Source organism: Cydia splendana, chromosome 4, assembly GCF_910591565.1.
Source record: "Cydia splendana chromosome 4, ilCydSple1.2, whole genome shotgun sequence".
Lineage (NCBI taxonomy): Eukaryota > Metazoa > Arthropoda > Insecta > Lepidoptera > Tortricidae > Cydia > Cydia splendana.
Genome location: NC_085963.1, coordinates 15,361 through 87,449, shown reverse-complemented (window position 1 = coordinate 87,449; position 72,089 = coordinate 15,361). Strand labels below are relative to the sequence as shown.

Genomic DNA, 72,089 nt, shown 5'->3' with positions numbered 1-72,089 from the left:
TGCCGGTCCCATATAGGGCTAAATCTTCTCAGGTTAGATATGTAGGGTTGAAGCCGGCCTAGTTTGACTCGAATAAAGATTTAAACGGTTTCTTTTTAATTTCATATTGCTCCCTTGAGTTAAAAATAGCAATTAGTTCTTTTAAACATTTAGTACTGAAGTATAGTAGGCACTAGTATGGTTAACGAGTCCTAATGTTTATTTCATGCACTGGTAGCATGGTAGCATACTGGTTTAGCTGTGAAGTAATACATCGAGATACTACCCCACGCGCCCACCGCTTTTAGGACCATCGCTATTCGACATCAGCAAGTGGGATGAATGCGGAGTTTCATGTATTGCTTACACAGCCACCTGGGAGCGTGGTGTATTTCCGTGTGTTTTGGTGACCTACATTCCATAATCTGGACACGTGGTAATGGTAAGCTCACGTGTCTAACCTTGATTGAAAGGTGAGTGTAATTCATTGTTATTTGGTGAGAATGATTGTGAAATTGTGATTGAGGCAGTCGAGCATAGCGGTCGTTACGTGACGTCATCTCTGGGATCGTTACGTTTCTTTGTAATTAATTTTTGTAATCCATTTAAATCGAAGCGATCTTGAGTTATTTTGATTTGAAATCCATACTGTTAATTAAAACCGAGTATTAGCTATTACAACGTGAAATTATTTCATCGCTCACTTGTGAATGTACCCTCAATAATTGATTTTTTATAAAGATACAATTAATTTTTATAATCCATTTAAATCTAAGTGATCTTGAATTATTTTGATGTGAAATCCATCTTGTTAATTACAATCAAATATCGGCTATCACGACGTGATATTATTTTATCGCTCACTTGTGAATCTACCCTCAATAATTGATTTTTTATAAAGATACAATTAATTTTTATAATCCATTTAAATCTAAGTGATCTTGAATTATTTTGATGTGAAATCCATCTTGTTAATTACAATCAAATATCGGCTATCACGACGTGATATTATTTTATCGCTCACTTGTGAATCTACCCTCAATAATTGATTTTTTATGAAGATACAATTAATTTTTATAATCCATTTAAATCTAAGTGATCTTGAATTATTTTGAAGTGAAATCCATGTTGTTAATTACAACCAAATATCGGCTATCACGACGTGATATTATTTCATCGCTCACTTGTGCTTCTACCCTCAAAAATATTTTTTTTTCATGAAAATACAATGCACCGTTAGAAATTGATCCTGCTGATTTGCCAATGCATAGGATTATGTAATACTACTTACTTACTTTACGTTACCCTGTAACGTTTAGTAATTAGTAAAATTGCTACAAATTATTGCCCGTAATGCCGTCATAGATCACAAATCGCGCATACTATGAAAGCATGAGCTACGCATATGAAAATTAATGTTACAGTGTGCTGCAACCTGAGCAGGGACAACTTACAGACGCCATCACACCTGTAACACAGAAGCAGCTGTGCAGTATCGTCTGTTCTGGAGATTTGGAAATAAAAGGACAGGTTTCGTTCCAATTGTTTATTAGTGAATTTTATTTTCAGTTTAATGGCGAAGCATAACAGTCTAACGTAACTAATTAGCTGTCACTTTTCGTATTGGCCCATTTTACCGTGTTACTTATTTTTGGAACAAATGTTTGTTTGTTCATAGAATGAAATAAAACGCACTCATTGAAGTTTAAATTTTATTCTGAGATTTTTGAAGTCCCTTATACATTGGAAACATGTTTTTTTTGTGTCTGCTACATTGCATTTAATAAAACTTTGAGTTTATCCTACTTACATGATAAACCTGATGCCGTGCTAATGATGATTTCAGTAACAGCCAGCTATGTTAAACTACATCGTGCATCTCGCCATCTGCCGCAGCAACGGCAACTACATGGCGGAAAGCATCAGCCTTCGTGCTTGGGTTGGACTTCACCACCACCTTTGACTGGGACGCGTGCATCATGCTTTATTAATCTGGTGAGCAGTTCCCATTTTGTTGGGATGATTTTGAGAGGATTTACTTCTGCATAGAAGTTTTGAGCGAGTTTCTGTTGTTAATGCTAAAGTAGAAAGCTATCTTTAGTGATTTTGATCAGTGATGTTCAGTTTCAGTCGATCAGTTGACGCTGATAGTGTCAGTGATTCTAAGTTACATGATTGTAACGCTTTTTTTTTATTTTCTGTTTTTGGAATTCACTCTTAACATTGTTTTTGCTTTCGATGGACTGAAAGCTTGTACTTTCGAAGGACTGAAAGTACGCCCGATGGACTGGGCAATACTGTCATGCTTTCGATGGACTGAAGGCAAGCCCGATGGACTGGGCACTACTGTTTTGCTTTCGATGGACTGAAGGCAAGCCCGATGGACTGGGCACTACTGTTTTGCTTTCGATGGACTGAAGGCAAGCCCGATGGACTGGGCACTACTGTTTTGCTTTCGATGGACTGAAGGCACGCCCGATGGACTGGGCACTAATGTTTTGCTTTAGATGGACTGGGTATTGTTTTGTTTAGTGACCGCATCAGAAGTGCCGGAGCGTGTAAGAGGTGCACGTGGTCTGCTTTTTATGTGCAGAATGCTCTTTGCAAGGAGTAGCACTTACGCGGCTGAGATGGTTACTTCAGACGAGGGTCTGGTATATGCCGAAGGACTGGCAATTCACCGAAGGACTGGTGTTGTTTTGTTAAAAATGAATTCCCGTTGATGTACTGTGCTCATATGAGTAAAATTGGCATTATTAAGTCAGAGTGCTATTTATTTTAAGATGTCCTACAATGATTATTATCACATTTGACCAAAATATTTTTTTTAATGCCAGATAATTTCCCCGTAAATTGATATTGATGACAATAGTAGGGATACTGTCGAGCAATGAATTAGAGCTGTTGCGATTTGTGTTTTTGATGTTTGAGATTGTTCTGTTTTCACATAAATTTGAGAGTATCCGCCAGATGGAGGCGATGATTAATGGAGTGTATCCGCTAGATAGCGGCGATGATTACTGATTATTTTTATTAAGTCGTTGCTCGATGGACTATTTTTGACTAGAGAAATGAGGATTGTTTAATGACTTTGAACTATTTTCTGGTTTGATTGATAACAAAGTTTGATTTTAATAGTAATTTGAGTGAGACCTAAATTGTGGGTCAGGAATGACCGAGCGATGAGATACTGTGCTGAGTATTTTGTTACAGAATCAAATGCATACACCCACACACGAGGACGTGTGTAGCGCAGGACGGCCGTGTCGGACCCTGACACCAGAAAGACGTATTGCAGCGTTATAGTTCATTATTGTAGACGCCTGTATAAAATCGATTAGCAATGTTGAGCTACGTATTATTTGGTTGTAACAAAATAAATAAAGTTGTCTAGAGAGTAACTCCGTCTATTGGCGCATTGTTGAAATAAAGTTGCGTAGAGAGTAACGCCGTCTATTGGCGCATTGTTGTAATAAAGTTGCGTAGAGAGTAACGCCACCTATTGGCGTGTTGTTGAACTAAAATGACAGGTAGAAGGCTTTGGAACGTCGAGAGGTTTCTCTCGAGTGAGCGTAGGCACGAGTTGGCGTTTTGTCGGTATGTTGGTAGACTGGTCGAGCAGGTTTACCAACTTGACTGAGGCGGGAGCGGAGAGGCTCCGCCGCTGGTATTTCTTCTTGATCGGACCGCGCTAGAGATCGGACGTACTCGTTAGCCAACCTCGTGCCTAACTCGCTACGTTCCTGAAGGTTTATACCTGAAGGATTATTCTGATAGCTTATAGAATCCCGCGTTCTTTAACCATTTAGCTAAGTGTTTTATTTCAAGTGTTATTTTGATTTCTTATGTTTCATTAGAAGCTTACTTTTGTGAAATAAAGAAATGAGGTGTTATGTGTTGTTTTAACTTGTTTTGAAAGGATTTGTCCCTCTGAAGTTTGTTGCCGGTCCCATATAGGGCTAAATCTTCTCAGGTTAGATATGTAGGGTTGAAGCCGGCCTAGTTTGACTCGAATAAAGATTTAAACGGTTTCTTTTTAATTTCATATTGCTCCCTTGAGTTAAAAATAGCAATTAGTTCTTTTAAACATTTAGTACTGAAGTATAGTAGGCACTAGTATGGTTAACGAGTCCTAATGTTTATTTCATGCACTGGTAGCATGGTAGCATACTGGTTTAGCTGTGAAGTAATACATCGAGATACTACCCCACGCGCCCACCGCTTTTAGGACCATCGGTATTCGACATATTAATCAGTGGGTAAAACCGGTTATTTTGCAATAGTAAACTCTTTGGTACCGTCAATAGGGCCGAACTTAATAGGCCCGTCCGTTCTTACACCACCAGGTAAAAAAATAATGTTGTCAATTTATTTTGTTTCCTATATTTAAACACTCATTATAGCGCCTAGAAACATAATAAAAATCAATTATATAGAGCATTTCATTATTATCCCCTATCGACATTCAAGCAGAGAAAAAAAAATGTAACATCATCTCAACCCGCCTAAAAACGTCCGAAACATTGCCGAACTCACCTTATACATGGTCTAATAAAACATGGTCTTCTATTCCCAGAGTGACACGGGCCTACGTCACAATAACATTGCCACTTTATTTCAACATAATATGTTACATGGGTACATTATACCTATGGTTAATAAGTTAAAATATTTCTTTATAATTTTCATTTATATGTATTTTATCTTAAATTTTACAATAACACGTCATTTTTAATTATTCGTTAGCAATATCTTCCGATTCACGAAAGAAATTTCAGACGTTCGGGTAATTCTGTTTACATTACTGGCAACACAGGATAGCGCTGTCACATTTGACAATTCGGATCTAGATAACTTCATGCCCTGACCGTCATCCTTGTCGAACGCGTGTTAATTGTTATTTCCTTCTCGCTCAGTGTCAGCAGTCGCAGTGTTTTCCAAACTTTTCACGTCGTAAGCTTGGTAATTAATGTGTAACTGTGAATTAGTTTTTCAAACGTTTGTCTTGTATAGATAAATAAAGTTTAGTATTGAAGATTATGCCTTACAAAAACGTCTTAATATGTACACAGCTTAATACTCTTTGGTGAATTATTTATCTATGGCTAGCTGTCACACACATGTACTCGTTCATTCCGATTTCTGCTCTGATCTAGAAGCCATCTTATTTAAGTAATTTGTGTCGTCCTCTTAGATATACATATCCTATCCTAAGTTATCTAAATAATCATCAACATATTTATTTATCAACTGACGAAAGATTTTGTATGCTTTATATATAAAATATAAAGCTGCATAAATTTGGAGGACACGACTTTCATTTCTCCGCCCTCAACGCATCCCTGCCTAAGATTGGTAAGAACCTTGGTATCCTCTAGCACACAGAGTGCAATATTTAGTTTAATCATTAGATTTGTTTTATTTTACTATGTTTCTACATGAAGAACTTAAAATTAATGCCGTTAAAATAATTTTCACCGTTGGTTAAAATTCTCCCACATTTTAAAGTTTGAGAACCTGTAAACAGCATGATGACGTAGGCCCGTGTCAGTTAGGTCATACGCGAATCTCGGAATAGAGTACCAGGCGGAGTATATTATTATACCATTACCTTATATGCTTCATAAACAACGAATATTTGCTGGATCGTAAATGGGTAGCTAGAATATGGAAATATTCTACGATACATGGCAACATTGGTAATACCAGTGACGTGACAGGACACTGGGGTCTACCGCGAAAACCGAAATTCGCAAATTGCGGGGATCTTTCTCTTTTACTCTCATTAAGACGTGATTAGAGTGACAGAGAAAAATGCCCGCACTTGACGAACTTCGATTTTCGCGGTTATAGCCCTGGGACAGTAATTTGCATAGAAGGTAGGATCCTATAGAAGTGGTATACGCGTGCCTTCGTGAGGGACAAAACATAGGCAATGCGACACTATGATTGGTCGAATTTATTTGTTGCCCACCATAACCCATACTAATTTAAGGTGGGGAATAAAAAAAAATGTGAGACTGTGACAAGGACAAACAATAATAGCGCTTTCGCTGCTACTCCTACTGAAAGACACATAAGACTATCCCGTTCGCTCATTTTCCCCATCATGCCTTATCCAGTTAAAACACTAGATTCATGGTAATTTGACACTGTTGAATGCATTGTTGATGACTGTTGACCACGTACGTAGTATCAAAGAGTATAATAATATATGTATAATTGTATATAGCAATGACCTTTACTTACATCCATGTAACGTAGTATCTTCTTAGTAGTTTGTGCTGTTGACTTGACAATGACATGCTTGTTGAGAATGTTGATGTTCTCGATCTTGCAACTTGCAATGTTGATAATAATTTGAAAATATCTTGTATAAATTATGACTAAACTTAATGTGTGTTACTTATACTTACTGCACAAGAATACAAAATATAATAACCAAGTTTATGGTAAGGTTAGGAATAGGGTAGTTAAGCGGTTATAAATTTTGTAAACATGAATAAAATTATTAAAAAGCTGGAGAGAACATTTGAAGGTGTGATCGACATAACCGAGCCCTCAAGTATGGACAAGGTGCTGGCTATTTTCGAACAATCTCGACTAGAAGACGACGAGTTTATGCAGGTAATCAATCATCAACAAATCTTTGAAATTCCTTGCTCAATCAAATTCAAAGTATTTATTGCCCACACAATTCAAAATAATTAAAAAAATCAGGCGGTAGGTGTGGTGGTGGTGTGGGAATCCATATAAATTATAACAAAAATATTACTTTACTATTTAATCTGCGGAATAACAACGTTCTAGTACTTAATTAGTAATTTTATTTTATTTTAGTACATGGAAAACCAACAGCGCTATATATATCCAGAAATTACAATAGAATCACCGAGCCAATTATAGGTTCTCAATTAGGCCGCAAGTGTAATGGTTAGCGTTAGGAAGTACTGGCCATAGGAAATATTATGGAATGTTAATTTGTTTCTTGCATAGAAAACGTATGGTGTAGTACTTATAGTAAAAAATCATAACCCTCCTTATGCTTTGCCATCGTCAGGTAAAAAATAGACTAGCATGTTTTTACTTTTTATTTCGCAGATGAGCAAGTCATATTTTTGTCTTTTTAACATATCCTCTTTTAATTAAGCTGATTGAATGAGTCATTAAATGTTACTGGTAAATCTGGTAATATATGAGTATTTTTTTAGCTCTTAGTAGATAAGCTACATGGAGTTGAAGTAACATGGGAACGGCCTCCATACCAACTGAACGACTGCTTAACTGAGAAGCCACCTCCTGAAGAAGCAGAGCTTTGTGCCAGCGGACGCTTCACGAAAGCAGAAGGTGAATTAGTTAAAAAAAACTGGAAAAGCTTTGTACAAGTAAGAAAAAAAAAAATCCCTTTAAAAAAATATTAATATTGCAGTTATGTTTACTGTATACAGACGGACATACCTACTGATAGATATTCTGTAAATTGAGGTAGTTATGATTAGTTACTCTGTTAACATTAATCATGACCATTGCTGTATTTGGACCCCTTAACTGTGACCCTTACTAATATTTCAGCAATATAATGTTCCCGACAAACCAATATGCTATGCACGGTGGAAGAACCGTAACAAAAATCCGAAGTATAATCCAGAGGGGCGTGCGCGTAGGTATGTGGCTGCATACCTCGCCCGAGGACTACACAGGAACCTTTACCAAGTTTTTAAATATTTCCGGAAAACTTATGCATATCCAGTGAAACTCGGGAAGCACACTCCTACAGAGGAGAAGATCATGGAAATTTGTTTCTTTCACCAGCCCGAGGATGCCTGCGTAGTCGCGCCCGCGGTGCTGGGCCGCGAGCCACGGGCCATTCTTAAACAGTTAACTTACTATTACCATGGTAAATATATTTGTGTTCAATATTAAAAATACCAGAATTAATTTTAGTTTATTTGAAATACCAAAGTATGTACAATAAATTAAGCTTTCAAAATCATAGTTATACAATTTAATTAAGTACTATAGTATTACTTATACGTACATTATACCTACTTACAATTTTGGTTGCAGGAAAACCTGAGCCAAAGCAGATCATCAAATGGACGTTAGAGTTAGCAGCCAAACTGATTCGTCTTTTGATTAAATATTCCGGATGTAGTTTCCAAGAATTGAAATATAATAAATTTGACCAAGAAGTGTGGCTTAAACTGGGGAAGAAAATGGGTCAACTTTATAGAAACGTGCGTGAATTTTGGTTCGGCAAACTGCATGTGCAACTGTTTGCTAGGTGTGCTATAAAATTAAAGACACTACGTAAAATTATTTTTAAAAAGTAAGTTTTATCAAAGTATGAACTTGGAAAATTAGTTGATTTTAGTGCCTGCTGATAATAATGTCACTAATTTTTACATTAATTTCTGAAGCAATGTGTTATATGCTATATTAAATAAATTATCCACAATTTATACTTACATTACAGGCTGCAAAATTCACCGTATGAAGTTTGGTCAGATATTCGTTGGAAGGATTTTGAGAAGGAATTCCCAGATGGTTTCACTTACCAGTTCTTGTATAACGTTGCCAAGGCATCATTCCGAGGGCAGCCCAGCTACCGCAAGGCTCCTCTACACGAGGTCATGGAGCAAGCTGTAGAAAACAATAAACAAAGAAAACAAAATAGACGGCTAAAATCGCTTAAATACGATAACTCTGGGATTCTCACATTTATCAAGCATGATATATCTATGAAACAATTGATGAAAGAAATGTCAATAAATCTTTGACCTTTGACTGATATCTTTTCTTAACGCATTCACTGCCAGGGGTCGTGGCCTAGGAACAAACTTGTATGACGGTGGACGCACATGCGCGTCGGGGGCAGTGAATGTGTTAATTAATCCCGTACACTTGCTCACAAACCTTCTAGTTCACCGTAGATCAGTAATAGGTAACTAAGTTGCTAGCCTCTATAATCTTCAAAATGAGTATTTGCTAGGATTATTTGGCCCCGTGACACTGCGATCCTGCACAATACACGTTTTCTTCGTATATTTTTCAAATCTGGGGGCGCGGCAGTGCCCCCGCCAAGTCGAGCGCGAAGCAAACACTGCCATACCATCCTTTACTGGAACCATTTCGCCGCATTTTCAGGCTGCTATTTGAGAACCTCTGGATAAGACCAGAATGCAGAAATTTTGGTCATCCAGTAAGCTATAATCACATACTTAAAATCCAAAATTTCAAGTCTGTAGGTCATTTAGTTCCGAAGTTAAGCGAAAGCAAAGTTTCGCATTTATGACACTCACTCACTCACTCATGATCATCAGAATAGAACTAGTACTTCCCATAAACTCAGAGAGCTGAAATTTGGTACAGAGTTAGGGTTTAATGGCCACATAAAGGGAAAACCTAAAAATATTGCAATATCAGTCACGTTTTAAAAATCTAAGAACTGCATAAGTAAGTTTGTAATCCCATATAAATATATGATATTACAAGTTACTATTGCAGTTCCTACAAATAGTAGGTAAAGTAAAGGTACACTACGATGTACGATGTGAGTATGAATGAAGATATGTTTAGTTATGATATGTGTATACATAGTATGGGTATGAGTACCCGAAAAGAAGGACTGCCTACAAAAAGAGATGAGATCCCATCAAAAACATTATAGCCGGTTTATACTCTCGTCTCGCGGCTCGGCTCGCGGCGCGTCTCGTGGCTCGCCTCGAGTGGCCTTGAGCGCATGAGCCCGTCGAGCTAATGATTACACTGTCGCCTCGTGGCTCGGCTCGAGGCTCGTCTCAGGGCTCGTAAGCTCGTCGAGCTAATATATTTTAAACACTAACGGTACGGCATAAGGTTTATAATCGAATGACAAGCCGAACGCGAGTGTGAACGCAAGCGCGCGTCCCGCGCGAGCCCATTTGGCTCGTGCCCAAAAAACCGCTCCTCCACGCGAGCCACGCGAGCGCGAGCCGAGCCACGAGACGAGCCGCGAGCTCACCGCTTACACTCGCGTCGCGTGGCGCGGCTCGCGGCTCGTCTCGTGGCTCGCGCGAGAGTCTAAACCGGCTATTACATGTAAAAAGGTGCAAGTCTCGCAACGCTTTTACTACAAAAAAGTTTTGAGATGTAATCAGTGCCAGGGGGTGTTAAAACCGTATCAATAAGATATCTTTAATTTGTAATACGTATTAAGATATCTTATTGATACTGTTTTAACACCCCCTGGCACCTTAGAGGATATAACCAACGGAGACGCCATGTCTAAAATTTTCGGTACAAAATAGTCTGCCGTTTTTTGCGGGGGAGGGGCACATCAAATGTATAGGTACGTCATGTCAGATAAACGTCAGTCCATACATATAGTTGACATGTGGTTGACCATTGGCCGCCTATTTTCGACAGAGGGGAACGCCTGTTAATGGCGGCTCCATTGTTAATTACTCCGAGCCTGGCACTGATTAAAATAACCGACTTGGTTTCACATTACATCTCAAAACTTTTTGTAGTAAAAGCGTTGCGAGACTTGCACCTTTTTACATGTAATGTTTTTGATGGGTTGAAAATTACGGTGATATGTGGAGTTCAGACGGGGTGATCAAATCGACCGATTTGATCAGAAATGAAATTGGCGTCAATTTCCAATTTAATCACCAATTTTAGATTTATGATATATTAGAGCCCTCGCAATTGAAAAAATACCCCAAAACAAAAATACTGGCGTCACAAATTGGTATTCTTGCGTTCGCACCCCAGTTTATCCATAATATCGGTCATAGTAGAAGAGCCGGCCGCAAAATTTCTAACCGACTTGATACCACGATGAAATGCACAATGGTTTCCCAGAAAAGTTATGCTAAGTCCGAATTCGATAGTCTGCCACGGCGGAACTTGCCGAAACTACGAAAAAGAAGGCCACTTCCGGTGCGAAAAAAAGGGCTGATTTAACCCATCTGATACCGAGATAGTAGTTATGGCAGCAGTTAGAAATTTACATGTAGACACAGAAAAGCGAAGTCTGCCACTATTTTTTTTGCCGGAAGTGCTTGGCAGACGCTCTCAAAGGTGACCATCGGGACCCCTAAATTAACCCATCTGATACCACCATGAAACCAATGCCAGTCGGTAGGTATGAACTCTCATGTCAGGAATATATAAGTCTGCCAAGGCTTTTCCTGCCGAAACACCATGGCAGACGAGATTATGTAAGCAAGGTCGCCATCGGTTACCCTACACTAACCCATCTGATACCACCATGAAACCAATTCCATTCGGTAGGTATGAACCCCCATTTTAGGAATATATAAGTCTGTCAAGGTTTTTCCTGCCGAAACACCTTGGCAGACGAGATTATAAGCAAGATGACCATCGGTTACCGTACACTAACCCATCTGATACCGCCATGAAACCAATTCCAGTCGGTAGGTATGAACCCTCATTTCATGAATATATAAGTCTGCCAAGGCTTTTCCTGCCGAAACACCTTGGCAGACGAGATTATGTTAGCAAGGTGTACATCAGTTACCCTACATTAACCCATCTGATACCTCCATGAAACCAATTTCAGTCGGTAGGTATGAACCCTCATTTCGGAAATTTTTAAGTCTGCCAAGGCCTTTCCTGCCGAAACTCCTTGACAGACGAGATTATGTAAGCAACATCCGCATCCGTGGGACCGGTATACGTGATTACTGTAGGCTTATTTATTACTTTATGCTTTTACATATTTGTATATTATTATGTTATTAATGAAATATATTTATAATTTATTAAACCTATACCTAATACATTGGGAATTCATTACCTGCTTACGGCAGTAGTAGGGAGTAGTGGGTGAGTTCTGGCTCACTTAGCCAGGCCAACAGTCCCTCCCCCTTTTTTTCCCTTGTTGAGGCCCTGCAACCTTACCTTGAACCCAACCTAATGTCATTGTAGCTCGAATCTAACCTAATCTATTTTTATTGCTTTTAGAAAATATTCTAATAACAATTATCTACTTTTGCAAAGTTAAATGTTGAATTCTTTATTTCGCAAAATGGAATTTTAATGTGACTATAATGTATGTGCAATCTACTTAGAAACTGGGTTTAGAAATATAAAAACACACATTTTATATAGGATAATAAGTTTATTCAAGTAATATTCTGAACATATGAGATATAGTAACATCATTACTTATTCTGTGTACAGTGGAGAAAACATGCAAGTTGACATTTTTCGTTTTAAAATAAAGATAAACTAAACAGTATTTGCCACAAACCGATGTAAAAAAAACTTTGCAGTTGTTGATTACAATACCATATCTTAAGGCCCCAGTACACAATGGGCCATCGCCGGCCATTCCAAGGGACGCATTTATGCGTTAGAGGGAGCAAATGATATTGCTATCTCATTCTACCGCATGGCTGCGTCCCTTGGAGTGGCCGGCAATGGCCCATTGTGTACTGGGGCCTTTACAATTTCTCTCCATGAACATTTTATGATACCCAACCAACCTTCCGGTTTTCGCCCGAATGAATTAAAATATTCACCAACACCATTGACATCAATATAAATGGCTATCCGATGTCAGCCAGGTTTAAAATCCGGATCTAAATTGATAATAAGCAATTTAAACAGGTGAACAGGTAGCTGAACAAACATTGGCATTTTGTTGGCTGCAAATACATTCGATTCCACGCCTATATTCATTTTACTCATATAGTGTTACACAGAACTCATTTGCTGTCAAGAATTACCGACAATTGTCGTGTTTCTTGTGACAATTGTCATTAGCTTCGCAAAATAAGTACTTAGTATTTGGCGATATAATGGAGTTTTTATTTTATTAACATCTTGGTGGCAAACAAGCACACCGCCCGTCTGATGGTAAGCGGTTACCGTAGCCTATGGAGGCCTGTAACGTCAGTACCAACTGTGATGTCGACAAGTGTCGCACCTGCCACCGTAGTGAAATAGAGGCCAGGCCCCAATTTCACATCGGTGACAGGTGCGACGAATTGTAAAATCACTATCGCTGACGTCACAGGCATCCATGGGCTACGATTACCACTTACCATCGGGCGGGCCGTATTCCTGTTTGCCACCATCATTGTATTATTTAAAAAAAACTTTATTATATCGGAAAAAACAGATATTTCTCCTGTGAAGTTTCTGACAATTGTCAAAGATCTAGAAGAATTGTAGGTAATTCTTGACAGGTAATGAGTTATGTCGGAATTTCGTGACAATTGCAGTGTTTCTGTGACAATTGTCATAAACTTAGCAAGAGAAATATCTGTTTTTTTTCCGATATCATAAAGTTTTTTTTTAATAATACAATGATGGTGGTAAACAGGAATACGGCCCGCCCGATGGTAAGCGGTAACCGTAGTTCATGGATGCCTGTGACGTCAGCAACAGTGATTTTACAATTCGTCGCACCTGTCACGTTGGTGAAACAGGGGCCAGGAGTTAAGTCAAAAGCTAGTAAACAGTAATCTCCTCCATAGTCCTCTCTAACTCTCAGGCAGTTTTATTAACTTCTTATGGTATCAATGTGGAGTATAAATAGTCTACTATACATATATCCCAAAAACTTTAACGTTTACGTTTTTAAATACAGGGTGACCTTAGCCATTGGACAAACCCTGAAATCCCACATAGGGTTACTTCTCAGAAATGCTCTAACGGTAATTTCTTTTTAATAAGAACAAAAGATAAAACATTAAATTATCAAACAAAAGTTAATTCCAATAATCGACAACAAAAAGAAACATACTGTATTAATCATTGGCAGTGCTTTTGACAATTTGTTTGAAAATGTGCGGCAATGATGACATTTGTCAAAAGTCAGAATCTTATTAATGTCATAAATAAAAAAGATAATCAAAACGGTCGAAGAAAGTTTTAATTAATTTAATTTAATGTAATAATTTAATAATTAATAATTAATCTTATTTAAAGCTGCAACACGACTGATTAATTGACATGATTGTTCTCCCAGAAGGAGGTTCGTGGGGTGTTAGACTTTGGTACGGTCGTATAGAGGGCGGTCTCGTGACTTCAGAAAATTCCGACTTTTGGCCTACCGCTTCCGGTCAGAAAAATGTTCGACGGCCCGGCCAAACGGTGGGAGGTAGGTGGGGGGTGCTCGACCAAATGTCATAGAGGACCCTGGCAGTTTTTGACGCCGCCATTTTTTTTCATAATGGCTGACTTTTTTATTTTATTTTTTCGAGTTTGTCCTAGCGCGCTGAAATTTTGGTCACGGAATCTCGGGGTCCTCTAGATTCGTATGGGAAAAAAATTTTCGAAAAAATCCAAGATGGCGGAAAAAATGGCCCCTTTTATTTTGTATGGCAACTTTTAAACGGTGCGAGATAGGTGGGGGGTGCTCGACCAAATGTCATAGAGGGCCCCGAGACAAAATAAACTGCATTTAAAAATTTTCAAACGGGCCGACTTTTTTTATTTTATTTTTTCAAGTTGGTCCGAGCGCGCTGAGATTTGGCATGGCAAGAGATAGAAGCCTCTAGATTCCTATGAAAAAAAAATATTTTGGAAAAAATCCAAGATGGCGGAAATAATGGTCATTTTAATTTTGTATGGCAACTTTCAAACGGTGCGAGGTAGGTGGGGGGTGCTCGACCAAATGTCATAGAGGGCCCCGAAACAAACAAAACTGCATTAAAAAAAATTCAAAATGGCCGACTTTTTTTTTTAATTTTTCGGCGAGCTAGGGGGCCCAGCATTACCATGTAAAAAAAATTTTTGGAAAAATCCAAAATGGCTGGCGACAAGGGCAAAATTCAAATTTCCAAGTAGGTTAAGCGAGCCCGAAGGGCGAGCTTCAGGCCGGGAGGCCGAAGGCCGACCCCGCGTAGGGCCGTCAGGCCCGGAGCTTCACCCCGAATATCCAAGCGTGCCCCACCCCCAGTAATTTTGGGCGAGGCCGAAGGCCGAGCTGCGGGAATGACGAACAAAGCAAAATCCTATACAAAAAGTGTGTTAAGCGAGCCCGAAGGGCGAGCTTCAGGCCGGGAGGCCGAAGGCCGACCCCGGCGGAGGGCCGAAGGCCCGGAGCCTCCACCCCGACTCCCAAGCGTTGCAGTTCCCCCAAGCGTTCTACAAAGTCAACTGTCTTGATAAGCGAAGCCGGCGGGCCGAAGGCCCGACGGCGAAGCGTCGAGGCTCGCGAAGGCCGAAGGCCGAGCTCCGCGTAGGGCCGAAGGCCCGAGGCGTCACACGAGAGGGGGAAGTTGGCCTACGGCCTTCGGCCTTCGGCCCGCCGTTTCGCTTGTCTAAGACACTTTTCCTATTGGGTCGTGTTTAAGCTCCAACTTCCCGCTTAAGCCCCGAAGCAAAACCAACCCTCCCAACTGTCTTAATAAGCGAAGCGGCGGGCCGAAGGCCCGACGCTGAGCTTCGAAACCCAGCGAAGGACGAAGGCCGAGCTCCGCGTAGGGCCGAAGGCCCGGAGCGTCCCTTACGAGTTCCCAAGCACGCGAGGCCAGGCCGAGCTGCGGGAATGTAGTGCTTTCACGCGGATCTTTTCGTCCTAGCAAAAGTACAACTTTATTTCTTTTTCCCTTTGGAAAACAAACTACTACTACTACTACTACAACAAAAACAACAGCACCAACAACAAACTACAAGAAGACCGCGGGGCCCTCGGGCCCCGCGCACAGGGCAAAATCTAGTCATACTATTTATTACCTCAGGAGCTACTAACACATACAGGTTGCTCCAAAGTAAAAAAATCGTAATTTGTTATGATACTTTGTATACTGGTTCTAAATACCATTGACGTGTAAAATTGTATTGATTTTATGAATAAATTATTGAATATTGAATATAAATACCCTAATGCATGGACACCCTGTATATCAACTTGAAAGAAAATGTTCAATATTTCTTTATAGTGCGACTCCTTAGCTCGATTTAGTATGGAGGTAGAGTCTGGCTAATAAAAGATGAACCTGCAAAAATGCGGTCCTGGTCTGACCCATCCTAAATCCTGTCCCATCCGGCAGAAAGCACGAAACTTGGCATGCAAACTTCAAACTTCAACATTTATTCAGCAAATAGGCCGCAAGGGCACTATTACACGCCGCTAAAGAAATTTTCACTTCAAAAAGTTTTGAGATGTAATGTGAAACCAAGTCGGTTATTTTAATCAGTGCCAGGGGGTGTTAAAACAGTATCAATAAGATATCTTTAATTTGTAATTTTTAGTGAGTTTTAGCGGTGGGCAAAGTAATCCGGTGATTTGGCATCCATACCAACATTGCCCACCACCAAAAACGGATTAGGGTTGTCACTTTCATCTAATTTACCCAACTTCGCATGTAAAATAAGGTTATGTTTGTACACTAAAGTAAGTTTATAAATATATACTGTATTTAATTTGTCTTATTATCCTTTAATTAGATGTTTTATCCCGTTAACTAATGAAAAACACAGCAAAAATCATATTTTTGGCCATTAAACTATTGTAACAGATTTTCTCAAAAGTGACAACCCTAGCCTTTGTAAAATGCTTAGGCGAGCCTTATATGGAAATGAGCAAAAACGGGTAGGCAACATTGCCCAGCAAATTTATTTAAAAGTTTTTACACTTATCGCTAAGTTATTAACAGGGAATGGTAGGATTGCCCAAAACCAGTGATCCTTAGACATCATCATCATACGAGCTGTATTTGAATACCAAATTGACGTGGGCAATGTTGGCGAAAACTCCGGATATCTTTGCCCACCCTCTAAAACGCAAAAAAATGGGTAAAAACACGATAAAAATATTTTTTCTTCAAATAAACTGATGCGTTTGATCACAATGGACGTGCTGAGGAAAAAAAGTAATTACGATTTGTTTTTTTTTGAGAAATTCGTGTTTTTTTTAAATGCGGGCAAAGTTGGTGATAATGACCGGTACCTACTCTTCGAAGGCCGCAAAAATATATGACATGCTCTTATGGTTCTACAAATAAGATCGTGTCAGATATTTTTGCGGCCTTCGTTGTGTGTTGTGTAACATAAATTGCAGGTGACTGTATATTAGGAATAATTATTTTATTTAGTTTCAACGAAAGTTTCAAGTTTAGTACGAAAATACTTCAGATATACAATATGCACAAAATGTAGACCTAATCGAAATAAAACATTGCTTTTTATAGTAATTTTTTTTTAAAACATTCGATACATAGGTATACATAACAATAACCAGGCCACAGCGGTATTGGCCTGTAAGCTTTATCTCGGTCTCCAAAGCCGCAAAAACTCGCTAGTACTTCGTGCTGGTCTAGCCGTTATTTTTTCTTGAAGATTTTCAGAGAACAGCACGTACACGCATTATACATATAGACGGAACGAACGGCATAATCATAATCATTTATTCGTCGCAATCCATGGTATTACAGATCTAGGTACAAGACTTTCAGGTATTACTTATACGAATTACATAACGCTTCCTGTTAATAGGCAATATTTTAAGATAAAAGTTCTATAATATATTACAAGATTACAATTGTCATCAAAATTAATTGACGTACAGAAGTCAAATACGTTTTTAAAATGACGCAAAATGAAAATTAATCCCAATCAGTAAAGGATGAGTCTTTAAACTTTTTTCATTTTAAGCGAGTTTTGATTTGAAGGAACATAATACTTAAATTCGACTGTAATCGTATTGTTTTAAGATAGTTTACTGAGGTTTTCAACCATTATGACCCGTAAATAACAAATTAAGCAAATCAAATTTAAAGGAGACGCGAGCTGATATTTATGTACCCTATTTTTTGAAATACAATTTATCTACTGGTATACTTTCTCGTGTGCGTATATGATTTAATGTCAAATCAAGCTGTCATTTTTATTTGAAGAATTATACGTGTGCTCCGGTGCAGCCCCAGCGGGCATCTGACTTGAAGAAGAATTTTGAGTGATGTCGTCAATGTATGGAAATTGTTCGAAGGTTTACATTTGAGATTGAATTTCTGTGTTGTCTTTGTGAGTAAAAATATAAATCTTGAATTGTCTAGCTTTCAAAATCACACAATAATTCAATTACTGTCAAAGACAAAATTGTTTTGCTTCTTTCTCAAACGGAACTCCATATTTTGATATTTTGATACTTTTAGTGTCGATTTGTAGAGAATAACAGCAAATTAAAAATATAATGGCATGAAGAGTCGGTACACGGTTTCTTCGTGAACAAATTTACGTGTTTTAATAATAATTATAATATAATATATATTATAGTGGTTTTCCGGGTCAAGGTCCGGGTCCGAGTCCGGGTCCGAGTCTGAGTCCGAGTCCGGGTCCGAATCCGTGTCCGAGTCCGTGCCCGGGTCCGAGTCCGAGTCCGGTTCCGAGTCCGGTTCCGAGTCCGGGTCCGAGTCCGAGTCCGGGTCCTAGTCCGAGTCCGTGTCCGAGTCCGAGTCCGGGTCCGAGTTCGATTCCAAGTCCGGGTCCGAGTCCGGGTCCGAACCGGATCCGGGTATGAGTCCGGTTCTGGGTCCGAGTCCGGGTCGCAGTCCAAGTCAAAATCGAAATTAGAAATCACCAAACGTGTACTATGCGTCGTTGAAGAGTTTTGTTCTGGTCATCATCAGCAGTTCCACTTCATCAAATGCGACAGTTTTTAATGTAAATGCTTGATTTTATGATGAAAATACAAAAAAAAATTATTTTATTTTTTATTTATTGGTATTCAGGATAACAACAGCCGTAAATATAACTAAGACATATTAATGCTTACATAAAAATAAGGCCAGTAACAGTCATCCATTGAGTTACATTATATAACGATTAAAAATAACAAAGATAAGAAAACAATGAGAATGTACAATACACACAAATGCTCGATACGCTAGAAATACTATAAACCGGTTGTAAAATGTATAAACCGGTTGTAAAATGTATAAGTAATCTAGTTAAAAATACCTACTTCTAATACAAAACAAAACCATGACATTGCATTAGTTGAAAATCAGACACCAGCAGACGTTCACAAAAATATCAAGATAAACATCATAATGTAGTAGTTATTCAAACTGAAAGTTTATTGTTCATAGAATTATTATAGGAGTTAGAATCTAAAAAGTACACCTACCTGAACGTACAACTAACTGCATTTCCCTGGCAACCAGGAACACATAGCTTGAAAAAATTATGATCTTATGATATAAAGAGATGTTGTAATAAAATGTATGTATTTATTTAAGGAGCAATTAGTACCAGTACTGAAGTTAAATGTAGAAACACAATAGTAATAAAAACAGAAACTGATTTTATGTTAATTTTCTTTGAACAAAATGAAATATATATATTTTTTGAATTTATTTTTAGAACCTACAAAAGGATCGGCAGTGCAGAATTCAGTGTTATACAAGTGAGGGATCCGTGATAACACGGCGTTAGAACCATAGTTAGTGGAGTGGAAGGGAACATGAAATAGAGTTGTATGTCGAGTTCGACGTCTTGGAACTCGAAACGTTAGACCAGATAATAATTCAGGGCAGTCTTAACGATTTCTAGTTATATCGAAAAGTAGACTCATATCAGCTAATTTGCGCCTAGCTTCAAGTGAAAGTAGGTTATATTCCCGGCAATTACCTTTGTACCCAGCAGATGGTTTCTTAAATTTAAAATTTAAATTAGCTACAAATTTTTTTTGAATTTTTTCGATGCGGTCTTTATGAACAGCGTAACAAACTGACCAGATAGGTGATGCATATTCAAGGATGGATCTCACATATGCGTAATATACGACTTTTAGACATGACAAGCTATGAAAAGGTTTACAGGTCCTCATGACGAAGCCTAAACTGCGATATGATCTGTTAATAATGGAGTCAACGTGATTTCTCATTGTCATTTTAGAATCTAGAATTACACCCAGGTCACGCACAACATCGACTCTGTTCACCGCTACGCCATTAAAGTGGTATGGTATGAGTAATTAAATGGCTTAAGACTTCGAGTAAAACTTATACACTGACACTTATTAACACTTATTGTTATCTTATTACGGAAGTAATACTCGACTAGGTTATTAAGATCATTTTGCAGGAGTTCGCAGTCTGCTAAAGATTTAACACGCATGAATACTTTTTTATCATCTGCATATAATAAATGGCGTGCGGTTACAAAACATGTATTAATATCGTATATATAAGCATTATAAAAGAGAGGACCGAGATGGGAGCCTTGGGGCACGCCGGAGGGAATATTAATGTAATCAGACCTATAGCCGCCAAGAACTACAGCTTGGGAACGATTAGTGAGGTATGATTTGACCCATCTGAGCAAGTCGCCATGAATTCCGAGTGCTTCAAGCTTCATGAGAAGTATAGCATGGTTGACACGATCGAACGCTTTTTCAAAGTCTGTTTATATCACGTCGACTTGACCGCCTCCTTCCATTTCTGTTAAAACATGATTCGTGAAGCAAGCTAGGTTGGAAACTGTAGAACGTCCCTTTAGAAAACCGTGCTGTTTATCCGAGATCCCACAAGAGACAAGGGGGTAAATTTGTTTAAAAATTATGGATTCAAAAAGCTTTCCTATGGTATTGAGGATAGAGATAGGTCGATAATTCTCGATATTGGACTTTGAACCTTTTTTATATATAGGAATAATGTGGGCCCTTTTCCAGATGGAGGGGAAAATACAGTCCTTTAAAGATCGTTGAAATAGAATGGTTAGTGGGCATGCAAGGCTCTCAGCACAAGAAGATAAAAAGATAGGTGGAACGCCGTCACAACCAGGTCCCTTAGTTTTATCTAGTCGCTTTAAGAAACTTAACACGATCTCGCAAGTTACATCGATTCCGGACATTGCATCGCACTGATTGCTGCTCATAGAACTATTATTAAGGTTATAAGAGGAGTTTGAGGTATCAAAAACACTCTCAAAAAATGTATTAAACGCATTACAGATATCCATGCCACTGTTGTAGTGATTACTACCTAAATTGAAACAATTAGGGTAATTAGAGCCTCCCCGTTTAGATTTGACATATTTCCAAAAGAATTTAGGAGAGCGCTTGATGTAAGATTCGGTGTTGTTATTAAAACGCTGAAAACAAATCTATACTTATGCCTTTAATATTTGAGGAGTTCCCTCGATTCCTTATGGATCCCATCATTAGAACTCGAGCTTGACAAAAATGTGGCTTTAAAACTTGACTTGCTTAACAAACATAACGAAGAGGAAAAATCGCCAAACGTGAACTATGCGTGGTTGAAGAGTTCTATTCTGGTCATCATCAGCAGTTCCACTTCATCAAATGCGCCAGTTTTTAATGAAAATCCTTGATTTTCTGATGAAAATACAAAAATGTCTATACGCATGCCTTTAAGATTTGAGGAGTTCCCTCGATTCCTCATGGATCCCATCATCAGAACTCGAGCTTGACAAAAATGTGGCTTAAAAACTTGACTTGCTTAACAAACATAACGAAGACGACAAATCGCCAAACGTGAACTATGCGTCGTTGAAGAGTTCCGTTCTGATCATCATCAGCAGTTGCACTTCATCAAATGTCACTTTTTTGAATGTGTATGCTTAATTTGATGATAAAAACCCAAAAATCACTATATGTATGTTAGGGCTCGGCTTCCTTTTGAGCGCTAATCGTGGTAACTCGTAGTAGGAAGGCTGAGGTCTTCGTTGTAGAAAAGAAACTTCGTTGTAAAATACTCATATTTATCGTTTATTTATAACTTAACACAGCACACTTTTTAAACTATCAGCACTTTAGCTATTTACAGTAATATTAGTAGCACCATCGTACAATAAATGACAATAATACATTTTTAGGACACTTTTTGTCAGCATAGGCTGTTAAGGTCTTACTCCTAAGGTTGCTCAGATAATAATGGTCGCTTTAATGAGGTGCAAGGCCTTTTATTAGACCATCGCCCCTCCAATCTCGACCACTTCCACCTGTTCGTCAGGTGAGGTGGGCTGACCGGTAGTGACGTCACAATTGTTTAATTATTTTAACTAAAGTAAAATTGGGAAGTTCAATCACCTTACTTTTTATAAATGAACACAAGTCTTAAATAAGAATGCGGTATTATTACTCTTATTTTTGGAAAGCCGCTAACACGGCCATACTGACCAGTGGCTCGTGCTCAGAGACACTTAGTGTTCGTATTAATTAAGTTGTAACTAGTAAAAGTACAGATTTATTTAAAACAATTACAACGGCTCATTGAGTTTACTGCTTGATTTGTATGTCAGATACAGCAGGTATCATATTGTTATTTTTTTTTTTTATGAATTATCGATTATTTTAACTTATGTTAACAAAGATTCAACATAATTAATGTTTCTGTCTTATGTACGATCATGATTTTTTTTTTCTTATGATTTTAGATTAATGTTACATTTAACTGTAAATGAATTACACTTGGAAATAAAAATTAAATGTATTTTAAATAGTGTAATAAAATTATTGTTTAGTTCCCGCTAACACGGCTATTTATGACTTTTGCTTCGGTCATTCTGACATCAAGTGATAATTCAATAATAGAATTGATCCTAGGGGTTTGAATGTTTTAATTATTTTCAATCCATTTTAATTCACAAGTACTTTAAAAAAGAAATTTACTTGCTTGTACCTTTAAATTAATGTTGGTTTTTTATTTTTAATATTTTTTTTGTATGTTTTTATTTTTGCCAAAGGAAAAATGAGTTTACCGACGCTTCGGAAAGGCTCTGGTGGAAAAGAAGCGCCAAGAAAAACCTCCCGGTTGCCTTCTTTTATAATGCATTTAGTTAAGTTTTTATGTACCTAAGTGTAGTTTTTTTGACATCTTTTGTCGGTTAATACCGATTATTACGATTGATTAAATTTGCTGAATTGTAAATCTTGGGTTTAGTTATATTTAGTGACACTACGCAGCATACTTCCTATTTACTAAAGGTAAGTGAAATTCTATTAAAATTAGTTCTTTGGTATCTAAAGTGATTAAATGATCATAATTTGTTTATGGAATTTATTGATTCAATATAACTCATTAATATATGAGAACCAACCATGAAGTTTAACGCTTCTAAACAAAGACTAAGTAAGCATCATAAGCTTTACATAAGATGAGAATACTAAAAAAAAACTGTGGTTTAAAGTCTCCACCTCATCCAAAAAGCGTTAATGATCAATTTAAAAAATAAGAAGAGAAACACAACACTACACAATGGATTTGCACGATGGGGTAGTTTAAGTGCTTTTAATTTAATATTATATTATCATAAAAGCTATTTTAAATATTTTCTAATAGAAGCTGTTATTAATTTGTTTAAGTTCAAATTAAAGCTATAGTATTTCTTTGATGTTTGGAATGATAAATTGTTTGTATTATTGTTTATACTATTTAAATTTCTGTACTTTATTTCTTAACTCATATTACACATGAAGACCAAACACGAAGTTGAACCTGTCTTGAACGTTGCTAAACAAAGATTAACTTGAATTTAGGATGAGAAGGATCAATTGATGAGCCGAAACTCGTGCTCGAGTAATCGGTTTAAAAATAAGGAATGCTCAGTTAATTTACCAGCCCAGTTGTTGTACTAAATCTGTATGACCGATCCAAACAAGTGGCAGATAAAATAAAGTCTGAGCTTAGGGAACCAGTTAGTTGGACGGCCCAGTCACTGAAGCCCTTCAGATTCGTTACAGCAAGTGGCCGGCAGACTATGGTTCCCATTTATTGAACGGCCCAGTTATTGGATTAATCCCTCTGAACCATCCATATAAGTGGCAACTTTTATCCTTTTAATGGCCCATTTGTTGGAGTAGTCCCTCTGAACCATCCAAACAAGTGGCAACTGTTTATACTTTCAAATCTTTCAATAGCCCAGTTACTAGACTAGATCCTTCTGATGAATCTAAGTAAGTGGCACACACATTACTTAACGTGGTTGTTTTTATAGATAGTTGTTCACGTAGGATCTTAAATTGAATTTGCAAAAATTATACAATAGTAAAAGTTCAAAAAGCGATATTCACTCAATCACTCTGTTCGGATTTTTATCTTGTGTGGAATTTTCATATTTTCATTCATGACTGAATATTACCTATGGCATGCTAAAGGGGTTTTCCAAAAAAAAAATCATTATGTGGTTGGATTGGTAATAAACGGTATTCTTCATTAAATGGTCTCTACATTTTTTTTTGTAATAAGTATCATTATAGCAAAATATTGGCTGTTTTAAAGAGATGACAATATTGTGGTTTTGTACTTTGTCCTTAATGAATCGATTTATGATTTGTCATTTTGTGTTACCATGTAAAGGACATCTGTCAGATTTGGATTGGCTTCATGATAATTTGTAACTTGATAAGTATAACTACTACTATTGTAACTAGTACCTAGTGTAGTTGACTAATACGAGATAAGTAATCATAAATCACAAGTACCTACAACATATCATTATGTCTCCTCTGATCACTTGAATCATTGCTACTTAAATACGTACTTACATAACGTTAAGTTTAAACACTCGTAAATTAATGTCTCTTTTGCATCTTTGTATTTAAATCGGTTTCCTCCTGTTGTAAATCCTGATGTGTGTTAGAATCCAAAAGCAGGGCGGCGCCACAACAACACGTACTTCTACAACAAAACACAGAAATCTGAGGCTACTATTTATCACACATGTTATTTCTATTAATAAAATATTAATTATTTGCTTAACGTACAACTAATGTTATTACAGTACATACAAATAAAGTATGATTAATACTGATCACATGTACCTATATATATTTTTTTAATTTTGTTTATATATATGAATGAAATGCATAATGATATTCATAACATTGCCATATATTAAAGTAAATGTATTTGGAGGTGATAACTTTTAACAACAGTACAGCTACTTACACCGTGAAATGGATCGTAGTTGAGCAAAATAAAATAAGCAGAATTTTGACATTTCTACGTACGTTTTGGTTGTACCGTTTTATTTAAACGTTTGACTTTCAAGCTGTATTCTGATGGATTTTACTGAGAGATATTGATTTACGCGGTATACTAAATGTGCATCAGTTATGTAATTTGATATTATGTTACTTATTGTGGATTAATTTTCAAAATTCATACTTAATAAATTGATTCGAAAATATGCGATAAAAATTTGATAATTATGCAACGATTTCGCTCGTAAAGTATGGCGAATTACTAATAAACGTAATATATTAATTCACGTAGAATAAATATTTTGTTAGCGTTGTATAGAATAAATGATATTTATTAACAAGAAAATATGTTTAATTTCTTCATCACCCTCATCATAATATCAGCCCTTTATCGCCCACATATTTAATGTATTCTAAAACTGGTTTCGAAATAAATGTTTAAAAGTTTTCCGTTAAATTATCTTAATGTCATTCATAAAAAAAAAATCAAAAAGCTTGTAATCACGGTTACAAATAAGATTGAATAGGTATTACTTTACTATTATCATTCAAGTTAGCAATTCTAGGATTATGTGGGTAGATAACTTGTTTGAGCTACGTGCCTTCATAATTCCATGTTAAATGTTTACTTAAATGTGAGTGGCTGGCGATGTAGTGATATAAAGTTACATTATCTCTTTTTATCATTAGTTTTTGCTTTGTTGTGAAAGATTTTGATTGCTTTTATTACTCGATTACTGTGTGACTTATTGTGTTTATACGGAATTTAGAATGCATTACAAGAATAACAACCACTGGCGATGATTTTAGTAAGTTTTCTTTGTATAGATAAGTATTAAGATGTCCCAGTACCATTTTTGTGGTTACTTTAAGTATATTTAATCACAACGCTCATCGCACATGCATTATTTTTTTTCTAAAATAAATCAATTCAAACTTAAAATTTGTCAAAATGAAAGCGTCTCACCAGATAATATTGTGTACAACAACATTTACTAAAACGTTAACCAAATGAGTTACTGCTCGTGTCGTAAATTGGCCACCGATAATTGGCAACACGTTGATTCTTCTTCGGTTGTTGAATTGTGTTTTAATGTATGCAGCAAATATAACTTGTTGCTCATCCAATCCACATGGCGTTTCAGGTTCTCTTGCGCACTTCTGATGTTAGGGCTCGGCTTCCTTTTGAGCGCTAATCGTGGTAACTCGTAGTAGGAAGGCTGAGGTCTTCGTTGTAGAAAAGAAACTTCGTTGTAAAATACTCATATTTATCGTTTATTTATAACTTAACACAGCACACTTTTTAAACTATCAGCACTTTAGCTATTTACAGTAATATTAGTAGCACCATCGTACAATAAATGACAATAATACATTTTTAGGACACTTTTTGTCAGCATAGGCTGTTAAGGTCTTACTCCTAAGGTTGCTCAGATAATAATGGTCGCTTTAATGAGGTGCAAGGCCTTTTATTAGACCATCGCCCCTCCAATCTCGACCACTTCCACCTGTTCGTCAGGTGAGGTGGGCTGACCGGTAGTGACGTCACAATTGTTTAATTATTTTAACTAAAGTAAAATTGGGAAGTTCAATCACCTTACTTTTTATAAATGAACACAAGTCTTAAATAAGAATGCGGTATTATTACTCTTATTTTTGGAAAGCCGCTAACATGTATGCGTTTAAAATTTGAGGAGTTCCCTCGATTCCTCATGGATCCCATCATCAGAACTGGGTTTTGACAAAAACGGAACCAATCTGTATGCATATACATACAATCAAAAAACTAATTTTCAAAATCGGTCCAGGAATGACGGAGATATAGAATAACAAACATAAAAAAAAAAAAAAAAAAAAACATACAACCGAATTGATAACCTCCTTCTTTGAGATTTGGAAGTCGGTTAACAAACTAATATTAGCCCAAAATCTAAAATAAATGAAGTACCGATCACATAAAAAGTAAAAAATTAAATTAAGTAAATAAAAACAGGAAGGTATCATAAAATGTTAATGAAGAGAAATTGTAAGAGATGGTATTATGCCAACCAACAACTGCAAAGTTTTTTAACATCGGTTTGTGGCAAATACTGTTTAGTTTATCTTTATTTTAAAACGAAAAATGTCAACTTGCATGTTTTCTCCACTGTACACAGAATAAGTAATGATGTTACTATATCTCATATGTTCAGAATATTACTTGAATAAACTTATTATCCTATATAAAATGTGTGTTTTTATATTTCTAAACCCAGTTTCTAAGTAGATTGCACATACATTATAGTCACATTAAAATTCCATTTTGCGAAATAAAGAATTCTACATTTAACTTTGCAAAAGTAGATAATTGTTATTAGAATATTTTCTAAAAGCAATAAAAATAGATTAGGTTAGATTCGAGCTACAATGACATTAGGTTGGGTTCAAGGTAAGGTTGCAGGGCCTCAACAAGGGAAAAAAAGGGGGAGGGACTGTTGGCCTGGCCAAAGAGAATAAAGTCTATAGAGACGGATTCTCAAAGTAAATTATGTAACCACTGTAAATTTACTGCCATCTTTCGACAGAACATAAAACTGTTAGAACGCCATTTGACTTTGATCCTTATTCTTTCAGTGATATGTGTTAGCTTATTAAATATTAATATTCACGCCATCTACTCGACTATAGGCCAAAGGTATGGTTCCATGTTTTCGAGCGATGGCGCCACAACCTTCAGCCTATGCTCGAGTAGATGGCGTGAATATTAATATTTAAAAAGTTAACACATATCAGTTAAAGAATAAGGATCAAAATCAAATGGCGTTCAAACAGGTTTAATCTTCTGTCGAAAGATGGCAGTAAATGAACTGTAGCTACATAATTTTCCATGACAGTAACTCTCTTCTTCAAATCCTCTTTGGCCTGGCTAAGTGAGCCAGAACTCACCCACTACTCCCTACTACTGCCGTAAGCAGGTAATGAATTCCCAATGTATTAGGTATAGGTTTAATAAATTATAAATATATTTCATTAATAACATAATAATATACAAATATGTAAAAGCATAAAGTAATAAATAAGCCTACAGTAATCACGTATACGGGTCCCACGGATGCGGATGTTGCTTACATAATCTCGTCTGTCAAGGAGTTTCGGCAGGAAAGGCCTTGGCAGACTTATATATTCATGAAATGAGGGTTCATACCTACCGACTGGAATTGGTTTCATGGCGGTATCAGATGGGTTAGTGTACGGTAACCGATGGTCATCTTGCTTATAATCTCGTCTGTCAAGGTGTTTCGGCAGGAAAAACCTTGGCAGACTTATATATTCCTAAAATGGGGGTTCATACCTACCGAATGGAATTGGTTTCATGGTGGTATCAGATGGGTTAGTGTAGGGTAACCGATGGCGACCTTGCTTACATAATCTCGTCTGCCATGGTGTTTCGGCAGGAAAAGCCTTGGCAGACTTATATATTCCTGACATGAGAGTTCATACCTACCGACTGGCATTGGTTTCATGGTGGTATCAGATGGGTTAATTTAGGGGTCCCGATGGTCACCTTTGAGAGCGTCTGCCAAGCACTTCCGGCAAAAAAAATAGTGGCAGACTTCGCTGTCTACATGTAAATTTCTAACTGCTGCCATAACTACTATCTCGGTATCAGATGGGTTAAATCAGCCCCTTTTTTCGCACCGGAAGTGGCCTTCTTTTTCGTACTTTCGGCAAGTTCCGCCGTGGCAGACTATCGAATTCGGACTTAGCATAACTTTTCTGGGAAACCATTGTGCATTTCATCGTGGTATCAAGTCGGTTAGAAATTTTGCGGCCGGCTCTTCTACCATCATAATCGGCGTTGAATTCGGAGAGTCAAATTTGCGTCTGCACTGATCCGATCGGACAATTTAATCAGATTGGCGAAAAATTTACTCGTCTGGTCACGCCTTAAATTGGTCTGAAAGGGACGACACTACAGTGTTGCCACTTTTTTGCCAAGCTGTATAAGAATAAGTTTTTTTTTTCTACGTGTGCATGACATTAAGTTGGACAGAGAGTATTATAGAATTTATAGATGGATTGACATTTGTATTTTATCTATTTATCAATACAAATAGTCGAGAGACTTTTTTGTGATATTTAGCAGCTTTTGCTGATAACATATTATATTTAGAGAGTATTTTATACTCGAATCTCGGTAGCGTACATCAAGAAATCTGTGATAGGCGTCAGCTTTTATATAATGGGCTGAATCAATGCTGTGAAAGTAAAGTGTTTGAGGTTAGTTTATTTATTAATTACAATATTTTATATCTTACCATGCAATACTTATTATTCTCTGCTCCTTATAGTTTTATTATTATTCGTAAGTACCCCTTTCTGAAGAATTAAATTATGACTTTTTCAAATATTTATATAGGTAACAAATGATTCATCGTATTTCTTATGTTTTAAATCGACTCGTTTTTTCCGCCTAATATTAACTGTATCGTTGTAGGTCCATTAAAATGGGCCTTCATTTTCCAGACATTGAGAAAACAAAGAAATGGCAGATACGACATGGGCTTACGGAGAACTACACCTAGTTGATCTTCAAACTTGCACAGCGATTGTAATTGCTACTCTCTCAAGACTACAGGTTAGCAAAATCCTACTACAAACATCAGGACTATATATGTATACTTGTAAATGCATCTATCTATATCTATAAAGCCTTTTGTTCTGAGTAAGAGACTAGAGTATATCCCTTAACTCAGTGTGCCACTTGGCAAAGGCCTCTAGCTCTTTCCATTGTACTCAGTAGTAGTAACATTTGGGGCCCACTATTAGTTATAAAATCCTTGTAACATTGTATGTATTCTCTGTTTAATTTCAGATGCTGAGATAAATATATACAACAATCATGTTTGTTTCTCATAAGCTCAGCTCTTCTAAGAAGACCTTCCAGAAGCCTAACATCTTGCGGCGGAAGACAAAGGTCACTGCTATCAAATCTGGGCCCTGCAAGCTCAGTCCGGCACCCACTGCAACTACAGCGGGGCCCAAGCTGCCAGACACAGCCAGAAACAATACTGCACATGATTGGGGTGTATCAAGACCTGTTAATAGGGTGCAGTTGGAGGTGTTGGCACAAGATGTTGCATGCAGTCCAAGTGAACACCCTGCAGCTACAAGTGTGGGTACGCAGGACATGCACATGGGTGCTGTTGTCCACGTCCAGGAGGTGATGGACACGGAGGATCAACACACTAATGTGGAGGAGACTCTGCTTGATGGTATGCTGTGTTACATGCTGCATGGTGTGCTCTAATCTTCATTTTGTCACTCCTTTCTTACTAACTATAACTTTCATGCTGTCTCCAGCCTATTGCATTTCAATGAAATCAACATTATCAATTATGCAACTTCTTGTTTGTTTCGATATTTTCAATTTTCATTAATAATAGACCAAATCAATTTAAATACTAAAGATGCTAAGCAATCCTTAATCCCATATCCCATGCAGGAAACGAAAACTGACCTCCAAGGTTTTAAAAACATATGGTCACAATGTTTAAGAAATTGTTGCATATCCGATTTTAGAAATTGACTGTATATGAATTATGTGATTACCTGCTGAATACTGGTGTTACAGACACACAGCACAGCACGGAGCAGGAGGTCGTAGATGTAGAGGCTTTCTTGAACGGCAGCCGGACACAGGTACAGCTGTTGTTCTTCATTTATCTTATTTAATGTAAATTATTTAAGATGTCAAAAAGTTAATTAAACTATTTTCATTACAGTACAAAACACAATATGAAGCTCAGAGTAAATTGGATCACAGTTCAGTTCAAAAATGGCAAATAGATTTGGAAAATGACACAGATGAAATCATAATGGTACCTTGTAAGTTTAGTATTACTTATTATTCACATTTTAAATTATTTTATTATTTATTCCTTAAATGAACATTAACAGGCATGTTAGCTAGGTATACATGTTAAGTGAATTGTCCTGTACAGGACATATGGAACAGTCCCCTTCCTTAGATATTGGAGTATAATATAATGCACATTGTAAACTGTTCAAGGTACATACTTATTATAGTAACCTTAAAACTTAACAATTATTATTTACTAGGAGTTCGCCCCGAACTGAGAACTTGTGGTTCGCCAAAAAGATCAATTGAATGCAGTGCTACTTAGTCTTAGAGATGGGCATTTCGTAATTGATTCCTAATTCCACGATTACTTGAAATTACTTTGCAATCTGATTACCGATTCCCAGATTACTTTGTAATCTAACAATACCAAATTACTAAGTACAATTCCATTTGAGGAATCAGGAATAAATTTTTCAAATATTACAGTTACTAGTAATTGGAATCAATGTCGATTCCTCATTACAGGAATGCATTACTTGATTCCTTTCAGATTACATTTCGTACTACTACTATGAAAAGTACATTTCGATAGTAGATATAGATGTTGTTGACTTACTAGGATGCATCTATACCTTATTTGAAACACGTGTGCAGATTTCGAAAACGATGACGATGAACTATAAAACGATATGCATGACGAATTTTATGACATACAGCATGGCCGCCATTTTGAATTTCAAAATGGTCATCATTTTCGAAATCTGCGCCCACTAAAACCTATAAAACGACATCAATGACGAATTTTATGACATTATGCGTGGCCGCCATCTTGGATTCTAAAATGGTCATCGTTTTCGAAATCTGCGCCCCCTAAAACTTGTAAAACGACATCCATGATGACTTTTATGACATACTGCATGGCCGCCATTTTGGATTCCAAAATGGTCGTCATTTTCGAAATCTGCGCCCCCTAAAACCTATAAAACGACATCCATGACGACTTTTATGACATAGTGCATGGCCGCCATCTTGGAATCCAAAATCGTCATCATTTTCGAAATCTGTACCTCCCAAAACCTATAAGCCGACATCCATGACGACTTTTATGACATACTGCATGGCCGCCATTTTGGATTCCAAATTGGTCATCATTTTCGAAATCGAGGCCCCTAAAACCTATAAAACGACATCCATGACGACTTTTATGACATAGTGCATGGCCGCCATCATGGATTCCAAAATTTTCATCATTTAAAAAAAAATCTTCATATAAAAAATAGTATTTCATACAATCGCGATACAATAGAGAGCTCTGCAGTCGAGCACCGTGTTCAGGCAACGAAGCTTGCTGAGTTGCCCAAGTAGTCACGAGACTGAAAAGCTTGACTACATCACTATTGTATACAATACTTTTTCTACAAGTCAACAAAAATAATACTTTAAAGTCTTTAAACTAGTAGAATCATACAAACAAACCAAACCAAAAGTATACAGCTAAGATACGCGAGTATATAGCCGCGATACCTTCATACTGGTACGCGCCCCGGCCGCCGCGCCCCGCGCCCCACGGCGGGTTGGTCAACGACACCTTCTCGTAACTCATGAGGCCCTGGTACTTGCTCCTTGCTAAATTCAATTTTTAAACAGTTTTTTTCTAGATTTTAGCCACCGTAGCCTATGGAGACTAACAAGTAACGCTAAGCCGTTTTCGTAGTCTATGGATGTTTATATTTTAAACGGAGCTCTTTCATTTGATACCAAACTCGACCATACTTTCTTGCAAAAAGATGACCAGAATAGCAAGACCCCTCACAAATAGCTTTTTAGCCTTCTAAGCTCTTCTAGCTCAATAACCCATTGATCGAGCCTGCTCATAATTTAATGACTAAAATATAATAGCCTCAACTACACGTTTACCCAATTTCATTTAAATTAGAACAAATTTACGTTCTTGAGTATCAAACTATCCTCTGATAGTTCAGCTTAAAAACATCGAAATGCCGGGACGTGCCCCTAGCCAGCCGCGTGTCCCAAGTCGAATGTAAGAACTTTGTTCGCTTCGCTCGCTCGTTCGATTATTATTTGTTGTAGATTAGGTTAATGTTTTTAACATAAATTACTAGTGGGGTAAAACAGTTCTGTTTACAGTTGGACCAAGCTAACTCTGCAATGCATTTGCGGTGACAAAGTGTGGCGATGTCATCAATTCATCATTAATGTCAAATTTATATGAAAATATGACGTTTATAATGTAACCCCCACACTTTGTTCTGTTCAAGTTGGTGCATAGTTAGCTTAGATGGAGCTTTTATATTAAGACATAGTGGCACTGGCATGTGCACAAAAATTGCTTTCAAGGTGACATAGATAATTTGTTAATTAGAAAAAGTAAATGAATGATAACCATTTTATCATGTGTAGATGATGGATTGCAAGAGATGCCAGAGGACAAGTCAGATGCGGACTTGCCGTCGCTCGACAGCGACCCCGTCACCATCCGGCCTGCCAAGTTCAGGGTAGGTCATTCAAGTTCGCATCGCGTATTTGTATTGACTTTAAAGTAAGTATCCTATCATACTTATGTTTTGTAGATAAATAAAAATAAGTTTATAGCAACCCCAACCCTTTCAGTGCGACGAGCCAGAATGCAACAAAGCGTTCCTCACGGAGCAGAAGCTGCGCCGGCACCGCGCCGTGCACAACAAGCAGCGCCCCCCTCCCCCCGCCGCCGTGGAGTGTCCGGCGGGGGCGCCGGGGGTGGAGGGGGTGGCGCGGGAGGCGGGGGAGGCGGCGGCGGGGGAGGGGGGAGGGAGGTGCGGGCGCGTGTTCGCGGCGCGGGAGCAGCTGGCGCGCCACCTGAGGGAGGACCACGGGCCTAGTGATGCGCTTCACGGGTACGGTGACTTTAGACTACTCGCACGACAATCGGCGCCTTCATATATCGATCTCCTACGTAAATAACCCATTTGTGAGGCTTCCTCTTACTAAATCATCTAGGTACTTGTGAAGCATTCTCTTACTATATCGCCCATTTGTAAAACACTCTTAGTAAATCACCCATTTGTGAAGCATTCTCTTCAGAGCGCTATTACATTTCGGCGTTGAGCAAGTTTAGGTATTTTACGCGCTGCGGCAGGCCGTGCGAGCTCAGTATGCCGATCCCTTCTACCACACTCGCACTACAATGATGGATTAAACATTCTTGATCCTTCGCGAAGCATATTGAAATCAACCATAACAACACTAAGTACTTAACTTTTAAAGTTCTAAAACTGTTATATGGTAAGTACGAAAATACTAAATGCAGTGCAAATGTACATAGGGGCTGTTCATAAATTACGTCATCTATTTTTGAAGATTTTTGACCCCCCCACCCCTCAAATCATCCAAAAATCAAGCTTCGGATGAATCTGTTTCCTCCTACGTCATGTTACCATCATCCGATGTCCAGACCCCCCCACCACTCCTCCCATTTGAAACGACGTAATTTATGAATAGCCCCATACTCGTACTTATGAAGGTATATTACTCGAAAGAAATTATAGGTACCTACTCGCTTATTTACATGTTTCGTCATTGCATTTGGTACCTATAGGTTGTAAAGTTTGTATCAACGAGGGTTTAAAAACGAACTGGTACTGAGGATCTGATGATGATTAAGGTGGTCACGGATACCAATCAACCATGTAGTAACATGATTAGGCTCGTTTGATTCGTCTCAACAAGATCTTTGACACTGAAGATACACAGGGTCTGATGATGGAGCTGGAAGGTGGCCACGGGTACCAGTCTATCATGTAACTAAACAACTTCGTGTTTGGGCTCGTTTGATTCGTCTCAACAAGATCTTTGACACAAGACAGTACTCAGGGTCTGATGATGGAGCTGGAAGGTACCATTACCAATCAACCATGCAACTAAACCACATCGTGTTTAGGATCGTTTGATTCGTCTCAACAAGATCTTTGACACTAGGTGATACTCAGAGTCTGATGATGGAGCCGGAAGGTGGTCACCGGTACCAATCAACCTTGAGTCAAATAAATACATATAGAATGTCAGGTCGTTTCAAATATTTTTAATCCTGTCCGGTAGTTTATTAAACTGTACCATTATAAATTATAATACTATAAAAACAGTGCTAGGATCAAAGTCTCTCGTTGCGGTTTACACACACACAGTATAGCGTTTTACACGGCGCCCGCCGCACACAATGATAAAAAACCTCGTCGTCGCCGTTGAAAATGTGCGGAGCCGACCGACACACGTCCTGCCTCTACAAGCTCTGCCGCGGCACTGAGCTGGCGCAGCGCGCGTCATCGGTAATATAGAGTAGTTTTCAAAAAATTGCCAAAAAATTATAGTAGAATTTCATAAACACTAATGTATACCAACAGTATAAGCAAATGTTGCAGATTGCTTGAGTATGAAAATGACTTCGATATTAAGTAGATTTTCGTAGGAATTGACACTTGTTTCGGAGAGAAAATCGAGTTCGTTTTACTTTGATTTTCTCTTTCTCAAAGGTATGTAGGAAAAATATAGTTTGATATGCCTAAAGTACAGGGTATTAGTAATACAAAATAGCCAGGTTTAGCAGAGTAAAATTCTCAACATTTCCAAATAAGAGCTCGCCATTCAGTGCTTCACGGGGTTTTTCGGAAACGACCATCAGAAAAAAAATCATTACTAATTTAATAAGTCCTTTTTCTAATATTTACAACGATATTTATAAAGATAAGAAGACGCTTTTACTGGAACAAGTACTCATTGTTTCTAATAATGAGCGCAAAGTCCTGAATTTCGTCGACTAGTATCATCAATTTTGCATTATTTCGACTTTTCTTGTAAGAGCGCTCTTCACCCCTTTGTAAAACATTCTCTTACTAAATCGCCCATTTTTGAAACATTCCCTTATTAAATCACCCATTTGTGAATGATTCTTGTACCAAATCGCCCATTTGTGATGCATCTTCTTACAAAACCATCCATTTGTAAAGCATGCTCTTACTCGTAACCAATCATCCATTTGTGAGGAATCCTTGTAGTGAGTCACCCATTTGTGAGGAATCCTTTTAGTAAATCAACCATTTGTGAATCATTCTCCTAGAGAATCACCCATTTGTGAAGCAATCTCTTGGGTAAATATAGTTTGGCCCAGGACTATCTCATTTCAAACAGACAGAGAAAGTCATACTGTCTTTGTAGTCTGTCTAGTACTAGCACCCAAAAAAAAAAGGGATGAGTATTGTTTTCCTGGTTCTTACTGACTGACAAGTTGTGTTTGCCGGACTATAAATCACCCATTTGTGAAGTGCCTTTAAGTATAAGAAAAGTGAGTAAGTATCTAAATACTCTATAAACTCTATAGTTTAAGTTTTATTTAAGTGTATATGGAATAATTTAATCCTTAAATAAATGATACATTATTATTATTATTTGTAATATGTCTTTCCATATCTCGGGACCATGGGGTCCCGGACCTTTGGAAGGCATGTGTGGGGCCAAAGCCAACAGCACAGAGGCCCTTTAAGACAAGTCTGATGTTGTGTAATACACCACCTAGAACTCATTCACGGGTACAAATAGTTAAATTAATACAGTGGAGAAGAATTCCGGTTATGGTGTTGAAGTTTGGCTGGTCAAAAGATTGGGCTATTGATGAGAGGTCCGGACACCTGCCAAAACAATGTTTCTACACGTTATCGCGGCAGGCGGTGACTTGCCACTAACTAGGTGGGCCCCTGAAACTGTCTGTAAAGACGACCAAGAGCAACACCGGTGTAAGCGGCTCAGGGGTGTCGAGAGGTGTGCGCCGCTTTCTACCCAGTGGCTGTTATAACAGCCACTGTGCCAACTCGCGTCTTATGTATCTTTCACTTCCACTCCTGGAGCATTTAGCTCTAGCGAATCTTCTCTGGACAGCCAATGAAGGCAAGCCAGAGCTGAGAGTCCTGCGGGTCCCCTTGGGGTCCACTCCGACCGACGAAGACACGCCGGAGACGGAGACCCTGACCGACTCTCGGGAGCTGAGCACTCGGGGGGCTCGTTACTCCCCAACAGCTCGCCACAAGCTGCCCTGCGGGCTTATTATTATTATTATTAAGTAAATCACCCACTTGAGAAATATCCACGACCCTCGTAGTGAATGAGTGAATCACCAATTATGGTAAAGCATCCTTTTAGTAATACAATATTATTGTAGAGCGTCTTCTTAGTAATCACCCATATTTTGTGAAACTTCTCTTAGTAAATCACCCATTCGTGCAATATCCCTTTTATTAATCGCCCACTTCCGAAACTTGTGAAACATTGTATTTAACTCTGCTGAACTTCTGCTTACTATTGTCGATTTATATTAAGAATAAGAATAAGAATAAGAATAATTTATTAAGAAAACCTTATTGCTAATGTTACATTATGCGTGAACTTTTACATTTTACGTACATTGTTACGTGCGCCTGAACTAGGAATATAATCCTGTATCTCAGGCAAAGAGATAATATACTAATTTAAAGATCAATAAACAATAAAACAAATTAAAATCATGAACATAGAGACATGAATAGGTATTGAATTATCTTACACTTAGTAACCAAGTATTGCTGTGTCAGTGTCTATAATATCTATAATGTAGGTCGATCGTGTTTATTTCATTATTACATTGTTATTAGTTTACCTTAAAAATAGTTACGAGGCAAGAAATGCATTTTGATAGGATTACGGTCAGTAGGGCAAATTAAACATAAGGTAAATAAAGCACTTATTAATGACAATTTTATACAAACATTAAATACTTAAGTATGAAAAACATTATCGATCTATACGTTGATAACAAATGGTAGGTAATAACTACAAACCAACTAGTTAGGTATACTTAGACAAACAATTAACAGATAATCTTTTAATAACATGTATTTATTAGCCCTCCCCATGATCAATCGAGTTTATGTACCGTCGTTCGGCCATTTTCCTGACGGGACAGTCAGGGTCCCCAGTTATATGACCATTGGGTTTTTTGAAGAGACTGCATGATGCGCATTTGGGATATTCTGCTTTAAATAGGCAATCCTTGTCCGAGTGCCCTAGATTACTGCAATGTCCACAGGTGGGCTCTGATTGCTTGCATGTTTTGGCAGCATGGCCGTAAAAATGGCACTTGAAACACTTTGTAACAGTTGTGAAGTCTCTGACAGGACACGATGACCAGTTGATGAAAGCTCGGTTTTCAGATATGAGAGCGCGTCGCATATAGGCTGGAACTTCTATCACGTAGTTACAGGACTCTGCATCTTTCTTACCCGACTTATGGCTTAATTTGATAGACGCTAAGAAATTTTCCCGAGTTAGTTCTGGAAACTTGTCGGCTATATTCTGTTCATATAAACAACTGTAGACCTCTTGATCCCGTAGAGCCGATGGTACACCTACTATTACAACTCTGGGCCTGCGCTTGAAGGGTTCATCGATGGTGAGATTTAGGGATGTGTTTTTAAATGTCAATTTCAATTTTTCTATGTCGTCCTTAGTATCAGTGCTGATGATAACACCGCCATTTTTAACTTTACGCAGCGCTCTTACGTGCAGTTTCATTTCTTCAGGATTAATAATTTTTTGTACTAGGTTTTTCGTTTCCTCGCTTGACTTCGACTGATCTTTAGGATAAATTGCGACTGAGCTCAAATTATTAGGACGAATTTCGTTTTTGTTACTGGTTTTCACCATATCGGCAAAAGAAAGTGCGTGTGTAGCCGGTCTGTTAGTGTTATCGATACTGTCCTTGAGGGCTCGGAAACTGTCTGATAGGTCTTGTTTTTCTTGAAGCGTCTGAAGAGTGCAGTGGTTAACGAGTGCCTTTGCTTTAAGGCCTTGATAAAGAACTGCCAAGTTTGCGGAACCGTGGGAAACCTTTCGGCAAAGATTGTGGATCCTGAGTTTTTGGTCGGAGTTCAATTTGCCTTCCGTCGATATGCTGCAGATTTCACTAAGAGATTTATCTATGGTGCTCATCCAATTCTGAATCTCTGATGTTGGTACCAGGTCAAGACTGGTCTGGTCTCTTGCGCTCGTTGGTTGTGCATTTTCATTTCCGGTATTCGGTGGCACTGGTGTTGATGGCGGGGAACGCTGAATTTTGGAACTTCTGCCAAACGGGCTGTTATTAGCACTCATAATGAATAAAGTTGTTTAAACACTTTGACGTCATAACTACTTACACTACACAAGCAAAGAACGTCGCATGACACAGTTTGTCAATATCGAGGTCAATGCATATTGCACACGATTTTAATTTGTATATTATTTAATTATAATTTCAACACGTCTGATCGATGGATTGCCGAATGGAACTCGTATTTATCGTATTATATCGTCTATATCAGTTGCGAGGAGTGCGGGCGTCGTTTCTTCTGGGCGGTGGGCCTGCGCGCGCACGCCCGCGCGCACGCCGCGCCCGGAGCCCTGCACCACTGTCTGTGGCCCGGGTGTGGCCGCGCCTTTAGACAGCCCTGCAGGCTCCGGGAACACGCCAGAGCACATACCGGGGACAGGCCCTACAGGTGAGGACTGCAGGTGGCGCCCTGCACCACTGTCTCTGGCCCGGGTGTGGCCGCGCCTTTAGACAGCCCTGCAGGCTCCGGGAACACGCCAGAGCACACACCGGGGACAGGCCCTACAGGTGAGGACTGCAGGTGGCGCCCTGCACCACTGTCTCTGGCCCGGGTGTGGCCGCGCCTTTAGACAGCCCTGCAGGCTCCGGGAACACGCCAGAGCACACACCGGGGACAGGCCCTACAGGTGAGGACTGCAGGTGGCGCCCTGCACCACTGTCTCTGGCCCGGGTGTGGCCGCGCCTTTAGACAGCCCTGCAGGCTCCGGGAACACGCCAGAGCACACACCGGGGACAGGCCCTACAGATGAGGACTGCAGGTGGCGCCCTGCACCACTATCTCTGGCCCGGGTGTGGCCGCGCCTTTAGACAGCCCTGCAGGCTCCGGGAACACGCCAGAGCACACACCGGGGACAGGCCCTACAGGTGAGGACTGCAGGTGGCGCCCTGCACCACTGTTTCTGGCCCGGGTGTGGCCGCGCCTTTAGACAGCCCTGCAGGCTCCGGGAACACGCCAGAGCACACACCGGGGACAGGCCCTACAGGTGAGGACTGCAGGTGGCGCCCTGCACCACTGTCTGTGGCCCGGGTGTGGCCGCGCCTTTAGACAGCCCTGCAGGCTCCGGGAACACGCCAGAGCACACACCGGGGACAGGCCCTACAGGTGAGGACTGCAGGTGGCGCCCTGCACCACTGTCTCTGGCCCGGGTGTGGCCGCGCCTTTAGACAGTCCTGCAGGCTCCGGGAACACGCCAGAGCACACAACGGGGACAGGCCCTACAGGTGAGGACTGCAGGTGGCGCCCTGCACCACTGTCTGTGGCCCGGGTGTGGCCGCGCCTTTAGACAGCCCTGCAGGCTCCGGGAACACGCCAGAGCACACACCGGGGACAGGCCCTACAGGTGAGGACTGCAGGTGGCGCCCTGCACCACTGTCTGTGGCCCGGGTGTGGCCGCGCCTTTAGACAGCTCTGCAGGCTCCGGGAACACGCCAGAGCACACACCGGGGACAGGCCCTACAGGTGAGGACTGCAGGTGGCGCCCTGCACCACTGTCTGTGGCCCGGGTGTGGCCACGCCTTTAGACAGCCCTGCAGGCTCCGGGAACACGCCAGAGCACACACCGGGGACAGGCCCTACAGGTGAGGACTGCAGGTGGCGCCCTGCACCACTGTCTGTGGCCCGGGTGTGGCCGCGCCTTTAGACAGCCCTGCAGGCTCCGGGAACACGCCAGAGCACACACCGGGGACAGGCCCTACAGGTGAGGACTGCAGGTGGCGCCCTGCACCACTGTCTGTGGCCCGGGTGTGGCCGCGCCTTTAGACAGCCCTGCAGACTCCGGGAACACGCCAGAGCACACACCGGGGACAGGCCCTACAGGTGAGGACTGCAGGTGGCGCCCTGCACCACTGTCTGTGGCCCGGGTGTGGCCGCGCCTTTAGACAGCCATGCAGGCTCCGGGAACACGCCAGAGCACACACCGGGGACAGGCCCTACAGGTGAGGACTGCAGGTGGCGCCCTGCACCACTGTCTATGGCCCGGGTGTGGCCACGCCTTTAGACAGCCCTGCAGGCTCCGGGAACACGCCAGAGCACACACCGGGGACAGGCCCTACAGGTGAGGACTGCAGGTGGCGCCCTGCACCACTGTCTGTGGCCCGGGTGTGGCCGCGCCTTTAGACAGCTCTGCAGGCTCCGGGAACCCGCCAGGCCCCAATTTCACCACGGTGACAGGTGCGACAATTGTAAAATCACTGTTGCTGACGTCACAGGCATCCATGGGCTACGGTTACAACTTACCATCGGGCGGGCCGTATTCTTGTTTGCCACCATCATTGTATCATTTAAAAAAACTTTATTATATCGGAAAAAAACTGATATTTCTTTTGCGAAGTTTCTGACAATTGTCAAGATTAAGAAGAATTGTAGGTAATTCTTGACAGGTGATGAGTTATATGTCGGAATTTCGTGACAATTGTAGTGTTTCTTGTGACAATTGTCATAAACTTAGCAAGAGAAATATCTGTTTTTTTCCGATATAATAAAGTTTTTTTAAATAAAACAATGATGGTGGCAAACAGGAATACGGCCCGCCCGATGGTAAGCGGTAACCGTAGCCCATGGATGCCTGTGACGTCAGCAACAGTGATGTTTTACAATTGTCGCACCTGTCACCGTGGTGAAATTGGAGCCAGAGCACACACCGGGGACAGGCCCTACAGGTGAGGACTGCAGGTGGCGGCCTGCACCACTGTCTGTGGCCCGGGTGTGGCCGCGCCTTTAGACAGCCCTGCAGGCTCCGGGAACCCGCCAGAACACACACCGGGGACAGGCCCTACAGGTGAGGACTGCAGGTGGCGCCCTGCACCACTGTCTGTGGCCCGGGTGTGGCCGCGCCTTTAGACAGCCCTGCAGGCTCCGGGAACACGCCAGAGCACACACCGGGGACAGGCCCTACAGGTGAGGACTGCAGGTGGCGCCCTGCACCACTGTCTGTGGCCCGGGTGTGGCCGCGCCTTTAGACAGCCCTGCAGGCTCCGGGAACATGCCAGAACACACACCGGGGACAGGCCCTACAGGTGAGGACTGCAGGTGGCGCCCTGCACCACTGTCTGTGGCCCGGGTGTGGCCGCGCCTTGAGACAGCCCTGCAGGCTCCGGGAACCCGCCAGAACACACACCGGGGACAGGCCCTACAGGTGAGGACTGCAGGTGGCGCCCTGCACCGCTGTCTGTGGCCCGGGTGTGGCCGCGCCTTTAGACAGCCCTGCAGGCTCCGGGAACACGCCAGAGCACACACCGGGAACAGGCCCTACATATTCATATTCATATTCTTTATTTGTATTGATCATACATTGTCACAGATGCGTAATTTACATTATTATTATACGATAGGTATGTCAGAAATATATACAATTAAAAGTAGGTATCATTGTAAACATTGGAAAAATAATAATAATTAAATTGACAATAAAATAGTTATACCCCGTTCCAATACGTTGGAATAATAATAATAGCTTTCGATTTAACATTCGTTAGCCTTCTAGGAATTTCTTGACTGAATAAGAACGCCTGTTGGATCAGGAAACACTTGAGTATTTTTATAAAAATGAGACCTGAAGCAACATCCTTTATATCGGTCGGTAACCTGTTATAGATGCGTGGACCTATAATTTGGAAGAAGTTACCTGTTTTTGCAAGTCTGTGCCTAGGTATTACTTTACTAGTAACTGCGTTCGTCTTGACGACTCACGCGTAGTAGAGGTGGAAAAGTGTTTCCTGCTCCGTCGGATTAGTTTTCCTACCTCGAATATAAAGAGCGAGGGAACCGTTAGGATGCGTAATTTAATAAAAAGCTCTCTTGCGGGTTCGTCGGACGGTACTCGGCACTTCACGGTCTGCAGCTAAACCCCAAAGATCGATTCCATAGGAAAGATGGGAGTGAAAATAAGCGTAGTAGGCGGCTAGCAGATTATTTTGGGACAAGGAGCCTTTGCAGGTGAGGACTGCAGGTGGCGCCCTGCACCACTGTCTGTGGCCCGGGTGTGGACGCGCCTTTAGACAGCCCTGCAGGCTCCAGGAACACGCCAGAGCACACACCGGGGACAGGCCCTACAGGTGAGGACTGCAGGTGGCCCCCTGCACCACTGTCTGTGGCCCGGGTGTGGCTGCGCTTTTAGACAGCCCTGCAGGCTCCGCGAACACACCAGAGCGCACACCGGGGATAGGCCCTACAGGTGAGGACTGCAGGTGGCGCCCTGCACCACTGTCTGTGGCCCGGGTGTGGACGCGCCTTTAGACAGCCCTGCAGGCTCCGGGAACACGCCAGAGCACACACCGGGGACAGGCCCTACAGGTGAGGACTGCAGGTGGCGCCCTGCACCACTGTCTGTGGCCCGGGTGTGGCCGCACCTTTAGACAGCCCTGCAGGCTCCGGGAACACGCCAGAGCGCACACCGGGGACAGGCCCTACAGGTGAGGACTGCAGGTGTCGCCCTGCACCACTGTCTGTGGCCCGGGTGTGGCCGCGCCTTTAGACAGCCCTGCAGGCTCCGGGAACCCGCCAGAGCACACACCGGGGACAGGCCCTACAGGTGAGGACTGCAGGTGGCAGGTAGGCAGGCAGGCAGGCAGGGATTTGACTGTATTTAAAATAAATTATTTTACACCATGCGTGAAATAAACCACCAGAAGATTAATAGAGAAAGTAGACAGTAGTTATTTTTAGACTCTATTTCTATTTTAAAACCCGTATAAAAGTATAAAGAGTAGGTAATTTGATTTTGACATCACATGCTAGATAAATTCCATAGTAGAAAAATCGTTTTGACAGTTCGAAAAAAGAAACTGATTTGACTTGTAGTCAAATACCCTATAGGTAGTGGTTTCGGTTGCAGATGTAAGCACCCGGGCTGCCCTTGGGCGTTCCGCACGGCGTCGAAGCTGCTCCGCCACGCGCGGAGACACACCGGCGAGCGGCGGCACGCGTGCGCCTGCGGCCGCGCCTTCCGCCGCCGCGAGCACCTGCGCGAGCACCAGGCCCGCCACCGCCGCGGCACCGGTATATGCGTCACGCCTAATAGGCCCCGTCCGTCATCCCGATATATTGTCGTCGACATCCGTTTACCGTCGGTCGCGTGGAATTTCACATCCGCAAAGGCAAAGCTGTTGTTTAACCGCTCGTGCTAATATTTCAAAGCGCGAGGGCTAAACAAAATTTGCCCCCGAGTGAAACACAAAATTTTTCACCACACCAACCCGAAGCAAATATTAAATGTAAAATATCAAACAAAATCAAACCAAATGAAATCCAAATGAATGTTGTAGTGTGGTGTAAAAAGTTTTACAGTAGGTACATATGGTCCTATTTTCCCGCACTAGTGCGTAAAATAGCACTTTTCGTGCGTATGTCAAAAGTTTAAAGGGCTTCCTATGTACTGTAAAACGTTAATTGTACGATACACGTGCGAATAGGTAATTCGCCTATTCTATATTCGCTCTTCCTCTTTTCCGCACTCGTATCTTAAATAACTATTTTCGTACTTTTTCCTAATCGGGCCACGATACCGAATATGCCCTACGGACCCCCACTATCTTAGGTACACGTGGCATATATTTATAGGATGTGATCGTCACCGTTAATATATTTCCAGAGGGGTCGGACAGCACCGGCAGGCGGGTCCGGTCCCGCATGCCGGCCCTGCCCGCGGGGGAGGCGGGGGGCGTGCGGGAGGGGGAGGGGCGGGAGGGGAGCGAGCAGGCGGCGCCCGCCCCGCACGACGAGTTCACGGTGAGTGGGGGGGGGGGGGGGGGGGGGGGGCGACCATCACGACGATGCCACGGTGGACGACTACAACCGTCTCGGTAAACCGTACCTCGTTGGGACGCGATGTCTCTCCCGCGACGATCGTTTTAGTTCCGACTTTCGTCAATTAGTAGATTCGTAGATGGTCGGTTGCACCGAACCGTCTGTCACCGTTGAAGCGTTCGTAAAATTTTATCGTGATAGCCCACCCTGTGAGCCTCGTTCTGGGGATTCATATACTGCTTTCAAATATAAAGACGATGTTCTTCTTGACAGGTTTATAATTAATATTAGTTTTACAAAGCTGGTTTCTCATTTTTGCGGTAATCCTTCACAAGTTGACAGGCAAAGTCAAAAGTCACAGATAACATATATCAGCCCTACACGCTCAAAAAGTATACTTTTGGCGGGCTGTCAATAACTGTCATTAGAACTAATATTACAATCATCTTATGTTGGTACACTGTATTAGCCATATTGTTTTATTAAGCCGTTACGTTGTTAAGCTTGGAATAATACTATATAATATAAAACTAGTACAGAATATAAAATGCTAATATTCGGCCAATCCTGGAGTACAACGCGTCTCTGCGTTTTAAAGAGTTAAACATAAATAATCCACATTATACACAACAGAACAATAGAATCAATATTAATCAACTTATGAACTACATCATTACAGGCATTCTCCAATGCCTGCAACGACTCACTCTTATAAACTACATCAATACATGCCTTCACATGTTATTGACTCACTGTTTCTTACAAACTACATCAATGCATGCATTCACATGTCACTGACTCACTGTTACATCAATACACGCATTCACATGTTATTGACTCACTGTTACATCAATACACGCACTCACATGTTATTGACTCACTGTTACTTATAAATGACATCAATGCATGGACTCAAATTCACATGTCATTGACTCACTGTTACTCATTTAACACATCAATACATGGATTCACATGTCATTGACTCACTGATACTTAATACATGAATTCACATGTCATTGACTCACTTTTACTCATTTAATACATCAATACATGGGTTCACATGTCATTGACTCACTGATACTTATACATCAATACATGGATTCACATGTCATTCACTCACTGTTAATCACTAAATGCATCATTACATGGACTCACTGTTAAACATTTAATACATCAATACATGTACTAACATGTCATTGACTCACTGTTACTCACTTAATACATCAATACATGGACTTACATGTCTTTGACTCACTGTTACTCATTTACTATATCAATATATGGACTCATGTCAGTTACTCACTGATACTCATTGAATACAAAAATACATGGATTAACATATATCATTGTCTCACTGTTACTCCTTACATCAATACATGGGCTAACATGTCATTGACTCACTGTTCCTGACTTAATACATCAATACTTGGACTCGCATGTCATTGGTTTCACTGTTACTCATTTACTATATCAATAGGTACATAATACATGCCACTGCCTCACTGTTACTCATTTAATACAAAAATACATGGATTTACATATCATTGACTCACTGTTATTCATTTACTACCTCAATGCAGCTCTTTACCTGCAATGCCTCACTGTTAATGTATGTACCATTTATAGCTCACTCAATTTCAATAGTTGCATGTCTTTTATACTAAATCACTCTTTATTGTTTGAAATATTACCAAATTGCTACATTATTCTTCATAAATTCGCTCTTATAACTCCTGTGTTACAAATTATGATACAATACCTTTTTCTCTTTAAGGTCACAAAACTTATTATTCTTTATAAATTCGCTTTGATAATTACTCCTGTGTTACAAATTATTATACAATACCTTTTCTCTTTAAGGTCACAAAACATATTACTCTTTATAAATTCGCTTTTATAATTACTCCTGTGTTGCAAATTATTATTATACAATACCTTTTCTCTTTAAGGTCACAAAATACTCTGACTCACTTTTAAAAAATGATCATGGATAAGTACCTATATATAAAATAAATAAATATTAGGGAACATCTTACACAGATCAGGTAATTATCTCTTTCAATAATATAGGTTTCTCTGTTTCACTTCTTAACAAGATGTATTGAATATATCTTTCACAATTTCATTATATTCATATTACTGTTACTCTAGTAGTAATCTCATCACAATTTCAACACAAAGATAAATAGTTAATATCTTCAACAGTCACATGCAACATTAAATTTTTTTCATCTCTTGACTCTCTTGAATTCCAAATACCAAGTTATTATCACAACTATTAGTTTGCTAAGCATTAATATTTTGCAACAGCTATGAATACTACTTTATTTTAAATTATGATAATTAAATTTCAAATTGATCATGATCACACATTTTCCCTAGGCTTGCGCCTGCTCGTTCACTACAGAGACCGCTCTGCTCTCGGTCAAAAGAACTATTTCGGTCTTTTAGTTCCTATAGTTAATGACTGACTCAAGCTTACTTTTCACATATATCATCATTTTTTTTTTTATTTAATAACATCTTTAACATTATTAACATATATCAATTGCTTTCGTAGTAAACATATTTACCCTTTTGCCTTCACTCTGAATCACTATGTATGTATACTAGTACACTTATCTCCCACATAAATTTTCTTGTAAGCCTTAACACCTTGTTTATTAGTTTAGTACCCTTTCTATTAAATTCTACATCAGCTTGTACCGGACATAAAATTATATCATTGCGCAACTCTAGGTATGAAATCATATTTACTAACTGTGCTGCAAATGGCAATTCAACCATTTATTACCTTAAAGGTCTAGCAAGGTTTATATATTCCTAAATCATCCTAAAGGACACATACACATACAAGTACACAACGGTCAGTGTTTTAATAATTTGTAGAGTATAATTTACTTTCATAAGTGCCTGCAATAGCTTGTGAGCCCAATGAATTGTACATAATCCATCAGAAGTAACCGTGTACAATGCTGCAGTCCATACATAAACATTACAGGACTTAAACAGGAATACATTTTTACTAATTTCATACAAACATAAGTCATCAATCATTTTAACAACATTCTATAACATACTACAGTAATAATTAAAAAAAAATTAATTATCATTCTGACATTGTCTACTTCTATGGTCACTACTTTCCTACCTACATGTTTAACTAACAAATTGCAAAAGCCCCACAATAAAATTATTAAGTTGACATGGACTGACTGGGTCCATGAGTAAATTTCAAGCATCAGTTCTCTCTCTCTCTCTCTCAGGATGCTTAGATGCTCAAGCTATCAAAATCAACATATGCCTAGTATTGTACCCTGCTGATATAAATTAACTTGAAATTATTACCTATTTTTTTAACTACCCGTTACCTGAACCAGCCTTTTTACTGGATATCTCACTTATTAACTAATGCCGTGTTTATGTGTAATTTTATCGTGATAATAATTTTCTATGCCATGTGAAAATAACTGATGGCAGGCCTCGGTACCATCTATGTGAATGGCATGAATGACCATTACAACAATCCATATCAAGAGACCTACTCACTTGGCTATATTATGGTGTATACTGATATTTGATATAATACTGCCTTGCACTTGACTTTTCCTTACTTCTTCTGTCACACTTTCTACTACAACCATGGAATCTTCTCATTTTTCACTTTTACTGTTAAAACTGACAATATGAAAACAAATCCACATAAGTACTTACACATAACATAACATAACATAATAGTTACAACCAGTAATTCAGAGTGAAATTCAAAAGTAACAATTATGAACTAGAATTTCCTTAAAATTGATTTCCATTCACAATCAATAGGCTCACGAGAAGCCTAACACATACTATTAATCACTTGGTACTATTACAGCTATAGGAGTTACTGTAAGCATTTCAATCACCAAAAAAAAAGAAATTACGCACACGAACAAACGCTAAACACATGAAACATGCTCTTGTTAGTAGATTTACGACACAAAACGAGCTATGTTATTTTATTACGTAGTTTGTTCAGATAGGTTAGTTTTCCTTAAACGGATATCACTTTCTCCAACTCCCAGATTTGTTAGTGAGCAATCACTTCTCTGACTGCCAAATTACGGTGAAAACAGATGAAAATAACTGGAATTATCAGACCTCTGGCTCCCAATTTATAAAAATAGCGTCTTTTCCAACTGGCGGGCGTCGGTTTCAAAGCAAGCTTCTCCAACTTATCCCGGCTTCTGAATTGATAGCCCACCCTGTGAGCCTCGTTCTGGGGATTCATATACTGCTTTCATTTGAAAGACTATATATTTATAAAGACTAAGACTTTATATTTATAAAGACGATGTTCTTCTTGACAGGTTTATAATTAATATTAGTTTTACAAAGCTGGTTTCTCATTTTTGCGGTAATCCTTCACAAGTTGACAGGCAAAGTCAAAAGTCACAGATAACATATATCAGCCCTACACGCTCAAAAAGTATACTTTTGGCGGGCTGTCAATAACTGTCATTAGAACTAATATTACAATCATCTTATGTTGGTACACTGTATTAGCCATATTGTTTTATTAAGCCGTTACGTTGTTAAGCTTGGAATAATACTATATAATATAAAACTAGTACAGAATATAAAATGCTAATAATCGTATGGGAAGTTTCATAGATCTCCGCTGCGTGATGTTGATCAGTCTGTTAACTGTGTTCGGTGCGACTGGCCCTCGGTATCACGATACATGGTTATTTTTGAACCGTTAGCCATATTATTATATAATTTGCGAAAAGTCCCCAAAAAAATCTTAGTGTAATAAAAATAGTATTTTTTTTCATATTTTTCAATTAGTAGCCACTCTTTCAAATCCGAATATTGTACGCGTGTGTGGTCACCATAAAGTGCACGCTCGGAGGCGGGGTATAGCGTTATCAAGTAGCACAAGAAACCCTTATCTATCTATCTCACTTACCTACCACTAAGAAATAAAAAAGAGGGTAGTTTACTCGCACGCGGCTCGAGTTATTCAGAGACAGGGAGAGCTCCAGGTGCATCCAGCGATCGAGCAAACCAGCACGATATGACCTCGAGACTCGTATAACCTTCGTAACTAGAGAGGGCACTAAACGCGCCGCCCAGTCCTGTTAGCTTCTGCTCGGTGAGCCATATGAATGACACTTCTGCGTCTTATTATGATAACGATGGAGTGCAGATACGTAGTACTTTGCTTAGCCACTGTAACTTAAACCTGAACTACCTACCCATTGCATAATTAAGGAGTGCTCTTGTACTGGTTTACGTTGGACACAGATGCGCTTGATGAGCAAGTGTACTTACATTAAAACTTACGACTTACGTTGCTGTCATTCGGGCGTTTGCGATGCCCTGATTGGCTATAAGATTGTACCATCCCTTCCTAGTGTTGTAGTTGTATTGCTGATCTATAATGACATACTGATTTAAACTTTCACGATTATCAAACATTATTATTTATTAAATTGCACAACGGGACTTAATCGCGTATTTAAGTTTTAAGATCTACCTCGTCGTAGGACGGCGTTGGAGAGGTCCACGGTCTAGGAGAAGAGCGCGGGGACAACGCCGTCCTCGAAACGTCGGAGGTAAATCTTAAAACTTAAATACGCGATTAAGTCCCGTTGTGCAATTCTATAATGACATATTCAAATATGGCTAACGGTCCAAAAATGACCCTGTATAGAGACGTCGATATTTTCAACTCACGGCTAACGGTAGTCGCGAGGCGAGTCGTTAGATTTCTTGGCCATCATGCTACACAACAATAGTAAGCAATTTAGCATCTTACGATCTTTTATGTAATTTTATAATTTAGTATGTTTTTTAGATAATTAGTCTTTTTTTATAATTTTAGGATAGTTTTAGCTCATTTTCTATTTATTTTTCTTGCTGTGCATACTTATTTTGGATGGCATTCCTATAATATAAAGCCTACCACTTTTATTGTAATCATAATCACGTATTGAATGTTGTCTGTACAGTGTACCTTATAAATAAAATAAAATACTTAATTAAAAAAGGCCGGCCGGGTGCGTGTCGGGCCCCACGTGGCGCCTCCGAGGGCCGCAAAAACATGTGACCCGCTCCTGTGACTCCACGAGAAATGAATGGATGAATGAATGGTGAATGGTGTAAAATGGTGTCAGATATTTTTGCGGACTTCGTTGTGTGATATTTTGTTGCGGGTGACAATAATTAATAAGAAAAGTGGGACACGTTAGTGCAACTAATGCAAGACGGGAACTATACACGTGTACCTACAGTAATGATATGTTGTGCGCAGGTGCGGCTGGAGGCGGTGGAGGCGGTGGAGGGGGTGGCGGAGGGGGAGGGGCAGGGGGAGGCGGGGGGAGGGGAGGGGCGCGCGGCGCGCACGCACTGCACGTGGCCACTGGCGCCGCAAGCCGCGCTCAACATAGTGAGTACCTACCGCAGAGATAATACTCACACCAGAATAAACATACCTATTCAACTTGTTTGAAGTGGTTCGAGCTATATGTATGTGGCAGTGAATATAATCCGACCGTTATATGGTTGTTGCAGACGGAGGAGCCGGCGTACTGCGTGCGCAGCGACCTGTTCCTGGCGGCGCACGACGAGGACTCGCAGTCAGTACCTATACCTACCTACCTACCATTCTCATTATTATTATATTACTAGACGGGCCCGCAGCTCCGCTCGCGTAAATGAAATAAAAAGTTTGTCTAAAGGCCCCAGTACACAATGGGCCATTGCCGGCCACTCCAAGGGACGCAGCCATGCGGTAGAATGAGATAGCAATATCACTTGCTCCCTCTAACGCATAAATGATTCCTTGGAGTGGCCGGCGATGGCCCATTGTGTACTGGGGCCTTTATGTTTAGTTAAATACCGACGTTATTATGTATTCAACCCTGCCAGGGTTTAAGTATAACTGTGATAGGGATTTCTTATTTGTAGCCGTTATTTAAATAACTTAATTCGCAAATTTCTCAAAAAATTATGTGTTTTGATAAAAGGCAATATTGTATTTTTTCATCTACCTACGTAGGTATTTATTTAAAACTTGTTTCAACATAAAATTATTATTTATTTTTATAAGCCTAGTTGCAAAAACGTTCATTAGATTAATTTCCGCCTTAAGATGAATATGGACGACCACCGCCCATAAATCGCCTTTTCATACAAACGTAGGTAGTCCCCATTTCCCTTTCTGGATATTGACATTACTTACTATGGCTACGCCCAACTAGCAAAATAGTCGTATAAGAATTGATTTACTCAGCCTGTAATCGTATAACAGCCGAGTTACGGTTGTTGAAGCACCAATATATCGTATAATAGCGGTTAACTCGACTATTTAGCAATTTTCGCTAATTAGTGCTATAATCATGTCGTATAAACGTTTATAGCACTATCTTTTAGCACTTTTATTCCACCTTTTAATAAATGCTGAGTTAGCGCTACTAAATCACTTTTATTCAGCATAATTGTTCTATTAAAATCATATAACAGCTATAGATTAGCTAATTGTCTGAATAAGGCACTTTAATACAACTGTTACTTAACTCTCTTCTCTATTAAAAGCAATCAAATAACCATTTGGCAACAATGCTGCTGTAACAGCGCGCTTATATCATAATTCAGGTAATGGGGTTCAAACCGCTGTTATAGGAGCTGAAGTGTATTTACAGGTTTTATTCAAAATGTATTCAGCTTAGAGTACTTTTAAAGAGTTTTGAACTACATTAACAGCACAAGTCAGCCATGTTGACGTTTCAATATAGTCCGGTGGCCAACTGCATGAAACCCTACCTGACAAAAAAATAGAATAATCCTACTCTGTAGGGGTAGCTGACTTTTAGTAGCATCAACTGTTCTTGGTCAGCCGCGGCTTTATTTGGAAAATTTTGCGCTAATGGCAAAATAGTGGCACAAAAATTCATAAAAAAAACCCCATCGTATAATAGAATGAAACTTGCCTTTGAGGACAGCAAAACAAAAGTGGTCAGCTACATCCTGTGTTGGCAGGTTCTTGTGTCCGACCGAATTTGTGGTACCACGTGACAGCTACAATTTACCTCATCGAAAAATAGAATCAAAACAACTGATTGTAATACCTACATTAAATTTGTTGACATATGTCTTGGTCGGCCTCACCTTAGCCTGACAGCGTTTTCAGTCCGTCCGCATTAAAAAAAAAGTCAATGGCAGCTATCCTACCATACAAGTGACATTCTATTTTTCGATGAGGTAAATTGTAGCTCACTTGGTACCACAAATTCGGTCGGACACAGGAACCTGCCAACACAGGATGTAGCTGACCACTTTTGTTTTTTTGATGAATATTTGTACCACTTTTTTGCCATTTGAGCAAAATTTGCCAAGTTAAGCCACGGCCGACCAAGAGCAGTTGAAGCTGCTAAAAGTCAGCTACCCCTACAAAGTAGGATTTTTCTATTTTTTTATCAGGTAGGGTTTCATGCAGTCGGCCATCGGACTATAAATCCATAAACATGGCGACATCATGTGCTATAAGTGTAGCAGTAAACGCAGTTACTCGACTTATAGTCGAATTAATGAGATATAACAGAAACTAGATCGTGTAAGCAAACTTTTACTTATTTTTATTAATATTTTTTTATTGAAAATTAAGAAAATAGGCGGCCCATGAATATATATGAACCAGTGCCTTTGGTTTTATCAATAAAGTATTTTTCGCGCTGGGTTTTACTGTGTTACGTGTACTTACAGACAGTAAAAACTTATGTACACAATCACGGTAAAAATAAATGTCATGGATGACAGCAGTAAAAAATACTTAAGTACCTTTTTGTTTTATTAGACAGGTGAAGACGATTAGGCCTCAAACTTAATCAAATAATTGAAATATAATCGCTTACCTGAGATCGTTTTTAGCACATATTAGTTGAATAAAAGCATTTACTGCACTCTTACACATTTAAAATGCCGAGTAAAAGCAATCCGGCTACCTTTACGAAACATTTTTGCTGAGAAAAAGCAGTGCGGCTGCTTTTATAGAACACTTTCACTGAGTAATAGTAAATTGCTAATGTTTATAGAATAAATAGTCGAATAAAAGCACTAACGTTGCTATTAAAACACTAGAAGTGCTTTTATCCACTTTTACTCAACTCTTACAGCATCGATTAGCTTCTTATACAGCGCTTACTCGATTTTTAGGGTTCCGTACCCAAAGGGTAAAACGGGACCCTATTACTAAGACTTCGCTGTCCGTCCGTCCGTCCGTCCGTCCGTCCGTCCGTCCGTCCGTCCGTCCGTCTGTCACCAGGCTGTATCTCACGAACCGTGATAGCTAGACAGTTGAAATTTTCACAGATGATGTATTTCTGTTGCCGCTATAACAACAAATACTAAAAACAGAATAAAATAAAGATTTAAATGGGGCTCCCATAAAACAAACGTGATTTTTGACCAAAGTTAAGCACCGTCGGGAGTGGTCAGTATTTGGATGGGTGACCTTTTTTTTTTTGCTTTTTTTTCGTTTTTTTTTTTTTTTTTTCATTATGGTACGGAACCCTTCGTGCGCGAGTCCGACTCGCACTTGCCCGGTTTTTATAACACTTTTAGTCTGTATAAGTGCGCCTTTTTCGCGTTGAGTAAACGCTTACAGGACTTTTACTCGACTGTTTTTACACCGTTTATAGCACCAAAAAGCGAAAATAAAAACGTGCTCTCAACTTTTATAGCACATAGATTTGCTAGTTGGGCGGTGACGCAACGACCCAAAGTGAGTCCTGGCCTCCGACACCAGATCACGCCATGTTTCTCGGTCTTGCGATAGCTCTCGCCAGTCGCCAACGCCATGGTTGAGATTGAGCAGGTCTTGAGCAACTACGTCGTTTCAGCGGTACCTAGGACGTCCACTCGGGCGTGCCCCATTTTGTTGTCCCAAGTACGCTCTCTTCACGGCACGATCCTCTCCCATTCCCTCTATGTGTCCGAGCCACTAAAGCGGCTAGCTTTGGTCTCTCAATATTGCGCCACTATATCGGAACACATCCTTATTTCTATGGCAACAAAGTTATATTAAGATATTTGGCTGACTGCTTACTGTACATTTGCTTATTTTCATCAGGTCGCTCAAAAATATCTGAACATGCACTTTATCTACCTACATTATAATAACTTACTACCAACTTTGTATTTTTGGCCCATCTCGGCAGCCCGTTCCGTGGACGAATAGCAATGTTTGCCGAAGCCGTGAAAGTCAATCTGAATAATATAACTTAAAAAGAAATTTAAAACAACAAAATACAAATTATTAATAATATGATGTTATTGGCATAAGTCACTCGTATATTAGGCTATAGACTAAGGTTGAGGTTGACAGCACTTTTTATTTTACTTCGTGTAAAAAAACGCCGAAATAACTGTATACCAAAATGAAAAACATAATTTAGGTTACTTTAACTTACGAATAATTTGGTCTAGTCTGTGGCACCACCGAAACGAAACTAACCGAGAGTTGCCGAGAAACGGCCGATCGTCCTAAAATAAAGATTGTTATGAAAATTTATTTTGCTTATTGTAAATTAAATACGTATCGAAAGCGATAGTTTTTATGCTCTAGTTCTATTCTCATATTTAGATAATAGATTGAAACAGTTTTTTCTTATCATACGTGCGTCGTATTCGAGAAACGTGTCAAAAACTTTTTTAGAAATTTGTAAGGCGCCATCTCGCTTATTCTCTCGTTTTTTATCCCGTTCTGGTTTTTCGATTTTATATATATGATACTACCTCTGCATTATTCGCTCCTGCATGACTGTGCCCTACTGAATGCGGCGGCCAATACTTGTACACACCGACCTATCGGCATTCTATTTTGTGTTTAACATTTTTTCTGCGTTTTACTGGTCGATAATTGTTTTTATGCGAAGGAAAAAGAAACTATGTCTGCAAATCGTCACATAATTAGAGTTTATACGGGAAAATTAAAAATAAATGCGTGAAATTGTTCATATCCGAATTTCACCCGGAGAAAAGAATATATGAAACCTGGTATTTTATTTATTATTTCCTGCATAAACTACATTCCTGGCAAATATTATTTATGATTTCGTGTCAGATGAGACGTTCTACATTTTTAAAAACACATTAACAGTAGAATAAAAAAAAATAGTTTTTACACTGGAATTAGACGCAACGTAAAGGTACTTAGCAGTAGCGGCGCGTGAGAATTTTTGCTAGGTAACCCGTAGCAAAAAAAAAAAAACATCTACCAAACCTAACATTAGGTACTTCTGCGCTAGATATGACCTTGGACGCGAACCGTTGCAGTTAGTGTATCCCCTAGGGCCTAGTAGTATAATAATATAACCTTTGCCGTACTTGTCATCACTAATTAATCTCAAAAGATAGCGTGGTAAACCTGTTGACTCATTTAGCAAACAACTTACAACACAACAATCAAAATGGGCTACGTAAAAATACCTATTCTTAAAAAACACGAACTACCTTAAATACACCTGCACTGCGAACAATACACAACACTTACTTACACACAAAATACTAGCAAAACTAAATTTCACTGGTTAAGTAAGTTTTAAATATCAATTTATGCACAAAAGTAACTAAATCACATATAATTTTCCAATAACAAGTGTTTGTTTAAACACCGGGAATGGCGTATGAATGTTGCCATGATATATTTTTTTCATCCACGAATTAAAAAAGCTAGATCTAGAAATAGGACTTTATTTGAAGAAACCTCCGTTAATAAATAACTCAATTTGAAACTAGGTACATAAGATTCTTGGGCTCAGTAATAAAAGTTATCTGTATTTTCAAGGTTTCCACAAAATATGATATTAATAGCAGCGAAATACGATAACATTTTGCACATTAACATTCAATTAATGTTTTATATGGCAACATTAAAGAATTGTGGAAAACATTACACACTCCAATTTTAACCTTATTGCCTTGAATTATGGTTTATATTTTCAAATGAAGCAATTTCCATAAAATTGTGGAAAATTACACACTCCAATATAAACCTTATTGAATTCAATTAAGGTTTTTATTTCAAATGAAGCAAGGAAAAATTGTGGTAAAACACTACACACTCCAATATAAACCTTATTACCTTACATTTAAGGTTTTTATTCAAATAAATAACTCGACGCAGGACCGAGTTATTTTTGAGCTTTTATACGCGGACTCTTCATAGCGGAGTTTATGCGTGTGTGCGTGAATTTTCGTATCTGTGGTGGTGGCTCATCAATGAATAGTGAAGTTTAGCTACACTTCGCGCGCCCGCTATGATTGGTTGAAAAATCTATTACAAAGCTTTAGTACTACCAGGTACTACGTAGTGTTTTCGTTATGGATAATAAGTTTGGTAGGTATATGTAATGTAGCAAGAAATGTTAGGCAAGCCGGTGGGAATCGGGTTGTATGGAGTCGCCGCCACTGGTACTTAGTGACGTGAGTTGCGTTTCCTCATATAATTTGTTTGTTAACGGCATATTGTGAATATGTTCCATTTTTATAACGTGTAAATTATCTTTCATGAATAAATGACTGATGACTTCATAGATTTTGCTGCACCGCCGGTACATCTTCGGGCAGCGTAGGTAGTCCTATGTTACTTTACTAATGAACATATCCCAGCCTCGAAGGGCACTAGATGCCTCGGTCCCTTTTCCTTTGGTACGTGCCATATATTTGGGGTTGTAGGTACATAATGTTGAATGTTGGTTGTAGACAAATGATCCCGGGCGCGGGCGGCGCCGAGCCCGCGCTGGAGCCCGCCTCGCCGCTGCCGCCGCTCGGCCTGCTCGACTACATGCAGGTACCTGTGCTATACTCACTCACAAATGATCCCGGGCGCGGGCGGCGCCGAGCCCGCGCTGGAGCCCGCCTCGCCGCTGCCGCCGCTCGGCCTGCTCGACTACATGCAGGTACCTGTGCTATACTCACTCACAAATGATCCCGGGCGCGGGCGGCGCCGAGCCCGCGCTGGAGCCCGCCTCGCCGCTGCCGCCGCTCGGCCTGCTCGACTACATGCAGGTACCTGTGCTATACTCACTCACAAATGATCCCGGGCGCGGGCGGCGCCGAGCCCGCGCTGGAGCCCGCCTCGCCGCTGCCGCCGCTCGGGCTGCTCGACTACATGCAGGTACCTGTGCTATACTCACTCACAAATGATCCCGGGCGCGGGCGGCGCCGAGCCCGCGCTGGAGCCCGCCTCGCCGCTGCCGCCGCTCGGCCTGCTCGACTACATGCAGGTACCTGTGCCATACTCACTCACAAATGATCCCGGGCGCGGGCGGCGCCGAGCCCGCGCTGGAGCCCGCCTCGCCGCTGCCGCCGCTCGGGCTGCTCGACTACATGCAGGTACCTGTGCTATACTCACTCACAAATGATCCCGGGCGCGGGCGGCGCCGAGCCCGCGCTGGAGCCCGCCTCGCCGCTGCCGCCGCTCGGGCTGCTCGACTACATGCAGGTACCTGTGCTATACTCACTCACAAATGATCCCGGGCGCGGGCGGCGCCGAGCCCGCGCTGGAGCCCGCCTCGCCGCTGCCGCCGCTCGGCCTGCTCGACTACATGCAGGTACCTGTGCTATACTCACTCACAAATGATCCCGGGCGCGGGCGGCGCCGAGCCCGCGCTGGAGCCCGCCTCGCCGCTGCCGCCGCTCGGCCTGCTCGACTACATGCAGGTACCTGTGCTATACTCACTCACAAATGATCCCGGGCGCGGGCGGCGCCGAGCCCGCGCTGGAGCCCGCCTCGCCGCTGCCGCCGCTCGGCCTGCTCGACTACATGCAGGTACCTGTGCTATACTCACTCACAAATGATCCCGGGCGCGGGCGGCGCCGAGCCCGCGCTGGAGCCCGCCTCGCCGCTGCCGCCGCTCGGCCTGCTCGACTACATGCAGGTACCTGTGCTATACTCACTCACAAATGATCCCGGGCGCGGGCGGCGCCGAGCCCGCGCTGGAGCCCGCCTCGCCGCTGCCGCCGCTCGGCCTGCTCGACTACATGCAGGTACCTGTGCTATACTCACCCACAAATGATCCCGGGCGCGGGCGGCGCCGAGCCCGCGCTGGAGCCCGCCTCGCCGCTGCCGCCGCTCGGCCTGCTCGACTACATGCAGGTACCTGTGCTATACTCACTCACAAATGATCCCGGGCGCGGGCGGCGCCGAGCCCGCGCTGGAGCCCGCCTCGCCGCTGCCGCCGCTCGGCCTGCTCGACTACATGCAGGTACCTGTGCTATACTCACTCACAAATGATCCCGGGCGCGGGCGGCGCCGAGCCCGCGCTGGAGCCCGCCTCGCCGCTGCCGCCGCTCGGCCTGCTCGACTACATGCAGGTACCTGTGCTATACTCACTCACAAATGATCCCGGGCGCGGGCGGCGCCGAGCCCGCGCTGGAGCCCGCCTCGCCGCTGCCGCCGCTCGGCCTGCTCGACTACATGCAGGTACCTGTGCTATACTCACTCACAAATGATCCCGGGCGCGGGCGGCGCCGAGCCCGCGCTGGAGCCCGCCTCGCCGCTGCCGCCGCTCGGCCTGCTCGACTACATGCAGGTACTTGCGCTATTCTCGCTAAGAGAGGGATAAGGAGCGGCGAGTCCCACACACTGTGCGTAAATGCATTCCCATTCCGTCAAAAAAAAAAAAAAGAAAAAAAAAAAAAGGTACCTGCGCTATACTCACTCACCTAGCAATCATTGTAATGTAATGTTACTAACATTACTTCACCAAAATACTATATAGGTATACCTACACACAGCTTACTACTCTTACAGAAACATAACCACCAAATTATTTCGGAATAATGAACTAACCGTGTTTTAAGACTTTTAAGAGTAAACATCACGAATATTTAGACACATTTTTGATAAAGTGACACATTTCAATATTTTCGATGGTTTGGGAGTAGTGCACCTACCTGCATTAAACAATAGTATTTTATACAATCGTGATATAATAGAGAGTTTTTCAGTCGAGTACCGTGTTTAGGCAACGAAGCTTGCTGAGTTGCCTAAGTAAGGTACGAGATTGAAAAGCTTGATTATATAACTATTGTATACAATACTTTTTCTACTAGTCAACAAAAATAATACTTTAAACTAGTAGAATCATACAAACAAACCAAACCAAAAGTATACAGCTAAGATTCGCGAACAGCCGTGATACCTACATACTGGTACGCGACCCGGCCGTCGCGCCCCGCGCTTACGGCGGGCTGGTCAACGACACCTTCTCGTAACTCATGAGGCCCTGGTACTTGCTCCGCGCAAAATTCAATTTTTAGACAGTTGTTTTCTCGATTTTAGCCACCGTAGCCTATGGAGACTAACAAGCAACACTAAGTGGTTTTCGTAGTCTATGGATGTTGCTATATTAAGGGTGTCACATGCGCGTTTCTGATTTATGAACCAATTGTTTCTACTGTACAACCTAAAATAATTAATTTGAGCTATGGTTTTGTTTCGTCCTCTTGATCGCGGCGAGCTGTGATTAGTCAATTTCATTATACAGTATAATCCGGTTAGTACGACTTCGCATATAACAACCAACCGCTTATAGCGACGAAAGTATAGGCACTTGTTTGGTTTTAGTACAAGCTACTATGAAAGCACAACCGTTTATTACGACTCCGCTTATAACGACCGATCGCTTTTAACGACGGAAATTTACTCAAAATCCGTCCGTCAAGTCCGGTTACAACGACGAGCGACGTAGTTTTTACACATAAATTGTTAGTAAGAAGCTTACTCCGTCCCGCGCATCCAACTCCCCTCCCCCTTTTGCCTATACGGAGCAAGATGAAATAGTCATGTGACTTTTCGTAATTTTGCAAACTAAATAAAACCCAATTCCCATTATTCAATTGAGCTTAAACTTCACATACATAATTATGTAAGTTGGGTGACAATGCAATACATATTTTGGTAGGTAGGTAAGTATCTTCGAGCTGATCTGATGATGGACAGAGGAGGTGGCCTTTATATTTTAGGGGATTCGAGTAATTTGCGGATGACGAATGAGTACGCGTACCTTGAAAAGTGGCTTCTTCTAAACACACAAGTCTCTCCATTTAAGACAAGGTGTCGTAATACTAACGTAAATAAATATTTTAAAAGAAATGTTTCTTTTTCTTTGATTATCGCATAAGTATTAATAAATACAAAATGATGTAATTATTTTGATTAAAAATATATATTAAAATTGGCAGTTCGTTTTGTACGACGTCCGGTTAGTACGACGTAATATCAGCGGTCCCTTGGGCATCGTTATAACCGGACTCTACTTGTTGTTGACTAAACTGTATCGATATGAATATTATAGTTGAGTTGGGAGCCCATCCATTAAAAATACCCAATTGCAGTTTGGTATAAGAAATCTTAATTCAAGAATTACAGTCGACTAGTAGAAAAACAAAATATTGAAACACTTGGTCACACATGTGTCCATTCAAAGATATGATGGGTATGTAGAAACGTGCTCCGACCGACATTAACTAATGATGATGTGTGTGATGTTGCAGGAGGAGCTGATGTACACGGACGCGGTGGACGAGTCCTCCTTCCAGGTGCTGCTGCTCAGCGAGGAGCTCGGCTAGCTCCGGCACTCGCTCCGGTCCGGCTCCGACTCCGGCAGTGCCTGCCCTCTCGCTCACACTCACCCCCGCCCGGCTCGAGTGCGTACTCCTTCTCACTTTATTCTGTGGACGTGCCCTCCAGTCACCGTGTCAGGGCGGGGGCGTCTCGCTCACACCTGTCTCTAGTGCGTGTCGCCTTCTCACTTTATTTTTTGTTGCCCTGCAGATACACTTTAATTCGTGATTCTTATCATACACCTACAAGAAGTTAATCCAACAGATATTTACTACATTTGTATGTATATGGGGCGCGGTAGGTAGTCAACGACAAGTTTCGTCTGATGACATGCGCTCACCGTGTGGATTCCTGCAGCTTGATTGTATCAAAGAGAATTTGAATTGAAATAGAGGCGGACTGTCAAAGTAAATTATGTAGCCACAGTAAACTGGCATCTTTCGCCAGTACTCGACAGTAGGCCAAAGGTATGGCGCAATCTTTCGAGCGATGTCGCCATAACTTTTAACCTGCTGTCGAGTAGATGGCGTTAATTTCAATATTTAACAAATTAACACATATCAGTGGAAGAATAAGGATCAAAGTCAAATGGCGTTCTAACAGTTTTAATCTTCTGTCGAAAGATGGCAGTAAATTTACTGTGGCCTACATAATTTACCATGACAGTAACTCTCTATACACTCTATTCTCTTTGATTGCATGTACCTACTACGTGTTTGGCGAAGACGCACGATGCAACGCAGCAAAGTTTCACATGTAAGATGTATTAACACTTGACGCAGGTCTAGAAAACAATAAGATTAGTAATTTACCCGTCGTTTTAAAATAATACGGAATATTTGAAAATAAATATTGAAAGCTGTAATTGGTACGAGTGGCCTACAATAACGTAGATATTTATATGAAAGAGCTAAGTCGTCGAGTCGAGGCCGAGCCTCGCACTTCGGATAATATTGTTGACTAAAATTAGCTAAATTTATAAAAGCGCGGTGAAATTGCGCGAATACGATACGATGATCTTCCGGGTGCAATATTTAAATTAATCTTTACAATAACCAGTCAATTGTATGCATAAGTGTACGCGTGTAAATAGTACCTATTTATGTTCTAGCATTTATTGAATAATCTCCTAATGTCTGTGTATTGAATATTAAATACCAGTTAAGAATTTTGTAGTACGAAATAAGGACAAGAAATGTTGTATATTGTTTTAAGTACTCACATACAGCGTCCGATTGAAATCAAATTAATGATAATGTTAATATTTAGAAAATAAGTAATGTTTTTAGTTAAATTTTATGTTTTGTGTGACAGGCTATTAGGCAAGGTGTTTTATTACAAGTCAGTTTTCGATTCTTCGCGTCAATATCGAGTTTTTTCTATTATAATTTGAGCAGGAAGACGTTAGTTAAGAAAACACAAACAAAATACAATAATAGTTGAAGTGTAAGTAAACCGGCCACACGCCACACCGGACAACAGGTCGCTCGCTATTGGTCAAGTCAACTATAATAATGTAAAATTGTAACTTGTACCTTTATAAAATGGGGCCTGGGTCGCGTTTTATAGAAGGTGGTTAGAAATGGAGGGAAACATTAAAGGTTACCTAGTAGTTCTGAAAACTCGACCCTGCGACAGAGTGTCTCTGTCTGCAGCTATACTTACCTACATAATTATGACATCACACTCTATCACAAACTTGTCATTTTTTCATAGGAAGTTTTGTGTGTAGTGTTGCCACGGTACCTTAGTGCAGATTTAACGTAGACGAGCTGTCAACATTGAAATGCCTATACACAATTTTATATTATAACTCCCCTAGTTATTAAGGATGTGTTCAAAATCGAATTGATATTTAAAATATGAAATGTTAGTCGAGAAAAGTGTCACTCTCAACAGGGTAAAGTCAAGATAAAGCACCTATCTCTTTCTCTTTCAGTATAACTGCGGCAAAAGGAGGCGATTGTATTGTATTGTATTGTATAGAAAGTTCTATAAATGGAAATGAAATGATCTCGAGAAATGCCTTTTAAGTATAGGAGTAGGTATAGGAACGCTGTAGGATAGAAAGTGTAAACTCGATGGACCTTATGAGTCACACGCACGAACCTCGCCGCCGCCATACAATCGAAGATTTACTTAGGGTCAGTTGTCCTACGTTGAAACAAGCGGACACAGAGAAACTATGCGATATCTCGGAAACTAAGGTGTTACCAGCTAGTATACCGTCTGTCAAGCAAGGGCAGGCTCAGGGACCCCCAGCACCTCACCAATACACGCGAGCGCGCCTCGGAGAAGGAGCACGTTGCTACGAGCGTTATTGTGAATTCGTGCAGCAAAAGTTAATTTTTTCATTTATGTTTCGCAATTTTTAACCAAGATATAGAATCGAGTTTGGCGTTATTTAATTTTTTGTTGTGTTCTATGTGTATTAAAGTTTATTTGGAGCTAAATATTTTTAAATTTCGTTCACTCTGTGATGCCGTTTTTTTTAATTGTTTTAAAAAACAAGTCTCACAATGAAACATTTGTATGTAGTATACAATGAAACAGGTCATTACAGGTCTCATGTTTAATGAAACATGATGTTCACTGAACACAATGTACTTACCAGCACACAATGAATTAAACAAACCATTTTTTTTAAATAATCAAAGAATATGTGCCAAATTTGTGAAAGTAAAAAAATATCACGAAAAGTAATAATAATAAGTCTATCATATGGCAAAATATAAGATACTTAACTAGGGAGAGTTAGACCAAGAAGAGTCTGCAGCGATTTTGATAGCCCACGTGCAAGTGTTATTTATACGTCATAATTTCATAGAAGTTTGACGTTTAAAATGACACTTGCACTGCGTAGGCTATCAAAATCGCTGCAGACTTTTCTTGGTCTAACTCTACATACTTTCATGCGTATTCATTCGTTTTTGATAGCAATGGTGGATGATTGAGGAAAAACGTCTCATAGCTCCCGCAAATTGTGACAGTTCTATATAAGTTGTGGTTGAAAAGCATGGGTGATGTATATCTTTCCCGCTTTGAAAAATAACGTGATATCTTCTCTGACGTCCCCCCTCCCCCATCGTGATCATTCGTGATATTTTTCTTCTATTTCAGCCTACCACTATTTCCTCTTTCCTTTCTCATTAATGTCACTTATTTATTACACCGTTTCAATGTTTATTGACGATGTTTCATGGGGCAAAATGTACTAGTTATTGAGATTGCCCAATTATTTCTACACCTCCGTGCAATTTATGAAATTTTCTCTATTGGTGTTATAGATTGTATATTTGCAAAAATAATGAATATCAAGAGCTGTAATTTGTTATTTTAATAATTTAGAATAATGTAAACAAACAAGACTACATGACACGGTCATTCAACTAATGAGATAGGTGTATAGATACAATAATCCATACAATCGAGCCAATCTTTATAGATAATATTTTGTTATCTATGTTATCTATGCTATTTATTATTTTATTCGCTGAATAACCGCGAGTCACGTGATTATGTTTGTTAATACATACTTTGCAATTTTTGCAATACTTAAAAGAACAGGCTAGCAGTTTTTTGGACAAAAAAATCAACAAGTTTTTTTTCAAATTATGTATTTCTTTAGATTCTCCCAAACGGCAGTTAACTTTTGTGTAGCAAAACGGTAACATTAGGTAACTTACCTCTAGTTACTGTTGCACATGTTATTGCACAGTGTTGGTCCACAAAACGGTAACGTTAGGTAACTTACCTCTAGTTACTGTTGCACATGTTGTTGCACAGTGTTGGTCCACAAAACGGTAACGTTAGGTAACTTACCTCTAGTTACTGTTGCACAGTGTTGGTCCACAAAACGGTAACGTTAGGTAACTTACCTCTAGTTACTGTTGCACATGTTATTGCACAGTGTTGGTCCACAAAACGGTAACGTTAGGTAACTTACCTCTAGTTACTGTTGCACATGTTGTTGCACAGTGTTGGTCCACAAAAGTAAATGGGGTGTGGATGCACCTTATTAATAACTACTAGTCAAAGTGAATGGCGCCGGTACCTTACGTATCATGCGACAGAATCAGTTTACAAATACAAAATAAGTACAATTTTTTATTAATAACACCAAAGTATAACCTGTATGGTTATGCACAGTTTGAACCACCAAGCAAACAACGTGTTATATAGCTCAAGAAAATTATAAAAATCAGCGGAAATAATTCGTGTAGTTTTGAAAATATGTACAGTTATACCTTGTGTTGTCTAGATAAACATACTAAAAGTCCTTGAGGGTAGGGGGTGTGCTGAGTTGCTGAGGGTGTAGGGGAGGGGGGGTGGAGGTTGAAGGTACCCTTTTTCATATTTTTGCGAATATCTCGAATATCTGTAAGAATAGCATTATAATAAGGTACTTCAGACAAAAGTTTTAACATAAAATTTCCTATAAATTTAAGACTTTCAAGGAAAAATATAGGGAACCTAATCGGTCCAGTCGTTTTTGAGTTTTTGCAAATAGTCTATTTTGACGGACGGATAACTACGGAACCCTACACTGAGCATGGCCCGATATGCTCTAGGCCGGTTTTTTTTTATATTTCATGAGCAGGTCGCTAAGCTTATTCTAAACTAAAAATTTGATTTATGATGAACAATTACGAAAAAACTAAGTTTTCTTAAATCGTATATTTTTATCTTTTGTGCACTTTAACAGCCTGTAGCTCCTAAAGTATTGCTCGTAGAGTAAAAATAAACATAACTAAATATGTAGGAAATATTATCTATGTTAAAACTTCTTTCTGAAGTAATAATAATGCTATATAAGTATAATGCTATTCGTACAGATATGAGCAATAATATGAAAAAGGGTACCTTCAACCCCTCTCCTACACCCTCAGCAACTCAGCACACCCTCTTCCCTCGAGGACTTTTAGTATGTTTATCTGGCCACCACAAGGTATAACTGTACCAATTTTCAAAACTACACGAATTATTTCGGCTGATTGCCCATATTCGGCTTAATTTGACGTGGCTATTAATGAAATTGAGATTTTTACTTACTAATGAATTGGCTGTAATATTAGCCGTTTCACTTTTCAAACAACATACATATATGTTTTGTTAGCGTTAGTGGTCTGTATGTTGTGTAAATGTTAGTGGGCCGCGCCGCGGCCGCGTGACGCGCCCGCCGGCGCCGCCGCCCGCAGTGGCTGCCGGTTCTAGATAATAATACTTACGACTATCTTGTACATAAGAGGATATATTTTTGGATCTATTAGAAATATCTTAGATAAGATCGCTTATTTTTTGAGACTGTTGTCCAAATTATATTCATGGTAGCTTTTTTTTTGTTATTAAAATTATATACTCGGAGCGTATTGGCGATATCCAAAATTGTTTAATGAGTTTTTGCGAGGACCCAAGTCACTCTCGTTGCATCACATATCATGTTTAGTTTGTTATTTAATTGTACTGTTTAGTTGTCTCGTGTTACAAGATTTTGCTATATAAGTACCCAAGGTAATAAAATAAATGTTTTCGATTTACTTAACAATAAGTTTTATTTAATAATCCTTGTCATTAATAAATATCTACCTACTTAATACCACCTAATAAAACCGGGAGGTGGCCTAATCCCGCGACAATAAATACTTATTGATAATAGTTGTATGTGTGTGACGCAGCGCAGGTGTCGTTTACCTACAACATACCGACTCGATGCTGCTGTATATACCTATGTATTATTATATCTCGGATAGTCACTTGTGAATACAAAATGCGCGATGCCACTGCGACACAACCAGCCCTCATTGGGGATTTATTACTAAACAGTGTGTGGGAAAACCTGCAAGGAAAGCGTTCTGTGACGTTCGCATAGTATAGTATGCATTTTCTCAAATGGTTTTTACCCTAAGCTTTTAACAAAAGCCATTGTTTCTTTTATGCGAATGGTTTAGCTCCCGTATTAGCCAAGTGCCAAAGCAACAATGTCCTTTAATTAAAAAGCAACTGTATCGTGATAGTATTAAGGTTCAAATCTAAGTATGTATTAATTTAATATGAGGGCTCGCCTACCCTACCTCCTACGCCTACGTATGAGGTGGTCGATCGTCCTGCATTACCATAACATGTTAACTCGTATGTGCTGTTACATAGATTTGAACGTTAATATTATCACGATACAGTTGCTTTATAAACGACATTGTTGCTTTGCCAACGGGAGCCGACCGCTCACACAAAAGAAACAATGGCCTTTGTTTAAAAGATTAGGGCCGTAGGCGTAAAAATCAGTTGAGAAAATTCATATTATAAATGCTGACGCTTCTTCTTATAGCAACCTGAACTGGCAAAAAACTGCAAAGAGACACAGCCGAGAGAAACATCTAAAATACGACAGAGCAACAGAGGACCTAAGAGCCTCCTTTACACCACTAGTCATTTCATGTGATGGAGCCCTAGGGACTGAATACGTCCCTACGTACAACGTACGTGGTGTTGTTTTCTTAAAGAAAACAGCATCAAAACTAAATGATAAATGGAGAAAGGCATATTCACAAATAATTTGCTGGCTGAAAGTTAAAGTCCAAATTTCTTTAATAAGAGTCGTCTCCATAAGAGTCAGAGGCAGGAGACGACATATCAAAGCGTTCGAATGCGAAGATGGAGCAGGAATCGGGAATCGTACTGAAAATTATACCGAAGATCCCTCAATAACTTTTACTGGCTCCTCCATTAGATCGGTCAAATTACGCAGAATTCGCAAGTTACACAGGGAGCAGAACTTCTTTTTTTGCTTGCAAAACATTGTTTCACATTCCTCTAAGGCCTCTAAACAACATATAATAAATACAAAACTAGGTACATTACGCATTGTTTTTTTAGGATATTTTTTTGTAAGATTTGACCGATGGTACATGTCTAATTGTTTACGTCGGAATAAAATTGTGAATACAATAGTTATTTGTACAACAAGAGATCAAAGTTTGATATTTCTTCGAGTGCTTATTTTGAGTCCCGTGCAAGCGAAAGATTCTATAATAGATTCACGAGCGTAGCGAGTGAATCTAATTTAGAATCTTGAGCGTAGTAAGGGATTCAAAAGCGCACGAGATGTAAATAACTTTGATCTCGTGTAGTACACAAAATTTTTCACCCTAAGCAGTGAGAACATACCTAGAGGGACAGAGATAATAGAACCCACATATCGAACTTGTTGAAATGACATTTGACTATAAAGGTCACTTGAATGTCATTTTGTCTCACTCCGTGAGCAAAATGCGATTTTGCTCACTGAGTGAGACCCTTAGTGAGCAAAATGCGATTTTGCTCACTGAGTGAGACAAAATTACTCAGTGAGCAAAATCGCATTTTGCTCACTGTTTTTAAGAAGCAAAGTACCCTTGTTCGAGCTGCTGAGGTGAAAAATAAATTCCTATACTTACCTAACTGAATGACAGATCAATTGGACTATGTGGGGCAATATACATGTTGTGTCTGGGTTATAAAAAACACGTTTGAAAAGGTACTTAGGTAGGTACATACATTGACTCGCCTGTTCCCATCTCTATCTCTGGCACGCGCCGGCGCGTGATTGTATTGCTGTCCCGGCCATAATGCCGGCTGTCAGTCAAATGGCAATGTCATTGTGCGAGTAACCTGCTAAGCGCGTCTCTTCTTTAGCATCTTGGTATAAGGCCGCTGATTGGACGCAAGCGGCGAGCGCCGCGAGCCGCACCTCGTGCCGCTTGCGTCCTCCACGGCCTTGGCCACTTCTACGCTGATCGCCTTTACTCGTACAATGACGGAACTTTACAGTTGTTCCTCGGAACGGATATTTTTTTAATTATTTTCAAATTAATATAATATATTTTCAGGTACTGAAGGCATACCTTTACAGATTAACATACCTACATAAAATATTATTTTAAAAAACGAAAAAATTGGCGCTATGTCGCGGGATGATTTCGACTTTCGTATCCAGGAACTAAAGTTAAACTGGCAGCTAGTGGCCGGCGGGTATTTGTTGAGATTTTTATGGCTTAAATTATAGCTAAGTACATTTGTTATGACCGTGCCGTAGGTACGTTCTATTTTATGTTTACATAAACATAAAAGGAGTTGTCGCTCCATAGGCCTTTACACAGCTCTCACGGTAGCTGAGTCCCTCGGTCTCGGTCCCGTTTCCCCGGGCGCAGCAGCACCGCGGCCGCGGCGGAGCGCGCGCGCGCCAGCAGACACACGAGGAGATGCAAACCCAGCGCGCCCGCCAGCGACGCGCCCGCCACAGTGCCCGCCGCCGCCGGCGCCGACCAATCAAGCATCGGGTAGATGAATGATTCGCCGAACCTGTAAATGTAACAGTAGGTAGTTATTAGGTTTATTCGATACGGCGGATTGTGCACGTAAGACGCATAATTGAAATCAAGGATGTAAATACCAGACTAGCTATACACTTACATACCTATTAGTGCCGCCGGCTGCGTAGTAGACGGCGCTGAAGGCGACGTAGCCTGTTGCCAGCAGCAGCGGCTGCCATGCGTGCACCACGCGCGCCGGGGTCCGAGCAGTTAGCAGCTCGGCCAGCGTAAGCACCGAGTTGAGCGCGTGCGTGGCCACGTCGCGCCCCAGCGCCTCCGCCGTGGGGTACACCGTCGTCTCTGCAAACACGAGCGGTAGCGGCGAATATGCCCAAATTATAGACGAAACCATCTTCAACAATTATTATTATTGATAGTTGAAAACCGCATGAAAATCCGTTCAGTAGTTTTTGAGTTTATCGCGAACATACAGACAGACGCGGCGGGGATCTGTTTTATAATAAGGTGTAGTGACATGCGAGTTATGTGACCTTATGAGATCTATTACCTACTTATTAGTCTTTTCCGGAAGATTTCAACGATAATCGCGAAGTCTGCGGTTGTGTTGTGTAATAAAAATAATATGTAAGTAAAAAACGAGGTCGTACAGCTGCAGCCAGTACAGCACGGTGATGGCGAGGGCCACCGTCTGCGCCACGTTGAACAGTTACACCCCCACCCCACACCCCCTACGTACCGGGGTCATATTACAGCAGCAGCCAGTACAGCACGGTGATGACCTGATGACGAGACGAGGGCCACCGTCTGCGCCACGTTGAACAGTTCCACCCCCACCCCACACCCCCTACGTACCGGGGTCATATTACAGCAGCAGCCAGTACAGCACGGTGATGACCTGATGACGAGACGAGGGCCACCGTCTGCGCCACGTTGAACAGTTCCACCCCCAACCCACACCCCCTGCGTACCGGGGTCATACAGCAGCAGGCAGTACAGCACGGTGATGGCGAGACGAGGGCCACCGTCTGCGCCTCGTTTAACAGTTCCACCCCCACCCCACACCCCTTACGTACCGGGCCCGGGGTCATATTACAGCAGCAGCCAGTACAGCACGGTGATGACCTGATGACGAGACGAGGGCCACCGTCTGCGCCACGTTGAACATTTACACCCCCAACCCACACCCCCTACGTACCGGGGTCATACAGCAGCAGCCAGTACAGCACGGTGATGGCGAGACGAGGGCCACCGTCTGCGCCACGTTTAACAGTTCCACCCCCACCCCACACCCCTTACGTACCGGGCCCGGGGTCATATTACAGCAGAAGCCAGTAGTACAGCACGGTGATGACGACACGAAGGCCACCGTCTGCGCCACGTTGAACAGTTCCAACCCCACCCACACCCCTTACGTACCGGGGTCATATTACAGCAGCAGCCAGTACAGCACGGTGATGACGAGACGAGGGCCACCGTCTGCGCCACGTTGAACAGTTCCACCCTCACCCCACACCCCTTACGTACCGGGGTCATATTACAGCAGCAGCCAGTACAGCACGGTGATGACGAGACGAGGGCCACTGTCTGCGCCACGTTGAACAGTTCCACCCTCACCCCACACCCCTTACGTACCGGGGTCATATTACAGCAGCAGCCAGTACAGCACGGTGATGACGAGACGAGGGCCACCGTCTGCGCCACGTTGAACAGTTCCACACCCACCCCACGCCCCCTACGTACCGGGGTCATACAGCAGCAGCCAGTACAGCACGGTGATGACGAGACGAGGGCCACCGTCTGCGCCACGTTGAACAGTTCCACCCCCACCCCACACCCCCTATGTACCGGGGTCATACAGCAGCAGCCAGTACAGCACGGTGATGGCGAGGGCCACCGTCTGCGCCACGTTGAACAGTTCCACCCCCACCCCACACCCCCTACGTACCGGGGTCGTACAGCAGCAGCCAGTACAGCACGGTGATGACGAGGGCCACCGTCTGGGCCACGTTGAATAGCAGCCAGTACAGCGCCATCCATGCCGTCGTCGATTCTTCTGCGAACACAAAAAAACTCCACTCCATTATTAACATAATACTCAAAGGGACCTTAATGGCCTCTCCAAACGTCGGTTAGCAACACGATCGATTGAATTCCTTGCTCCTTCTTTTAGCAGCAATTTCCTAAAATTGCAAGTCATTTGTTGCAACGTCTGATAACAGCCTTTAGACAGTCGGTTAACGGTCGTCGTCGTCATCACATGACATTCACATTGCTGACAAACGCCAATCGAAAAGTAAAAATGTATCGGGATCAGGGATGTTACGGAGCTCCGGTTCCGTTTCCGTTAAGGCGGAACTTCCGTTTGGTATTACACATCCGTTTCTGTTCCGGTTCCGTTATGTTTGAAACGGAAGTTATAACGGATGTCAATGCTTCGCGCGGCAGCGGCGTACATCAAAAACAAACAGGTTCATACCAGTCATTCGCTCATCGCCCCGCTTGCCACGTCCCATAC

At 40.7% G+C, this 72,089-nt stretch overlaps 4 protein-coding genes and 2 long non-coding RNA genes across 7 annotated transcripts; 4 read left to right on the top strand and 2 right to left on the bottom strand.

Moving 5' to 3' along the window:
* The first annotated feature begins 6,281 nt into the window (after positions 1-6,281).
* On the top strand, positions 6,282-8,766 carry LOC134789615 (uncharacterized). Its single transcript, XM_063760186.1, has 5 exons — positions 6,282-6,606; positions 7,191-7,364; positions 7,552-7,876; positions 8,047-8,308; positions 8,456-8,766. The coding sequence occupies exons 1-5, from the start codon at positions 6,478-6,480 to the stop codon at positions 8,757-8,759; spliced, it is 1,194 nt and encodes a 397-aa protein (XP_063616256.1). The 5' UTR covers positions 6,282-6,477; the 3' UTR covers positions 8,760-8,766.
* Positions 8,767-37,658: 28,892 nt separating this feature from the next.
* LOC134790238 (uncharacterized) lies at positions 37,659-38,909 on the bottom strand. The gene has a single exon (XM_063761069.1). The coding sequence runs from the start codon at positions 38,907-38,909 to the stop codon at positions 37,659-37,661; it is 1,251 nt and encodes a 416-aa protein (XP_063617139.1).
* Positions 38,910-41,888: 2,979 nt separating this feature from the next.
* On the top strand, positions 41,889-50,268 carry LOC134789604 (Krueppel-like factor 1). Its single transcript, XM_063760175.1, has 5 exons — positions 41,889-42,041; positions 43,080-43,198; positions 43,740-43,903; positions 44,496-44,632; positions 50,182-50,268. Exons 1-5 carry the CDS (start codon positions 41,889-41,891, stop codon positions 50,266-50,268), a joined length of 660 nt encoding a protein of 219 aa, XP_063616245.1.
* An 8,873-nt stretch (positions 50,269-59,141) lies between these two features.
* LOC134789614 (uncharacterized) lies at positions 59,142-66,802 on the top strand. Its single transcript, XR_010144096.1, has 2 exons — positions 59,142-59,229; positions 61,196-66,802. It is a non-coding gene; the product is annotated as an uncharacterized LOC134789614 (long non-coding RNA).
* A 2,567-nt stretch (positions 66,803-69,369) lies between these two features.
* Positions 69,370-71,646, bottom strand: LOC134789449 (protein rolling stone-like). 2 transcript variants are annotated; one of them, XM_063760033.1, is made up of 3 exons: positions 71,520-71,646; positions 69,718-69,913; positions 69,370-69,602 (listed from the first exon to the last, which is right to left on the bottom strand). In XM_063760033.1, the coding sequence occupies exons 1-3, from the start codon at positions 71,605-71,607 to the stop codon at positions 69,404-69,406; spliced, it is 483 nt and encodes a 160-aa protein (XP_063616103.1). In that variant the 5' UTR covers positions 71,608-71,646; the 3' UTR covers positions 69,370-69,403. The 2 variants fall into 2 exon arrangements, 1 of the variants encoding a protein (XP_063616103.1); XR_010144067.1 differs by lacking the exons at positions 69,370-69,602; positions 71,520-71,646 and adding an exon at positions 71,420-71,487 and having other exon boundaries at positions 69,857-69,913.
* On the top strand, positions 69,877-71,503 carry LOC134789450 (uncharacterized). The gene is made up of 3 exons (XR_010144068.1): positions 69,877-69,906; positions 70,204-70,279; positions 71,390-71,503. It is a non-coding gene; the product is annotated as an uncharacterized LOC134789450 (long non-coding RNA).
* Positions 71,647-72,089: the final 443 nt, after the last annotated feature.

Coding starts and splice junctions, on each gene's coding strand:
- LOC134790238 (XM_063761069.1), bottom strand. CDS start 38,909: ATGAGTGCTAATAACAGCCCGTTTGGCAGAAGTTCCAAAATTCAGCGT.
- LOC134789449 (XM_063760033.1), bottom strand. CDS start 71,607: ATGGCGCTGTACTGGCTGCTATTCAACGTGGCCCAGACGGTGGCCCTC. Junction 69,914..71,519: donor GCTGCTGCTGTACGACCCCG/GTACGTAGGGGG, acceptor TCGTGTTTGCAG/AGACGACGGTGTACCCCACG. Junction 69,603..69,717: donor GCAGCCGGCGGCACTAATAG/GTATGTAAGTGT, acceptor TTACATTTACAG/GTTCGGCGAATCATTCATCT.
- LOC134789604 (XM_063760175.1), top strand. CDS start 41,889: ATGCCAGAACACACACCGGGGACAGGCCCTACAGGTGAGGACTGCAGG. Junction 42,042..43,079: donor ACCGGGGACAGGCCCTACAG/GTGAGGACTGCA, acceptor TAGGCCCTACAG/GTGAGGACTGCAGGTGGCGC. Junction 43,199..43,739: donor ACCGGGGACAGGCCCTACAG/GTGAGGACTGCA, acceptor TTTCGGTTGCAG/ATGTAAGCACCCGGGCTGCC.
- LOC134789615 (XM_063760186.1), top strand. CDS start 6,478: ATGAATAAAATTATTAAAAAGCTGGAGAGAACATTTGAAGGTGTGATC. Junction 6,607..7,190: donor AAGACGACGAGTTTATGCAG/GTAATCAATCAT, acceptor GTATTTTTTTAG/CTCTTAGTAGATAAGCTACA. Junction 7,365..7,551: donor ACTGGAAAAGCTTTGTACAA/GTAAGAAAAAAA, acceptor CTAATATTTCAG/CAATATAATGTTCCCGACAA.